Source organism: Zea mays, chromosome 7 (genome assembly GCF_902167145.1).
Source record: "Zea mays cultivar B73 chromosome 7, Zm-B73-REFERENCE-NAM-5.0, whole genome shotgun sequence".
Lineage (NCBI taxonomy): Eukaryota > Viridiplantae > Streptophyta > Magnoliopsida > Poales > Poaceae > Zea > Zea mays.
Genome location: NC_050102.1, coordinates 176,545,665 through 176,617,506, shown reverse-complemented (window position 1 = coordinate 176,617,506; position 71,842 = coordinate 176,545,665). Strand labels below are relative to the sequence as shown.

The following is a 71,842-nucleotide window of genomic DNA, read 5'->3' as shown; positions in this document are numbered from 1 at the left end:
CAGTTTAATGTTTTACCTACCATAGCTAATTTATTACCTTATGCTGGCACATGCTAAGATGTCCATGTAATATTTCAATCAATCAAAGAAGCAAATCAGGCATTGATCATCAGAACAATCAACCAACATTTTTTTAATAGAGAAAATAGTTTTAATTTTGTCTTAGGCTTCCTATCTCTTAAAAATGTCATAGGGGTAGGGATCCCAAGGTGTGAAATCCATCTTGACTAAGAGTAGAAAAGGTAAGAATGATCAGAGTAGAACAGTAGAAGGTGAGACAGGATCAAGATAAGTGTAGAAAGAATCAGAGTGAGGTAAGTGTAGAATGAATCAGAATAAGATAAGTAGGTAAGGGTTTTGTCCATTTCTATCTAGGTTTCGTCCTACAGTCAACATTCCTCTGATACCACTTCTGTAACACCCGGTTTTAAGGAACAAAGCCGGGTGCATCTCATACATGCACCAAGAAGACAACATATATAATAACAGAGTGTATAGAGATAAATGTCATAAAACATCAGAGTAATTATTACATAGCAGAAGACTTATTACAAAATAAAGGAATAAATGTAAAACGAACTAAGGATCGTCGGCGCCAATGTCGACTGAGAAACGCCACCTAGATCAGATCGAATGCCTCGGTGTTAAGTGGCTCCTCTTCGACCACCTGTTCTTCTCCTGTGGGGGGTGTGAGACAGCAAGAGTGAGCTCACATACGTTCATAGCTCAACAAGTCGTGGGGAATAATGTGGCATGAACTCGCCAAAGGTGGGAGTTCATGAAGTGTAAGGCTAATCAATGAAGTAAAGGCTGAGGCTGAGCATTGCTTTTATAAGTTGGTCAAAATTTTATTAGCAATTACTAAGTGTAAGTAAATACCAAACCTTAATAAGAGTAAAGACCAGTATTAGTAAAATAATCCCAAATGCGATGCAAATGTCAAATTAAATTTAAGTTCCATAATTAATCATGTGAGAGTCCGAGCCGCTCATGACCGTGAGCACGGCTAGTATACTAGTTTTACACTCTGCAGAGGTTGCACATCTTTACCCACAAGTCATGTTACCCATCTGCCAAGAGACGGCCAATCCCATACACCTCTACCGAGGAGGCGAGGCAGGGTAACACTACGAGGCCTTTACAAAGTGCCACTAGCTTCAGAAATCCCGCTACAGTTTATAGGAAGCTCCAGTTGTGAATCATCTAGGCCCCTTTGGTAATGTTTTGGTAATTAATGACAACTGCTTGTGGACTAACGATTCTTGGAGAAATAAGAATGCAGGGTTGGACCACATAGAACAGGAAATGTTGAAGAATCATACGCATTGGTTGTGGATCAAATGAAGGGAAAGGTATAATATAGGTTTCACTTTTGCCGGTCTTGAGGAGTTTAGAGAAGATACCTGACCGGATTAGTAGGCTAGATAGCCGTACTATTAAGAGGGGTCAATGACTCAGATCTGTGTAAAACTTAGTGCCTCATAGAGCATCAAGTAGTTGCATTTGCATGAGGACTAACAGCACTTCTCATTTCGTGAGTTAAAAGTTCATTCAAAAAAACATGCTTGAAAATTGCAAAGTCATGGTCGCGCGGACTGTCCGGCCCTTGGGGGCGGACCGTCCGCGATCCTCCAGAGAGGTCCGAAGTCTGACCATTTGTGTGGACACTTTGTTCTATTGCACTACGGACCGTCCGGGCCTTAGGGCCGGACCGTCCGCAGTCATGACCAGAGAAGGGTGGCTTCGGGCCTGTCCCTGAATTATAGGCGGACGGTCCGCCTGTAAGGGGCAGACGGTCCGCAAGTGTAAAACTCATTTTTGGATAGGGACTGTGTGTTTTTATAGATTTGTACTACGGACTGTCCGGGGGGGCCAGTCCGGACAGTACTGTCTCAGGTCGCGGACGGTCCGGGATTTATAGCCGGACGGTCCGCGTGTGTTAATCTCTTTTGATCCGAGACTCGGGTGTTTCATTCTGCCAGGTCGCGGACGGTCCGGCCTTGAAGGGCGGACTATCCGGACCCACCTTTTGAGTCAGCTCTGACATGTTTTCAAACGGTCTTTATAGCCGTTATATGTACGGCGGACCGTCCGGCCCTAGGGCGCGGACGGTCCGCGTGTGCGCAGACTGCCACCTTTTTGCACATAACGGTTGGTTTTAGATGGGGGACTATAAATAGAAGGGTAGCTCGTGTGAGAGAACTCTCTTGGCCATTCCTTGCACACATTGAGCTCATTTGTGATCCTCCAACTCACTCTCTCACACTCTTTGCTTGAGATTGCATTCTAGTGAGAGATTGAGGGTTCCTAGTGCATTTGCATCATTTGGTGATTCTTGAGGCACTAGGTGGTACACCGAGCAAGCGTCGTTGGCTTGTTACTCTTGGAGGTTGCCGCCTCCTAGACGGCTCGGGTGATTGTCTCCGTCGAGCTCTCCAAGAAGATTGTGGAGAAGTCGCGGTGTGGATTGTGAGGGGTTCGCGCCTACCTCGCCGGAGCGGCAAAGGTGACATTAGTGGAATCGAGGTATTGAGTGATTTCTTGTCCACTTGGCTCAAAGATCAAGTCGTGTCTTGATAGAGGAGCAAGTGAGAGCTTGAAGTCCACCTCAACGTGGATTAGGGGTGATCGGCAAATCACCGATACCACGGGATAAATTTCGGTGTCTATTTCTTCTAGCATTACTTATTGCCTTGCAATTGATTAGTGCTTTGCTTATTGTCCTTCAAGTATTCAATCTCCGTAGTTGTCTTTCATACATTGTTTACTTATTGACACTAGATAATTTATTCCTCTTGTTGTATTGATTAAATTTATTTAGTATTGTTGTTTTTAGTCAAAACCGTCTATTCACCCCCCCTCTAGCCGGTGTCCTAGATCCTACAAGTGGTATCGGAGCCAAGGACTCCATTGTTTGTGGATCTAATCATCCCGGAGTGGGACAAAATGGCTAGTAACAACAATGTGCACATTGGGAAGCCACCGCACTTTGATGGAAACAATTATGATTATTGGAAAATAAGAATGTCAATGCATCTTAGAGCAATGGGTGGAAAAATTTGGCCAATTGTTAGGGATGGATTTGTTGTGTTGAAGGAAGATGAACCATCCGTTAGTGATAATGAGAATATTCTCACAAATGATCAAGCTATGAATGTCTTTTATGATGCTCTTGATATAAATGAGTTCAATCGTATCAAGAATCTCACAACCGCTCATGAGATTTGGATAAAACTAATGGAAATTCATGAAGGAACTACAATTGTGAAGAGTGCCAAACTATATGTGTGCAAAGGGAAGTTTGAGCAATTTATTATGAAAGAAGATGAGAGTGTATCCGATATGTTCAATCGGTTGAATGAGATAGTAAATGAACTCAAAGGACTTGGTTTTAATGTACCGGATGTGGATTTCACACACAAGTTCCTTAGATCACTTCCGGAGAAATATGAGACTATTGTGACAATGCTAGTAAGGAGTGATCTATCTACAACTTCTCCAACCGAAGTATTGGGAGAAATTCTCACTCAAGATATATTTAAGAAGTCACAAGCCGATGCTTTAAGTTTGGCAAAGAAGGTGAAAAATGAATCTATTGCTCTCAAAGCCAAGGCATCAAAGGCAATTGAAAAAGAAGATAGCAATGATGAAGAAAATGAAAGTGAGAGTGATGGTGACATGGCTTTATTTGTAAGGAAATTCAATAAATTCATGAAGATGAAAAGAGGTCAACCTAGAAGAGGTCAAACATCTAGAAGAAATGCTTTCAATGATAGAAAATGTTTTGAGTGTGGGGAACCCGGTCACATTGCCATGAATTGCCCAAGCAAGAAGAAGAAGGGCAAAGATGAAAGTGACAAGAAGAAAAAGAAATACTATAACAAGAAGAAAGATGGCAAAGCCTACTTAGTTGAATGGGACTCGGATGATAGCTCGGATGATGATGATGATGACACCTCATCCAAGCTTAATGCCGGAATTGCCATCAAGGAAGCTCCCTCACTCTTCTCATCCCCCCATTGTCTCATGGCAAAGGGAGATGCTAAGGTAAAAATCATCACCGATTTAAATGATATAAAAGATGATGATGATATCGATGATGTTGATGATGATGGCTATTCATATGATGATCTTGTTAGAATGTTAGGTGAGGCCGATGACTACATGCACAAAGAAAAAGAAAAATTTTAGACCTTGAAGGAATTGTATAAAAACCTCCAAGTGTCTTTTGAGGAGCTCAAGACCTCTCACAATGACCTCAAAGAAAATTGTGAGAAGCTTGCGGATGCTCAAAAATCATCTATTGTGCATGAAGTTGAGGTGGTCACTAAGGATGTTGGAGTCACTTGTGACTTACTTGATAGTCTTACAAGTGAACCACTACCTACTAACTCTATTTGTGATAAATGCAAAATTTCTCTCAATGATAACATTGCTCTTGATGAATCAAAAATTATTGTTGAGAATGAAGTGTTAGTAGATAGAATAAATACTCTAACTCATGACCTAGAAAAGGCATATGGTGGTAAGACTAAATTGGATTTCATATTGGGAAGTCAACGATGCTCTCTTAACCGTGAAGGTCTTGGATATGTTCCCAAGAAAGGAAAGAATGCTTTTGTAAAGCAAAAGACATTGTTTGTGAAAGAATGTGACAAAGTGTGTCACAAGTGTCACAAAAAGGGACATGTTAAGAAAAATTGTCCCAAGTTCAAACATGTATCCTCCACTTGTTTTGAGCATTGTTATGTTCTTTCTCATAATGCAAAAGGTGTTCATGCTAAATTTGTTGGTACTTCAATTGTTGGAAACAAAAAGAAAGCTATTTGGGTACCAAAGACCTTGGTCACTAACATCCAAGGACCCAAGCAAGTTTGGGTACCTAAAAGAGATTGATTTCCTTTTGTAGGTAAACTACAAGGCGGGAGGGAATCATTGGGTGTTGGATAGTGGATGTACTCAACACATGACCGGGGATATGAAAATGTTTACCCAAATGAGTGAGGAAGATTGCTCAAATTATGATAGTATCACATTTGGAGATAATCGTAAAGGAAAGGTTAAAGGTTTGGGTAAAATTGCTATCTCAAATGATCATTCTATATCAAATGTGCTATTGGTTGAGTCTTTGAATTTTAATCTACTTTCCGTAGCTCAATTATGTGATTTAGGATTTTGTTGCAATTTCACGGTTGAAGATGTTATTATCTCTAGTATTGATGGTAGCAATCTTAAGTTTGAAGGTTTTAGACATGAAAATCTTTATCTTGTTGATTTCTCATCTAATGAGGCAAAGCTCACAACTTGCCTATTTTCAAAAGATTCACTAGGTTGGTTATGGCATAGAAGACTTGGTCATGTTGGGATGAAGCAACTCAATCGGTTAACCAAGCATGACTTAGTTCGAGGCTTAAAAGATGTGAAGTTTGAAAAGAACAAATTGTGTAGCTCTTGTCAAGCCGGTAAGCAAGTGGCAAACACTCATCCAAATAAAAGTCAAATGTCCACTCATCGACCTTTGGAATTACTTCACATGGATTTATTTGGGCCCACATCTTTTGTAAGTATTGGTGGTAATTCTTATTGTCTTGTGATTGTGGATGACTATTCAAGATTTACTTGGGTTTATTTTCTACGAGACAAATCCAATGTGTTTGAAACATTCAAGTCATTTGCTATATTGGCTCAAAATCAATTTGATTTCGACATCAAAAAGGTTAGAAGTGATAATGGGTCGGAATTCAAAAATGCAAGAATTGATCAATATTGTGATGACAAGGGTACCAAACATGAATTCTCTTCCAAATATACCCCGGAACAAAATGGTATTGTTGAAAGAAAGAATAGAACTCTTATTGATATGGCAAGGTCTATGTTAGCGGAATATAATATATCGGATTCTTATTGGGCCGAGGCAATAAATACCGCTTGTCATTCATCAAATAGACTATATTGTCACAAGCTCTTGAAGAAAACTCCATATGAATTGCTCATTGGTAGAAAGCCAAATATCTCATATTTTAGGGTATTCGGTTGCAAATGTTATATTTTGAGAAAGGGGAGCCGGCTTTCTAAATTTGAGAAGAAATGTGATGAGGGTTTTCTTCTTGGATATTCATCAAATAGTAAGGCTTATAGAGTCTTCAACAAAACTCATGGTATTATTGAGGAAGCATATGATGTTGAGTTCGATGAAACAAATGGGTCTCAAGATGAGAGTGATAATCTCGATGATGTTGGGGGAACTCAATTGATAAATGCAATGAAAACAATGGCCATTGGTGAAATAAAACCAAAGGAAGATGATGATGAAGATAGTGTGGTTGTCATTCCTTCATCCTCAACTATAAATGAGGAAGATCACCAAAGCCAACAACTTAATGAAACCATGGATACTCATGATCAAAGTACTTCAAGACCTTCGGTTCCTCCTAATGCTTCATCAAGCAATTATCAAACGGTATCAAGAATTCATCATTCCATTGTGAAGGATCACCCGGTTGATCAAATTGTGGGTGATATTAGTAAGGGTGTTCAAACTCGCTCTCGCATAGCTTCGTTTTGTGAACATTTCTCTTTTGTATCTTGTATGGAACCTAACCGTGTAGATGAAGCTCTACTTGATGTTGATTGGGTGAATGCAATGCATGAAGAATTAAATAACTTCGCTCGAAATGAAGTTTGGGAGCTTGTTGAGAGACCAAAGAACCACAATGTTATTGGTACAAAATGGGTGTTTCGCAACAAGCACAATGAAGATGGTGTGGTAGTAAGAAACAAGGCAAGATTAGTTGCACAAGGATATACTCAAATTGAAGGATTGGATTTTGGGGAGACATTCGCTCCCGTAGCAAGATTAGAAGCAATCCGGATTCTACTTGCTTATGCTTGTGCACATAATATCAAGCTCTACCAAATGGATGTAAAGAGTGCCTTCCTAAATGGTAAGATTAGTGAACTAGTGTATGTTGAACAACCTCCCGGTTTTGAGGACCCCAAAAGACCTAACCATGTGTTCAAGCTTTCTAAAGCTCTCTATGGGCTTAAGCAAGCTCCACGTGCTTGGTATGAAAGGCTTAGGGATTTCTTGCTTTCCAAATACTTCAAAATTGGGAAGGTTGACACTACTCTATTCACTAAAAGAATTGGCAAAGACTTATTTGTTTGTCAAATCTACGTTGATGATATTATTTTTGGATCTACTAATGAATTATTTTGTGAGGAGTTCGGAAAAATGATGTCAAAAGAATTTGAAATGTCTATGATAGGAGAATTGAGCTTCTTTCTTGGCCTTCAAATCAAACAATTGAAAGATGGAATTTTTATAAGTCAATCAAAATATTTGAAGGACATGCTCAAGAAGTTTGGTTTAGAAAATGCTAAGCCTATCAAGACTCCAATGGCAACAAATGGTCATCTAGACTTAGATGAAGGAGGTACTATGGTTGATCAAAAACTTTATCGTTCAATAATTGGTAGTTTGCTTTATATTACCGCATCTAGGCCCGATGTTATGTTTAGTGTATGCATGTGTGCTCGATTCCAAGCTTCACCTAGAGAGATTCACTTGAAGGCCGCTAAAAGAATTCTAAGATATTTGAAGTATACTCCCAATATTGGTCTATGGTATCCCAAAGGTGCTCACTTTGAATTAATTGGATATTCGGATTCGGACTATGCGGGGTGCAAAGTTGATAGAAAAAGCACCTCCGGTTGTTGTCAATTTCTTGGTAGATCTCTTGTTTCATGGTCTTCTAAGAAACAAAATTCGGTTGCTCTATCACCGCCGAGGCGGAATATATATCGGCCGGAAATTGTTGTGCTCAACTATTATGGATGAAACAAACCTTATTGGATTATGGAATTATTTTCAAGAATGTGCCTCTCATGTGTGATAATGAGAGTGCGGTAAAATTGGCTACCAATCCGGTCCAACACTCACGAACCAAGCATATTGATATACGGCATCACTTCTTAAGGGATCATGTTGGCAAGGGAGATATCTCTATTTATTCCATTGGCACGGATGATCAATTAGCAGACATTTTTACAAAGCCTTTGGATGAAACAAGATTTTGTTCTCTAAGAAGTGAAATGAATGTGATCGATCTCTCAAATGTGGCTTGAAGTTGATCACACATGTGTCGTATTGCATCTCGGGTCTAAATATGCTCTTTATGCTATTTATTTGGTATTTTTGGTGCATTTTTCATTCCGAATTGCTCTAGATAGTTTAATTCACAAATTTTGCATTACTCAATTACATCATATGTATATGCATGCATACTAACTCTTGGATTGGTCAAAATGTCCATATATGAGCACCAATTCGGATTCGAACTTCAAAATCAGCAAGTGGACCGCAATTGGAAAAATGAGTACCAGGCCGCGGACCGTCCGCCCATGGACCGCGGACCGTCCGCAGCATCAGGAACCAGACAGTCCGATCAGCCTCGCAGACAGTCTGAAATCATCAGGGCGCGGACCGTCCGCCGCCCCAGCGCGGACCGTCCGCGACAGGGCAGTAAAAACGGACAGTGGCAGCAGACTTATCAGTTGCGCTCATTCGCTTGTTCTCTCTTGCTCTCCACTCGCCCGATACTCTCCTATGTCGAGTGTGCGCGGACGGTGAAGTAAAGTTGCGCGCGGACAGTCCGATAGCTTGTGGCAACATTCCATCACCATGTCTTCATCACGGTATTTTCAAATCTTGTGGATTTCATCAAATCTCTTCAGTTTTGAGATTATTTGGGTTTCTTCTCTGATCTGAAATTAAGCAGTGGTTTTTCATATCAAATTGATGGAATTGATAGTATTACTCCCTATGAATGCTGTGCAAAATTTTGAACTCAGTTGAATGGGTATTCTCTGCACAATCTTCACTTCAACATTTGTGGCGGCTAGGGTTCCTTGGGTCGCCACTGGTCGGTCGCGGACCGTCCGCCTAGTTGGCGCGGACAGTCCGGGCCTCTGGCGCGGACAGTCCGGCCTCCTAGCGCGGACCGTCCGGACCCTGGCAGAGCATTACAATTCCATTCCTCTTATAATGGTGATTGATATCAACTATTTAGTCATGGATGTTTGTCACATTATTGCAGTGGTTTTGGTGGTCTCCGCAAGAAACTTGCAGGTCGCTTCAAATCAAAGCGTCCTCGTGGAGGTGATGATGATGATTATACACCGACCACTGATTTAGAGGCCCAATCCTCAGCTGGGGGCACTGATTCTATGGATACTGAGGACCTTCCCCATGTTCATCCTGACTATCCCATTGACATTTCTGGGTGGACCTTTCCAAAACGCAGGTTCTCTATGGCTGAGTACTGCTCTCGGCGGACTGTGAACCAGTACACTCTGCCATCTGATACAAATATCCAGTTTTTCCACACTCAGCTGCAGTTTGATGTCTTTTGGGGCACCCTGGTGGATACCAATTTTCACAAGCATCAGGTGATTGATTGGTCCTTCTTGCTCAGTCAATCAGTCATGGAGGGTCTCATCCCTAAGTTTGAAACATGTGGATTATATCAGTTTATGGGACAACGCACAGATTTCAATGAAATGGCTGTTAAGCAATTCTTGGCTACCTCAGAGATTGATATTGAAGAAGAATCTATCACCTGGATGACTGGCTTCAAGCGCTATTCTGCTTCCTTTGCTGACTTTGCCGCTGCCAACAGTCTGAACTATGGCACCATTTCTGCTGGGCTGGATCTTTATACTGAAGATAATTTTGAGGATTTTGTGCAGTTTTATGAGCCAGCCAGGCTTGGTATACCCAGGAGGTTTGGAGAGACAGCAGGACTCAGACATCATCCTGCTGTAATCAACAAGATTGCCAGAGTCACCATTCTTCCCAAGAGTGGTGATAAGAGTAAAATACGGGATAAGTTCTGGAACATCATCCAGCACATCATGAATGGTGAAGTCATGAATATTGTTCTTTTCATGATGAGGCAGCTTAATGATTTGAAAATGGACAAAAATCAAAATTTAGCATATGCTCCTTACATTATGGCTCTCATCAAATCCAAGACAAGATTTGAGGGCCCATGTGAGATTGTTCACACACCATTCAGGCCTTTTAAGAATGAGATAGGGTTTCTCACCAGGCCACTCACTCCCTTTCCAGATGATGAGGAAGACCCTGGCTATGAGGGTGGAGCCGCTCCTAATGTTGAGGGCCAGCAGATGCCTCCTCCTCCACCTCCTCCTCAGCCTCAGCACTATTGGGAGCCTGCTCCAGGATACTTTGATCCTTATTTTCACAATCTGCAGCAAGGGCTTGAGACTCACATTGATACTCGCTTTGAGGGCCTAATGACACATGTGGATCACCGCCTCGATGACATGCAGTCTCGATTTGACAGTAACTGGGATGCACTCAACTCTGAATTTTCTGAGTTTCGCGATCAAATTCACACTAATGTCACTGATCCCATCATGTCCAGGCTGAATAATATGCAACAGAGTTTTCAAGATAACATGGGTGCTCTCTCCAGTCAATTTGACAATCTTTCTACAAATGACAACATGCATGATATAAGTCAGAGGCAGCAGCAGCTCCAGCAGGATTTTAGCCAGTTCTCCTCCCTGTTTGACACCTTCAGCACTCATTATTACAACATGCATCCTCCGCCGAGTGATCAGTGAGGCTTCTCCTTTATGGCAATTGATGCCAAAGGGGGAGAGAAGTGGAAGAGAAGTTGTCTGGCGTCTCCTTCAGGGGAGTTGGTGGTTTTATGTGGACATTAAGACCATGCATATGCATTTTACCTTTTCATGACATTTTACCTTTTCATGACGCTTGCATTAGTTTATGTCTTACGCCCTGGTTTGATCTGTTAACTCTATGTCGTATGTCTGTGGACTATTATCTGTAATATTCTGTGGGATGAATTATGTTTTAGTTCGAATTACTCTGTGTGTGGTTAATCGAGGTGTGATTATAATTGCTGCGCTCACTCTACGGATCATCTCTTGTATGCCTCGATAACCATGATTGTAGGAAAGTCTCCATCAAACTCCAATATATTATGTGTGTTATATCTTCAGCTTCAAATAATCCTGCACACACTTAGGGGGAGCCCTTCTTACATATTGAGTTTTCATTGGGATTTATCTATCTCTCGGACAGAACTTCAAATCAAGATAAGTCTTATGAAACTCATCTCCAAGATCTATCTTATACCTTAGGTATGAGAGAGATTTGGAGAAACTAAACTTCTCTTTAATATACTATGCGGTGTTGTCATCAATTACCAAAAAGGGGGAGATTGTGAATCATCTAGGCCCCTTTGGTAATGTTTTGGTAATTAATGACAACTGCTTGTGGACTAACGATTCTTGGAGAAATAAGAATGCAGGGTTGGACCACATAGAACAGGAAATGTTGAAGAATCATACGCATTGGTTGTGGATCAAATGAAGGGAAAGGTATAATATAGGTTTCACTTTTGCCGGTCTTGAGGAGTTTAGAGAAGATACCTGACCGGATTAGTAGGCTAGATAGCCGTACTATTAAGAGGGGTCAATGACTCAGATCTGTGTAAAACTTAGTGCCTCATAGAGCATCAAGTAGTTGCATTTGCATGAGGACTAACAACACTTCTCATTTCGTGAGTTAAAAGTTCATTCAAAAAAACATGCTTGAAAATTGCAAAGTCATGGTCGCGCGGACTGTCCGGCCCTTGGGGGCGGACCGTCCGCGATCCTCCAGAGAGGTCCGAAGTCTGACCATTTGTGTGGACACTTTGTTCTATTGCACTGCGGACCGTCCGGGCCTTAGGGCCGGACCGTCCGCAGTCATGACCAGAGAAGGGTGGCTTCGGGCCTGTCCCTGAATTATAGGCAGACGATCCGCCTGTAAGGGGCAGACGGTCCGCAAGTGTAAAACTCGTTTTTGGACAGGGACTGTGTGTTTTTATAGATTTGTACTACGGACTGTCCGGGGGGGCAGTCCGGACAGTACTGTCTCAGGTCGCGGATGGTCCGGGATTTATAGCCGGACGGTCCGCGTGTGTTAATCTCTTTTGATCCGAGACTCGGGTGTTTCATTCTGCCAGGTCGCGGACGGTCCGGCCTTGAAGGGCGGACTGTCCGGACCCACCTTTTGAGTCAGCTCTGACATGTTTTCAAACGGTCTTTATAGCCGTTATATGTACGGTGGACCGTCCGGCCCTAGGGCGTGGACGGTCCGCGTGTGCGCAGACTGCCACCTTTTTGCATATAACGGTTGGTTTTAGATGGGGGACTATAAATAGAAGGGTAGCTCGTGTGAGAGAACTCTCTTGGCCATTCCTTGCACACATTGAGCTCATTTGTGATCCTCCAACTCACTCTCTCACACTCTTTGCTTGAGATTGCATTCTAGTGAGAGATTGAGGGTTCCTAGTGCATTTGCATCATTTGGTGATTCTTGAGGCACTAGGTGGTACACCGAGCAAGCGTCGTTGGCTTGTTACTCTTGGAGGTTGCCGCCTCCTAGACGGCTCGGGTGATTGTCTCCGTCGAGCTCTCCAAGAAGATTGTGGAGAAGCCGCGGTGTGGATTGTGAGGGATTCGCGCCTACCTCGCCGGAGCGGCAAAGGTGACATTAGTGGAATCGAGGTATTGAGTGATTTCTTGTCCACTTGGCTCAAAGATCAAGTCGTGTCTTGATAGAGGAGCAAGTGAGAGCTTGAAGTCCACCTCAACGTGGATTAGGGGCGATCGGCAAATCACCGATACCACGGGATAAATTTCGGTGTCTATTTCTTCTAGCATTACTTATTGCCTTGCAATTGATTAGTGCTTTGCTTATTGTCCTTCAAGTATTCAATCTCCGTAGTTGTCTTTCATACATTGTTTACTTATTGACACTAGATAATTTATTCCTCTTGTTGTATTGATTAAATTTATTTAGTATTGTTGTTTTTAGTCAAAACCGTCTATTCACCCCCCCCTCTAGCCGGTGTCCTAGATCCTACACCAGTGCAGGGTTCTTGCCTAACCGCCATCGCAACAAAATCGACCAAGGACCTCCCTACACTGACCACTCCCCTACTGCCCTTGCCCCTTTCGGGTAAGGAAGACCTCCACTAGCTTTCCTAGTTAATCAGCCAAGGGCGTCCCATTAAACCCTTGTGGTAGCACTGTTCTCCTGGGTGGTCGCTCCATGTTCCCATTAATTTAATGATCTTAACATGAACAGTAATAATAACAAGATAATAACAGGATGATCATGAGTAGTGTATCTCCATACCCAATCCACATAAAGCAATAGCAAGTACTACCCAAAAATGTTTCAGTGGTGAACAAGGTATAAAGATAACCAAAACTGGGGTAACATAAAGGTCCCATCAAAATTAACCTATGCAGATCATTAAAATTAATAAGAACATGGCTGGGAAAAGTAAGTGATCAAGGGCACAACTTGCCTTCAATGAGCTCCTGCTCAGCTACTTCTACTTGTTGAATCTCAGGATCCACAGTGGCTTGCTCGTCTACTCGCATCAACACAATACATACATAGTATAGCATAAATTAACATCACATCAAACATGTAAATGAAATATACAGTAAAAATCTACACATTAAAATGAGATCATAGGAACTGGAATCACTAAATTTGGAGTTATAGAATTCAAGTTATGAATTTCCTAATGTTTAATGTGATTAAAATAGGATTAGATGAGAAATTAATTTTCTAAATGTTTTCATGTCAAAACAGAGATACTAAATGATAGAGAATAATATTACAAAATTTTAGAAACTGGAATGGTTCAATTTGGAGTTAAAATGAATTTTCTATGCATTTTACAAGTTTCTAGATTTGTTTTTGTATTAAAAATGAATTTCTATAATTATTTCTCTGTTTTTAAACGTCTCTGGACTGGGCCTCGATTTCCAGAGAAGTTAGGGTGTTGGCGCAAAAATCCTAAGACACAAACTAGCCAGGGAAGGACTGCGGGTTGAATCCCGCTTTCCCCGAGGGCTCTTTAGTGAGATGGCCATCGCGAAGGGGTAAGCTCAGATCCTAGCCGTCCGATCTCTGCCTAGCGGCCCAGATTACCCCCCCCCAGCCGGGATGCGATACGCAACCAGGGCGGTTGGATCAGCAATCCACGGCCCGCGTGAACCGAGCCCGCAGATCAATCCCACGTCGTCCGATCAAAGTCCAACGACCCCGATTTAATGTCGCGAAAGGGTATCGCCTGCTTCTAATCAGAGCCGTTGCCTAGGAGATTAATGGTCCGTTGCATCGCCCTCCTACCCAACATAGCGCTGCGGCGGCGCCGCCCCAGGGCGTGGTGGAGCCTCGCCGGCGCAAGGCCAACTACCGCTCTGGCGCGCTAAACTCAAAGGGAATAGGTGCTATACAAAGGTAAGGCAATGCGAACAAGCACGGGGAACATTTCACCTTCAATCCCGGCGCAGAAATCCCAGGCGACGACGGGACGCGGCTTCACGGCGGAGGGACAACACCGGCGAGAAATTCACGCCGTGATGCGAGTCTACCCACCCAATCGCAGACGTGGACGGCTTCCTCAACCGTAGGCGTCCCTCCTCGGACACACCCCGAAGACTAAAGCCCGTCGTTGAGGAAATCCACCGGCGGCGACGAAGTTTTTCACCCGCGCGGTACGCGGTGGCGCGATGGTGGTAACAGGCCATTGGGGATAAGGCCGAGGGGATAGCAGGCTCACGATGCGGGAGCCTTATATTCAGGTCGCGACCCTAGAAATCGGCGAAGTCGGGTCAGCGCGTGAATCCGTCCCTCCCGGCGAGCTCCGCAGGTAGCGCGCGAGGTGGTTGATGACTCGCGGGCCCCGCGTGGAAGTGAGCGTGGTGAGAGGAGCGGGTGGCTTGGGGCTGTCAAGTGGGGTCCGGGTGTAAGTGAGTGGTGGCGGCGCGCGCGCGGGAGTACCAGAGTAAGCGTGGGCCGCGCGCGGGTGTTAGTTTATGTGGGCTGAAATGGGGTAATCCGGCCCAGGTGGAGTTTTCTTTTTTTTCTTTTGTTTTTATTTCCTGTTTTCTTTTATTTACAATTCTTTTGAATCCCAATTTTGAATGCAATCTCAAATGCAAATTTAAACTCCTTTGAATTAAGCATATTGGTCATACCAAATTATGAGGGTTTTATTTAATTATAATATTATTTTATATTGGATATTACTTCCTTCTTTCCTCTAATCCTCTTCTCGTTATTATTTTATTTTTGTTCATATTATTATTGTTTTAAATGCACAAACAAAGATCCAATATGATGCAATAGTTTATTTAGATGTTATTGGTTATTCAACCCCCCTTTTGATGGTGTTTATTCACCTGTGATATTAACTAAAGATGGTACACACGTATAGATAAAGGAAATATTCTCTCTTCATATGAGTTACAAATTTAGGTATTACAGGTATGCCTTTTGATCAACGGACTTACCTCATTTGTTGAGGTCGGTGTGTCCGTCGGTTCCCTTCAGAGTCTTAGCGGGCTTGGCGTCCTTCATCCCAAACCGCTTTAGCAAGTCTTGCGTGTACTTTGTTTGGGAGATGAAGGTGTCGTCCTTGAGTTGCTTCACTTGGAACCCAAGGAAGTAGTTCAACTCGCCCATCATCGACATCTCAAACTTTTGAGTCATTACCCTGCTAAACTCTTCACAAGACTTTTGGTTAGTAGAACCAAATATTATGTCATCGACATAAATTTGGCACACAAATAAATCACCATCACAAGTCTTAGTGAATAAAGTTGGATCGGCTTTCCCAACCTTGAAAGCATTAGCAATTAAAAAGTTTCTAAGGCATTCATACCATGCTCTTGGGGCTTGCTTAAGTCCATAGAGCGCCTTAGAGAGCTTACACACATGGTCGGGGTACCGTTCATCCTCGAAGCCAGGGGGTTGCTCCCCATACACCTCCTCCTTGATTGGCCCGTTGAGGAAAGCGCTCTTCACATCCATTTGGAACAACCTGAAAGAATGGTGAGCGGCATATGCTAGCAAAATACAAATGGACTCTAGCCTAGCCACAGGAGCAAAAGTCTCCTCAAAGTCCAAACCTGCGACTTGGGCATAACCTTTTGCCACAAGTCGAGCCTTGTTCCTCGTCACCACCCCATGCTCGTCCTGTTTGTTGCGGAACACCCACTTGGTTCCCACAACATTTTGCTTAGGACGCGACACTAGTGTCCAAACTTCATTTCTCTTGAAATTATTGAGCTCCTCCTGCATGGCCAACACCCAGTCCGGATCTAGCAAGGCCTCTTCTACCCTGAAAGGCTCAATAGAAGAGACAAAAGAGTAATGCTCACAAAAATTCACCAATCTAGAGCGAGTAGTTACTCCCTTGCTAATATCACCCAAAATTTGGTCGACGGGATGATTCCTTTGAATTGTCGCTCGAACTTGGGTTGGAGGTGCCGGTTGTGCTTCTTCCTCCATCACATGATCATATTGTGCTCCCCCTTGATCACACGCCTCCTTTTGATGAACCTGTTCATCATCTTGAGTTGGAGGATTCACCATCGTTGAGGAAGAAGGTTGATCTTGCTCCTCGAGTTCCTATGGTCGCACATCGCCAATCGCCATGGTGCGTATCGCAGCCATTGGAACGTCTTCTTCATCTACATCATCAAGATCAACAACTTGCTCTCTTGGAGAGCCATTAGTCTCATCAAATACAACGTCGCTAGAGACTTCAACCAAACCCGATGATTTGTTGAAGACTCTATACGCCTTTGCATTTGAGTCATAACCTAACAAAAACCCTTCTACAGCTTTGGGAGCAAACTTAGAATTTCTACCTTTCTTCACTAGAATGTAACATTTGCTCCCAAATACACGAAAGTAAGATACATTGGGTTTGTTACCGGTTAGAAGCTCATACGAAGTCTTTTTGAGGAGGCGATGAAGATACACCCGGTTGATGGCGTGACAAGCCGTGTTCACGGCTTCCGACCAAAAGCACTCGGGAGTCTTGAACTCTCCAAGCATCGTCCTCGCCATATCGATGAGTGTCCTGTCCTTCCTCTCTACCACACCATTTTGCTGTGGTGTGTAGGGAGCGGAGAACTCGTGCTTGATCCCTTCCTCCTCAATATACTCCTCCACTTGAAGGTTCTTGAACTCGGACCCGTTGTCGCTCCTTATCTTCTTCACCTTGAGCTCAAACTCATTTTGAGCTCTCCTTAGGAAGCGCTTGAGGGTCCCTTGGGTTTCAGATTTATCCTGCAAAAAGAATACCCAAGTGAAGCCGAAAAAATCACCAACTATAACAAGACCATACTTACTTCCTCCTATGCTTAGATAGGCGACGGGTCCGAAGAGATCCATATGCAGCAGCTCCAGGGGTCTCGACGTAGTCATCACGTTCTTGATGTGATGAGCACTTCCCACTTGTTTACCTGCTTGACAAACTGCACAAGGTCTATCTTTTTCGAAATGCACATTAGTTAGACCTATCACGTGTTCTCCCTTTAGAAGCTTGTGAAGGTTCTTCATCCCCACATGTGCTAAACGGCGATGCCACAGCCAGCCCATGCAAGTCTTAGCAATTAAGCATGCATCTAGACTGGCCTCCTCTTTTGCAAAATCAACTAAATAAAGTTTGTCATCTAGTACACCCTTAAAAGCTAGTGAACCATCACACCTTCTAAAGACAGACACATCTACATTTGTGAATAGACAATTATATCCCATATTACAAAGTTGACTTACATATAACAAATTATATCCAAGTGACTCAACTAAAAACACATTAGAAATAGAGTGCTCGGATGAAATAGCAATCTTTCCTAACCCTTTCACCTTGCCTTGGTTCCCATCACCGAATATGATTGAATCATGGGAATCCTTGTTCTTGACGTAGGAGGTGAACATCTTCTTCTCCCCCATCATGTGGTTTGTGCACCCGCTGTCAATAATCCAGCTTGACCCCCCGGATGCATAAACCTGCAAGGCAAATTTAGGCTTGGATTTTAGGTACCCAACTCTTGTTGGGTCCTACAAGGTTAGTCACAATGGTCTTAGGGACCCAAATGCAAGTTTTATCTCCCTTGCATCTTGCCCCTAATTTCCTAGCAATTACCTTTTTATCCTTTCTACAAATAGCAAAGGAAGCATTGCAAGTATGAAAAATTGTAGAAGGTTCATTAATTACTTTCCTAGGAACATGAACAATATTCTTTCTAGGCACATGATGAATATTTTTCCTAGGCATATCTTTACCATGCACAACATGAGAACTAGAAACAGTCATAGCATATGAATCATAAGCACAGGTCCTATACGTATTTTTAGAAAATTTTCTATCACCGTAAATGAAAGCATGGTTCTTTTGAACACTACTAGCCATAGGGCCATAGAGGCCTTCCCTTTCTCCTTAACGGAGATGGAAGCCTTATGGCTTGTTAAGTTCTTGACTTCCCTCTTGAAGCCAAGACCATCCTTAATTGAGGGGTGTCTACCAATCGTGTAGGCATCCCTTGCAAATTTTATTTTATCAATTTCACTCTTGCTAGTCTTAAGTTGGGCATCAAGACTAGCCAATTCATCATTCAATTTAGAAATTGAAACTAGGTGATCTACAAGCATCAACATCAAAATCTTTACACCTATTACAAATTGTAACATGTTCTACACAAGATGTTGATTTATTTGCTATTTCTAACTTAGCATTCAAATCATCATTTATGCTCTTTAAGCTAGAAATAGAGTCATGGCATGAAGACAATTCACTAGAAAGCATTTCATTCCTTTTAATTTCTAAAGCAAGGGATTTGTGTGCCTCTACAAACTTATCATGTTCTTCATACAAAAGATCCTCTTGCTTTTCTAATAACCTATTCTTATCATTCAAGGCATCAATTAATTCATTAATTTTATCAACCTTGGTTCTATCTAGGCCCTTGAATAAACATGAATAATCTATTTCATCATCATCACTAGACTCATCCTCACTTGAAGAAGCATAAGTAGTATTCCGAGTACATACCTTCTTCTCCTTCGCCATGAGGCATGTGTGACGCTCGTTGGGGAAGAGGGCCGATTTGTTGAAGGCGGTGGCGGCGAGTCCTTCGTTGTCGGAGTCGGACGACGAACAATCCGAGTCCCACTCCTTGCCAAGGTGTGCCTCGCCCTTAGCCTTCTTGTAAGCTTTCTTCTTTTCCCTCTTGTTCCCTTGTTCCTGGTCACTATCATTATCGGGACAGTTAGCGATAAAATGACCAATCTTACCACATTTGAAGCATGAGCGCTTCCCCTTCGTCTTGTTCTTGTTAGGCTGCCCCTTGCGTCCCTTTAGCGCTGTCTTGAAGCGCTTGATGATGAGGGCCATCTCTTCATCATTGAGCCCGGCCGCCTCAACTTGTGCCACCTTATTAGGTAGTGTCTCCTTGCTTCTCGTTGCTTTGAGGGCAATGGTTTGAGGCTCATGGATTGGGCCATTTAGCGCATCATCCACGTACCTTGCCTCCTTGATCATCATTCACCCACTTACGAACTTCCCAAGAACTTCTTCGGGCGACATCTTGGTGTACCTAGGATTTTCACGAATATTGTTCACCAGATGTGGATCAAGTACAGTAAAAGACCTTAGCATTAGGCGAACGACGTCGTGGTCCGTCCATCGCGTGCTTCCGTAGCTCCTGATCTTGTTGATGAGGGTCTTGAGCTGGTTGTATGTTTGGGTTGGCTCCTCTCCCCTTATCATTGCGAATCTTCCAAGCTCGCCCTCCACCAACTCCATTTTGGTGAGCATGGTGATGTCGTTCCCCTCATGTGAGATCCTGAGGGTGTCCCAGATTTGCTTGGCATTGTCCAAGCCGCTCACCTTATTGTACTCTTCCCTGCACAAGGATGCTAAAAGGACAGTAGTAGCTTGTGCATTTTTATGGATTTGTTCATTTATAAACATGGGACTATCCGAGCTATCAAATTTCATTCCACTCTCTACAATCTCCCATATGCTTGGATGGAGAGAGAACAAGTGACTACGCATTTTGTGACTCCAAAATCCGTAGTCCTCCCCATCAAAGCGTGGAGGTTTGCCAAGAGGAATGGAAAGCAAATGTGTATTTGAGCTATGCGGAATACGAGAATAATCGAAAGAGAAGTTTGAATTAACCGTCTTTCTTTTGTTGTAGTCGTTGTCGTCGTTGTCCTTTTGGGAAGAAGTGGACTCGTCGCTATCGTCGTAGTAGACGATCTCCTTGATGCGTCTTGTCTTCTTCTTCTTCCCGTCTTTTCGTTTGTGGCCCGAGCCCGAGTCTGTAGGCTTGTCATCCTTCGGCTCGTTGACGAAGGACTCCTTCTCCTTATCATTGATCACAATCCCCTTGCCCTTAGGATCCATCTCTTCGGGCGATTAGTCCCTTTGTGAAGAGAACGACTTTGATACCAATTGAGAGCACCTAGAGGGGGGGTGAATAGGTGATCCTGTGAAACTTGAAAACTTAATGCCACAAAAACTTGATTAAGCGTTAGCACAATAATGCCCAGTGGCTAGAGAGGAGTCTCAACAAAACACAATAACCACAAGAGATCAACACAAAGATGGCACAGTGGTTTATCCCATGGTTCGGCCAAGACCAACGCTTGCCTACTCCACGTTGTGGTGTCCCAACGGATGAGGGTTGCAATCAACCCCTCTCAAGTGGTTCAAAGACCCACTTGAATACCATGGTGTTTTGCTTAGTTTACTTTATCCCGCTCGCGAGGAATCTCCACAGCTTGGAGTCTCTCGCCCTTACACTTTGATGTTCACAAAGAAGCACGGAGTAAGGGAGGGATGAGCAACACACACAAGACACAAAATCAGAGTGACAACACGCACACAAGTCGCAACAAGAGCTCACAACACAACCCGACGAGTTCACAACTCAAATAGAGCTCTAGATGCTATCACAAAGAATCAAATGTGCGGAATCGAGGTCTTGGTGCTTTAGAATGCTTGGGAAATGCTTGGTGTACTCCTCCATGCGCCTAGGGGTCCCTTTTATAGCCCCAAGGCAGCTAGGAGCCGTTGAGAGCATTCCAGGAAGGCAATTCTTGCCTTCAGTCGCCTGGCGCACTGGACAGTCCGGTGCACCACCGGACACTGTCCGGTGCGGATTTCTTTCCTTCTTTGGCGAAGCCGACCGTTGGAGTTTGAGAGCCATTGGTGCACCGGACACTGTCCGATGCACACCGGACAGTCTAGTGCCCCCTTATGACCGTTGGCTCGGCCACGCGTCACGCGGAATCCTCGGCTGACCGTTGGCCCGGCTGACTGTTGGCTCATCGGACAGTCTGGTGCACCACCGGACAGTCCGGTGAATTATAGCCGTACGCCGTTAATCATCTCCCGAGAGCGACGAGTTCGCCTGTGAATGGCTCACCGGACAGTCCGGTGCACCACCGGACAGTCCGTTGATTTATAGTCGTACACCGCCGTCGAAGTCCCGAGAACAACAAGTTCGCCAGAGCCAGCCTGGCGCACCGGACACTGTCCGGTGCACCACCGGACAGTCCGGTGCACTCAGACTGAACAGACTTTAGCTGAACACATCCATCTCTTTTCCAAATAGATTTCTCCTGTTTCCAGCACTTAGACACAATGCATTAGTTCTCAAAACAATGTACTAAGTCTAGAAACATACCTTTAGACTTGATTTGCACTTTGTCCAATATTTGATATAGATTTACACTTAAGCACTTGTGTTGGCACTCAATCACCAAAATACTTAGAAATGACCCAAGGGCACATTTCCCTTTCACTCCTCGAACTCATCATAGCAGTCCTCCTCTTGTTGGCCTGATTTCGAGCAACAAATTATGCAAAGGCGAGTATAATTATGGTTGGTGCTCAGCAAGTGTGTATGAAAGAGTGTAGTGTAAGGTTTATCGAGGAATATGACTAAGACTAAGCATTAGCTTTTAATTTTGTAGGTCAAAATTTTATTAGAAATTACCAATTTAGGTATATTCCATCAAAAATAAATAAAAGATCACAATTAAGACAACCCATAATAAACAAAATTTATATCTAATTTAATTTATTTCCATAAATTACTTATGTAAGGGTTCAAGCAGCTCTTGTCTATAAGTACAACAGATATATTAGTTTTACACTATATAGAGGTTACACATTTTTACCCAAAAGTCATGTTACACATTTGCCAAGGGGGCATGACTCTCATACACCTCATTCGAGGAGGCGAAGCATGGTTCACTATGAGGTATTTATAAAGTTTCACTAGCATGAGAAAACTCGTTACGGTTCTAAGCAGAAGTGGTATATGAAACCATCATCTGATAAGGTACCATAGAGAAAATCAACCTGAGAAGCTCCCTATGTTTGGGCAACTCCTCTTCGATTGCGCCTTTCGGCCAGATAAGGTTCTCATACATTAGCTTTCTTACTAGGACTTGGTGCTTACGCGAACCAGTGTCCTAGTCGAATCTAGAGAAGAAGATTCTAACGACCTGGATTAGGAAATCAACTCGTGAACTAGAGTAAAGTAGAAAAACCTTTTAAATTTCTAGAAAATAATTCAAATCCAGGTGTAGATGCAAATTTGAATTCACACATATAAAAATAATGATGCAACATGCAATGAAAAAAATTTATTTTAAGAAAACATTCTTTCAAATACATAGTATATATAAAAACATCTAATTCAAATAAATCATATGAAACATTTTTATTTAAAATTCAAATTATAATTTTGTGTGTTACACACGAGCGGGAAAGCAGCGTTTTTTAAAATACCTTGTTACAATATCTTGAGCTAATCAATTTTTCTTAGTGTATGTCTCGTGCAAACAATCGAGATAATAGTCAAACACGTTCACACTTTATTTCTAACTAGCCAGTTGCCCGTTCTTTTGATATGATTTTTATATATCATGTAAATATGTATAAAAATATAATTATTATTTATTTCTAAACACAAAGGTATATGTTGTCTGCTAGTTAGTCCTAAATTTATAGAGTAGTGGGCTTGTGTTCAAATTCTCGCTTTACACTATTTTTTATATAATTATTATTTATTTATAAACACTAAGATATGTGTGGTATGAGGGTGGGTATCGTGGGACCAACAGGGCATGATGCCGAGGCGGGGGGCACGTGGGGCGGGCATAGTGTGTCAGCACGAGGTGAAGCCGTGGTAGCACAAAGTGTCCACATTTTATTCTTAATAATAGTAGGGATTAATTGGTGCACTCTAGTGCGGTTGAGCAAGTCATTACTTTGGGTGGCAATGGCTATCTACAGATGAATCTACCTTGTAGGTGCCATATAGATAAAGCCTTAAGATCCGGGGAGGTAGAGAGACATCCTTCATATAGACCACAACTTTTGCATTAAATGAATAAAGATTTTTACAACATAATCTATAGACTAGCTGAATGTCCGTGCGTTGCAACGGGAATATATAATACCAGTATACTACAATAACTTATATACAAAATGTGTGTTATATTGTTATGAGAAAATGTTTCATAATCAATTTGTGATCCTAGCCATACATAAATTTTGTTATTTTAATCTAGTTATTTCACCACTACATTGCAACCATCAGTATCATGCAGACTTCGATATATGCCACGATCTGTATGGTCTCATCATTGGAGAGCACGTTCCACACATGCCGGAAAAATTCTCTCGTACATCATTAGTCATCAGACACGCACCACCATATGCTCTTGCTTAAACAAAAAGGTAAGTGTGTATGTGTTTGTGAAGAGAATTAAAGGCAGGTCGACACAAAAGCTACCCTGACGGTGGCGAGGATGACGAACTGGTCACTGTTGTCGATCCTCCTCTGTGTCACCTCCGGCGCCAAGATGACGCCACAATCCTCGATATAGTAGTCATCGAACGCACACGACATGACGAGTACCGATGACTCTTGGTTGGGCTGCCAAACGAAGTGCACCCCGGGCTCATCAGCGAGGTAGTACCCCTGGCCGTTGCACCACCGGATGCGCTATTCCACTACATACATCATGTTCGAGGACACCCACACAACGTCAGCAACGTCCATCGTCCCAGCGCACAAGAATTCATGTCCGGTCAGTAGCGACTTACGTGGCAGGTTGGGCTTCAGGTGGACGATGAGCTGGACGGCGTGATGGTGTCGTCGTCGGATGCGGTGTTCAGAACAACCCGAGAGTCATCGACGTTGGCGACAACCATGAGGCCCCCCTGCTTAACGATGGACAACGCGGTGCAGCTGCTCTGGACCACGTCCAAGCGGCGGCTTCGCGGGAGCTTGTCGTACACAGCAGCGCATGCGACCATGTAAGACTGTTTTTAGAGGTCGAACTGACAGTCGCCAAGCTTCTTCTCGTCATCGATGAGCGACGACAACGCGAGTGCCTCCTGCTCATGGAGTTTGTTCAGGGTTTAAAGTAGGAAACATGGATTCATGCTTGGCGTTGGTTTATGAAAATGACTCACAAGTCTGATCCATGGAAAAAAATATTACGAAGAAAAAAATGTCACACATGCAAAAAAAGGAATTTAAGTATAATGCATTATTCAAACAAAAGAAATAGCATGCAAAGCTCTTCTTTAAATAATATTACCTCCATCCAAAAAATATAATTCAAGAATCTCGGTGATACTTATCTACTACTACGCATTGTGCAATGGTAGCAAGTGAGCTTGGAGAGAGATGTAGTAGATGTGTTTCCTATCATAGATGTAGACATAAACACATATAGGTGGGTGCCCGTGCGTTGCAACAGAAACATTTAATATCATGATAACTTATGAACAAATGTGTGTTATACTGTTATGTGAAAATGTTTCGTAATTAATTTGTGATCCTAGCCATACATAAATTTTGTTATTTCAATCTAACTATTTCATCACTACATTGCAACCAACAGTACCGTGCAGACTTCTATACATGATAGCTGAATGCCCGTGCGTTGCAACGGGAATATATAATACCAGTATACTACGATAACTTATATACAAAATATGTGTTATACCGTTATGAGAAAATGTTTCATAATCAATTTGTGATTCTGGCCATACATAAATTTTGTTATTTATAATCTATCTGTTTCATCACTACATTGCAACCATCAGTATCATGCAGACTTCGATATATGTCACAATTTGCATGGTCTCATTATTGGAGAGCACGTTTCACACATACTGGAAGAAATTCCCTCGTACATCGTTAGTCATTGGACACATACCACCATACGCTTTTGCTTAAACAAAAAGGTAAGTGTGTGTTTGTAAGACTAATGGTCAAACATCGTATAACCATAAAGTTAGAATACTATATTAATATATTAAATAAATTAATCCAATAGACATAGATTAACCCAATTAACATAGGATAAATAAATATCTAATTATAAAAGTATGAAACATGATATAATCAATGTTGTTACTGCGTAGTAAATATTCATACGAGACTAACACAACTGGAACAGTTTAATTTGGAATTAAAATGGGGAAGTTACGAATTTCCAAAGTTTCTATGTATTTGATATAGGATTAATTAGGAAAACAATTTTATTGTTGTTTTCATGACAAAACAGAGGTATTATGTCATAAAAATAATATTATAGAATTATAGAAATTGGAATGAACTCATTTGGATTTAATATAAAATTTCCATGAATTAAATGGGTTTCTGCAATTATTTTTAAATTTAAAATCAATTTCTAAATTCCTTTTCCCTATTTTCTTTATTTCCTGGACTGCGTCCCAAATTCCAGAAAGATCAGGGGCTAAGCTATAAATGTTTTTCTAGACTCAGTGAGCATATAGAGTGGACGACGGGTTAAACAGAAAAGACGTCTTAGTTGAAGTTGTACACAATTCAACATGAGCCATGTTGGTTAGAGGGTGGAAGGCTAGGTATTCTACTCAATAGATCCAATGTCCGATTTCTGAGCTGCCATGGTTTAATTTTTTTCTGCGCGCGGAACGGGGGAGGGCAGAACGACAGACTACTATTGCTTACTTAATAAGTAGTAGAGATTTATACCAAGTACACATTTACCATTACACAAGAATTTCTATGCTCTACTACTACTTTTCTTTTTATTATTTTTAGTTTTCTTTTGTTTTTCCTATTTCAAACCATCAAACATTATTTATATGCAACAATAAAAAATGCAGCATACCACGCACACAATTTTTATGTACCATTTATTTTTTTAAATTTCAAATGTACATAAAAAGGATAATTCACTATACGACAATAAAATAAAAGAATAATTACGTTTAATTTAAAAATTAAAATTTGGGGTGTTGTAGCTCTAGAAGTTTATATGTATTTAATTGTCATACTCTCGAATGTTCGATATATATTTTATTTTAGTTTTGCTGAATCAGCTGTATAAAGTATAAAATTGAAAAGAGGAAAGGAGTCAGAATATCTTTGTCCTGATAAGCCACAAGAACAGAGCAGATCGCCCGATGTTTCAGCCCATCACATCACGCCCGCCAACCCCATGTTAGGGAAAAAAAGAAATACTTGAGACATGTTAGGCGCGAAAGGCTACAATCCCAACCTCCCGCCATTTCCCTCGCCCGCCAAAACGGCCCCGAAACCGCCCAGATCGCCACTATTTGTCCCCGCCAAAATGCCCAAATCCGCCTCCCGCTCCCGTTCCCCAATCCCAGCACCGATCCCCGCCCCTCCGACGCGCCGGCGGCCATGGACATGTCGTCGATCGCCGCGAACCTCGGTCTCTCGGGGTCCCGCCCCGTCATCCGCAAGGCCGGCGAGCTCCGCCGCCTCTGCGACGTCAACTTCGATTCTTCTGTCCTCGGCATCGTAAGCTGCCCGGGCTGCGCACTCTCTTCCCCGAGTTTCTGTCTTTCTTCCGCCGCGGACGTGCCTCTGACCTGTGTGTTTTTTGCAGGGCGAGGTCTGCAAGGCCATCATCTGCCTGGAGATCGCCGCGTCCAAGTGAGTCTGGGTTTGCTGGTCAACTTTTCGATGGATTGCCCGTGCAGGGAACCTTATAGGCTCTGTCGTGACCCGTGTCGTTCCGTTTGCTGTTTGCTCAGGTTACAGGTGATATTTGACCGGGCGGAGGCTGTGCGTATGAGCGGGATGTCTGAGAAGGCGTACATCAGATCATTCAATTCGCTCCAAAATGGTCTTGGTGTCAAGTATGCTTCTCCTCCCTTATGTTTCGCCGATCAATGTGTCAATTTTTACCCCGTGATTATTAATGTGAAATTTGCCCTTGTAGGACGACTTTGGATGTGCGTGAATTGGGCATCCAGTTTGGCTGTGTCAGGCTGATACCTTTCGTTCAGAAGGGATTGTCACTGTAAGTCTTATCCCATGGCAGCCCGATTTCACTTGCATCAACATTTGAAGGCCTATTGATTGTGAATTTTATCCTGAGACCATGAATTGTAGACAATGGCAATATGAGCCTATTTGAAACTATCCCCAAGTTTGCAAGTTGCAGCTTGATTCTTCATTGTTATACTGAGGGTAGAATCTATATATTTCAGCTATAAGGAGCGCTTCCTTGCTGCATTGCCACCTTCACGCCGGGCAAGCACTGACTTTGGTCGGCCAGTGTTTACTGCAGCAGCATTCTACTTATGTGCGAGGAGGCACAAGGTGCTTGCCTGTTTCAGTAACAGTTTACTCTATTCTTCTGTATTGCATAGGCTGTTTGTCTTCTCTAGTGCTGAAGCTTTCCTTATTTTTCTTGTAGCTCAAAGTTGACAAACTAAAGCTGATCGATCTATGTGGCACATCGAGCGCCGAATTTACAACGGTATAGTTTATTTATATCCTCTTTGTATTGTTAGATTCTATGATGCCTAGGATCGATTCCTAAGCCCCTATAATACCAATCCATAACTGGAAAATCTTGATGACGAGTACATCTGTTTTACTGAGAGGAATAGAGAAACATACATTGTTGTTGTTGGAGAGTTCGCTGTCGTTGGCGTCACCTCTGTTGCCCTGCAGAGGAACAACAGGCATCAAAATCCGAGCCGCTGTGGGTTGTCGCGCTTTCAGACACTCTGACGCTTAGGCGATGGAACCTCTGTGGGGATTAGGGTTTCGTGGTGAGGTACTAACGTTGACTTTCCTGCGACCCCTTAATCCTTTATATATAGCGTCGTGTGCACGGGGGCTCCAACCGAGGTTAGCGTGAGTTCTCTCAATCAAGGGCCCGATTAAAGAGACAATTAGTTAGGTTAAGCCCAATCCGGTCTCTATTGATCGGTTGTAGAGGACACACCCAAACACCCAACATGTATGTCTGCACATAGCTGCACTGTGCTCTTGTGCTGTGCGCTCACTTGAAATTGTGCACTGTACACATGCTCTTTTCTTACTTTCAGTTGATCTGGTTGCAGGTTTCAACATCAATGACAGACCTCTGCTTTGATGTTTTTGGGATAGCCAAGGAGAAGAAGGATCCAAAGTCCATCAAAGGGAACAGAGGTATTTACACACTTTGTTGATCCATTCCTTCCATCATTGAGTTACTCATCCACAGCGAAAAATACATGCTACAAATAAAGCTTTGTGTTGCTAACTCTCCATTGAACTCCCTATCTTTTGTCGTTGTTGCAGAACTGCTGGATGTTTTGCCAAGCAAAAGGAAACATGAAGATGGCGGTGATTCATCTGCATCCGATGAATCCTCAGACAACGATCAAGACGAGCTAGATGTATGTACCTGATTACTTCTGATTGCTTATGGATCACTGATATCACTTCTTGTTGCATCTAAAAAATATCTTAGTAGGCACTGGAGTTTAATCTGCATCATCTACACTGATGTGGTTTACCTGACGAAAATGATATTATATTTAATATGTAATGGTCTTCCTGTTAGAAAATTTTCCACATCGTAGAAATTTCTACAACTGCATTTCCTTGCATATGGCTTTCACCTGCATGATACATGTCCACATTCTTTTTTTTACCAGGAGTAAATATAATCCTGGTTTAATCAACCAAGTTGTTTGAGTAATCAGTATCTCCCCTGGATTAATCAAATATAATGAAATAACTTTTTAAGTTAAACTACCTGGGTGGGGGTGGGGGAGAGAATTCCCCCCACCTGAATTATAATGTGGGGGGTTGGTTCACCGGTCAGAGCTGTGAAACCCAACCCAACGTGTGCTACATATGCCAACATGGCAGGTTTATGTGCATGCTAGATGGCTGAAAAAGACCTAACATGCACAAAAACAGTACTGAAAGATGTATTCTGTTCGACATCAGTGCAATTTTGATGGTTCTTACTATCTAATACTGCGCAACAGAAACTGCATCTAAGTCGTTTATTCTACGCCGCGGTGTGTCAAAGCACGTCCTTGTTGCATCCGCACAGTTTTCCTGCCGATGTTACTACCTGTGCAATGTCTACACGGACCACTTTCTTTGGGCCTGACCGCTGTGTTGCTTGTTCTGATGCCAGTTACCAACTCACAAGAGGCGCAAGAAGATGGAGAGAGAAGCATACAAGGACTGGAAGTCGTCCGTTCTCTCCTCGAACAAGAAAACCAAACCAGGTCTGTGCTTTGCTTGTATCCCTGACCTTTCTTTTTTTGATATTTATTTCTCGACCCAACCTTGTGTCTGACGACTGACGAGACTAGTTCCCGCCCGTTTTCAGACCCTGCCAAGCCTAGGAGGCAAGCTCAACTCAACTTCAAGAAGCCGGCAGAAGTACCTCCTGCAGCCAACTAGATGAGTACGAACCCTCTTCGCAACAAATGCAGTTTGCTGAGACTGAAAGTGGTGTATTTGCTCCATCCTCATCTATGTTCCTTCTGAACGCATATGGGAAAAAAAAGCCCGGACGCCTTTTTGCTCCTTGTTTTTGTTTATCTTTGTGACGTAAGTTATTCATGAAAGTGCTGTTGTGCGGCATACATACTAGTGTAAATGACGACATGTTTATATTCTAGTGTTACATAGAGAGAGAGAGAGAGATGTGTTGGAGGATGACTAGCTGGTCTGTTATCTCATCTCATATCTAGTCTTCTTGGTGCTGTCAGCCCAATTGGCGCCACTTGCACCCTGACGCCCTGGCGCCTACGCGTGCCCATGTGGTCATCTGGCAGGCTCCAGGTATTCTTTAAAGAATACGAGATAGCGATACCAAAATATCTCTTCAAGTGATCAAATCGTCAAGGAACAGAGTCACCCGGGTTGAAAAGTAGGAGTGGAAAGTGCTTCTGACGTCCGTTGCGCTTAACCTAATGCAGGCTTTGTCCTCTACTCCCAAGCTGCGCTGTCTTTTAGTAGTATTTCATAATCGCGAGTTCGTGAATCGTGATGCGATCGGCTTGGAATAACATGGCTCTTGAGGTCGGGTGTGGACGTGTTTGTCTGAGGCTTGGAGCACAGACCCCAGAGGCCAAGAGAGTCCTCGAGCTCGAGACGAGTCCCCGGCGCTTGGCGGAGAGTGCGAGACCGCAGGCGCGGGCGAAAGGGCGCACGGCGGCAACTCTGTGGGTGCCGCCGTGCCGTGCAAACTAGGCGCCAGGGGGCCAGTGTGTGCCCGCCACGCGCCACCCACCTCCCGACGCGATCCAATGCCTTCAGGCTGCACCTCTTTTGCTAGACTTCACCAACCCTATGGAAAACGCCAAAACGATGGGTGACCTGGCTGAGAAGGACGGCTGGTTTGTTTAGATTGTTGAGTGCTTGAATTCTTCTGAACGTGAACATGTTCCACATTTAATATGGAGGACGCTGTCATGACTAAAATGTTAGGTATGTAGATGATTCAGTAGTAATTTAATCTAGGAAAAAACATATTTATGACAACATACCAGCGGCAGATATTTTGTGTATTGGCGTAGCCGTCCCGTTTAGTGCAGTACAGCGTGTCGACCACCACCGTTTCATCGAGGAGAAGACGAAACGTCGATCACCATTAGCATAGGGAAGGAGAAGACGAAGCGAGCAGTCATGCTGTTTGTCGACGATCCTCGGAAAAAAACCGAGTGCTCGAAGTCTTCCGAATGTGAGCATCCCGCTCGGTGGAGTGTAGTGAGGTAGCTGCGCAGATCACCACTGTTTCTCTAGGAAGGAGAGGATGAAACATTAAGCACCACTAACACCAGGAAGGAGAAGACAGAGTGAGCAATCACGTCGCTTTTGTACACTCCTAAAAAATGTGATTGTCGACTTCACCCGGGTACGCGAAATCTCAGAACGACACTCGTTTTAGACACATGCTCTTAGAGTGCTCGAACAAGTAAGAACTAGAATGAGGACGTTTAACTAAGCGCTAAAGCAGAGATGAACCGAGTGATGATGATATGGTAAAGCTTATATAGTCAAACCAGGAGATGAAGAGCCGCATGACGTATGTCCTGTTTCTGGGTGGTACGACGATCGTGCCATGGTTTATCAACAACAACGACGGTGTGCACGAGATGCACCTTCGTTCCTTTTCCAATGACTCCACGCGACCGAATGAAGTTCAATTATATAACTATGTTAACATCACGCCAATTTCTCCTATGACACTAAAACATAATATATACTACATCCGTTCTTGAATATGTGTCGTCCGCTAATTCATTTTTAACTAAACCACGATAAATAAAAAAACGGAGGTAGTACCTTATTTAATACAAGTCTTTACTTTTTTTATATATAAGACAGACCCACAAAAATAACTAACACAGGAAGTAGCTCTTAAGAAGCCACTCAGACGCCGTTACTTGCACGGTGCGCATAGTTTGTGAATTGTTGCAAGATACAGTAAGCATTAAAATATAAGGGCGGCGCGGCGTGCAGCAGTGGCACATGCGCTGGCTGGACGTTGGTGGGTGGCGATGTGCCAATGTCACATCCCATCCGATCCGCCTCCACGCGCCAGGGGCCCAGGGCGGAGCAGCGGTGTGGCCGTGTGTGCCTGCCTCCCACACGCCCCGCGCGTGGCGCCGCCCAGCCCACCGGACCCGGGAAACTACCCTTTCCCCCCGTCAAGCGGGCCACGCCAACGCCCTGCCCCACGGATCAGCGAGACAGAGATCTCAGTTCCTTCTCCCGCTCCGGTTCTTCTTCCTGCCGCGCCGTGGGCCCCGCCCTTGTCCCCTTTCTTCTCCGTCTCCTCCCTGCCTATCCCATCCCATCATCGTCGTCTCCCTACCGCAATCGAAGAAAGGGCCGGGCTCAACCGAGCCCTCAAATCGCCGCATCGCGCCCCTAGCTCTCTCCGTCTCCCTCATCCTGACCTCGATTCGAGCTAGTTTCGGGAAGGTGAGGCTCGTTTTCCCCCCTAGTCCTTGCCTTCTGGTTTCCCGCCCTCGGCGTCGGATGCTCTGTGGTTAGGGTGTGGGGGGAACTGACGCGGAGCTCTTGATTTGTTGTTGCAGCAAAGGTACCGGATCAACCCCCTTGATCACCCATGGTGCCCAGGGATAGGGCGCACAGCGCCGCTGCTGCCACCGCGCCCCCGACGGAGAAGCCCGTTCAAGGGTGAGTCTTGCGTCGTGAGTCGTGACTCGTGATTTTGACTAATCAATGGAAGAAAGGAAAAAGAAAAAAGCAGCAGCTACATACTGTAGTTTTTGCTGCGCGTTTGATCGCATTAGGTCTTTGGTGATCGATCACTAGTGTTTCTTGTCGGTCTCTGCACACGTAGTTCGGAATCATGTCTAACATTGGTTTAAACCTCTCTTTAATTCAACAACGATGATGTGCTGCAGTTCGAGAGAAAAAAAAGGTTTCATGAGTTTTTTTTTAATTTGTAGTACTTCACTCTCCCTCCCCATGTTTTTTTTGGCACCCTGTACCTGCAAAACTAGTAGAAGCAAATGTGGATGTTTGTCACTGAATAGTTGATAATCCCTTCAAAGGAAGTTCTGCTTTCTCTAATGTCGAGGCTGTGGATAAGGCAGAGCCAAAGAGTGGCGAAGGCTTGTTACATTCTTCGAGCATGATTCCCTAATTAGCAAGCTTTTCTACTGCAAGTGCGCGACACAATTTATCGCTGATACCGAACATTCGATAGGCCTATCCAGAACAACAAGTGCGAAAAGAAGGCTCCAAAGAAGGTGCATAAATCTGAGAGAGAGAAACGTAAGCGGGACAAGCAGAATGATCTCTTTGGTGAGCTGGGAAACATGCTAGGTATGCGTTCTGTTACAAATTGAATCTACAACAGCATGATCTATGGCTGCATAACATTAGAGTGTTCCTTTCTTAACTCGAAAAATCCATGCTGTTTCGATTTATTTTGTGCCATCCTGTTTCTTCCATATCATTTTGTCCAGGTCAGTGCAGTTTGCAACTCACCTGCGTGCCTGCTGTTTGTTGATTTCCTTCAGTTTTGGATTTCCAAGTCCAACTTTCAGAGTTTAGCATGTTTACGTGGATAATATTCAAAACACACTTGTCATTGTTATACAGACAACCTGCTGCAAGTGTTCCATGCATATGTGGTTATTGATTATTTTGTCTCAACTCTACTACTACTACTACCATACTTATGCTCAAAGTTGCATTTAAATTTTTCCTAACCAGTGTCATCTGTTTTCAGAACCTGATAGACAGAACAATGGAAAGGCATGCATATTAAGTGACACTACACGAATACTTAAAGATCTACTTTCACAAGTAGAATCTCTTCGAAAGGAGAACAACACGCTGAAGAATGAGTCTCATTATGTAAGTGAGCTCCTCTTAGTTTCTGAAATCTGACCATATCATAATTCGGGGAATTTTAATTAAATTTGTATGGACTTCTGATTAACTTGATGCTCTGTATACTTTAAGAAAGAGAAAAATCTGTGCCCTGTGGGTGGTAATTTTTCCTATTCAGAAAAACCTGTGAGTAGTATTATTTGTTTTTGTATCCAGAAGAATTTGCTCGCCCAAGGGCCTAATTTTACTTGTGTAATATTGAAGGTTCCATTATGTGTAACATCATTTGCGAAGATATCCGCAAATAAAACTTACAACACCACTTGAAAAGATTTGCTATACCCTAGCCACTGATTCAACATATGCTTCTTTCATTGTACAAAACAGGTCGCTTTGGAGAGAAATGAACTACTGGATGAAACCAATATGATCCGTGGCGAAATATCAGACCTTCAAAACGAGATGAGGATGCGGCTAGAAGACAACTCTATCTGGAGTCATGACACTTCTAGACCAAATCTTACAGCACCCCATCCAGCGACCACAGTATTTACATTGCAGCATTCACCACATCCACAAGTCATTGCAACAATGACACTTCCTCTGCAACAGCCAGCAGTCGTTGAGCAATCTTACGCTGCCCCACGGCGGGAGCTACAGCTATTCCCTGAAGCTGCACCCACTGAAGATACTGAGCCACCACAAAACGAGGGGACCTCTAATCATGTGATGCGGCCGCAGGCGAGGTACCCACCAGCAATGACCACTTTGCCTGGGCATGTATATCCAGTCCTTCCAAGAGTGGAAGATGAGCAACGCAGCAGCGGCACTACTGGTAGCAGAGAGGAAGGCGGGGTAGGCAACCGTTAACAGCTCGAGTACAAAACGAGAGATCTGGCTCACAGTTTGAAAAGTTCTCGTAGTTTCAACTTTAATGTTTCCATTCTAGCTGATGTGCTAAAGAAACCTTAAAACCTATGCGGCTGTGCCTGCACATGTAAATATCATTCCACTCTGTATTACCCGAACTTAATCTTCAACTAGTTACTTCGATGGGAGCAATCTATCTTTGTTAGTTCGTCCACTTCGTAGTTTATCTGTAGTACTTGTACCAAGCAGAAGTTCAAGGAGTACCTGATTCGAGAAAACATGTTAATCACTCTTTGTATCTATAGTTCTGTACAAGCTTGGATAACTCCGAGCAAACGCTAGTCTGCCTGATGTACCACTGTACAGTTACAATTTTTCTCACTGGAAATCCCACCTTGAGTATGGTTGCTTAAATTCAGCAAGTCTGGATACATCAGCAAGCAACAATAACGGAGCTGCAGCCTGCTTCCTTCTTCACAGAGATTTTCTGTGTTTCTGAATCCCTCACTTGAGCTATCTCATCCCACCGGCCTTCTGATGCGTATGTGTTCGACAGCAGAATGGCATCTGAAGGATGGTAGTGGCCAATGGCGTCCAACTGTGCCTGCACCATCCTCCCCAGCTTCGCATTGCCATACACTCTGCAGGCGGCAAGCAACGCTCTCCACGCCGTAGCATCACCATGGGATGACACTCTCTGTATGAGTTCATAGGCTTCATGTAGACGCCCTGCTCGTCCCAGGAGATCGATGACGCAGCTGTAGTGCTCAGGGCTGGGAGATATGCCGTATCGCTGCACCATTGTCTCGAGGAATTCCTTCCCTTCCTGCACCAACCCGCCATGGCTACAAGCAGTTAGCAGGGCTAGGAAGGTGACCCCGTTAGGAGCCACACCGTCTTCCATCATCCTGTAGAACAAGGAGACGGCGGAGCCTGGCTGCCCATTAACTCCAAATCCCATGACCATCGCTGTCCATGCCTTCACGTCCCTATCTCGTATTGCATCGAAGACTGCAGCTGCCTCACTGGGGCACCCGCACTTGAAGTACATGTCCATGATCGCTGTCCCGAGCGTGCTGTCAAGCTCGAGCCGTGCCTCTTCAGCAAGCTCATGGACAGAGCGACCGGCTGCCAATGCCCCAGACGCTCCACACGCAGAGAGAACGCCCACAAGCGTCCCAGAACTAGGTCTCATCCCAAGCTGTCTCATTCCACCAATCAAGTCCATCGCCTCCTGGATCTGCCCAGCCTTTGCATAGCCATCCGCCATACAATTACACAGCACCAAGTCTCTTCTAGCTGTCTCATGAAACACCTTGCTTGCACACTCAATGCTGCCCTCCCTCACATACATCCTCACCATTGCTGCCGCAACCTTCACATCGTCGCATAACCCTGCCTTAGCGCAGAAGCCATGCACTGACTCCCCTTGCCAGCCACACCCAATCAAGGTGATCACCACGGTCACGTTGACATCCACTCCAGACCACCTCATTGCCGTGAACATCTGAACCGCTGTGCCCACATCCCCTACATTGACGTAGCCTCCGATCATCGTGTTCCACGACACAGCGTCCTTCTCAGGCATTTCCGCGAACATCCTCCGCGCGTCCGCCATGCTCCCGCTGCTGCAGTAGAAGTGGCACAGCACATTCCGTAGGCTCACAATGTCCAGGAACCCGTACTGCAGCACGAGCGCGTGCACCTGCTTGCCAATCGAAGCTGCCTCGGCGTCATTGGGGATTTTCGCGCAGAGCGCGAGCAGCGGCTGGAACGCGAACTCGTTGAGCTCGGGGAGGCGCGCCCGCGCGGAGGCGAGGACCGAGAGGGATGCGGCGAGGGAGGTCGCGGAGGGGCACGACGAGAGCGCGCGGAGGATGGCGGTGTGGTGGAAGAGCGTGGGCCGCGGCACGGCGGCGAAGAGGGAGAGCGCGTAGGGGAGCGGCGCGAGCGGGGAGGCGATGAGCCTAGCGGTGGGGAACGCGTGGTGCGGGAAGTGGGAGCATTTCAGCATCAGGGCGTGGAGCTGGAGCAAGTGCCCTGGCCGCGTCGCCGACTTGAGCAGCGCCGTCAGCGGCTTCCGCGGTAGCATCGCCCTTGGTTGGGAGGGCACGAGCTCGCCGGCTCGTTCGCATGAGAGGAGACGTGTGGACTGTTCGTCAGGCGCGCGTGCGCGTGTCGCCAGTGCAAAAAAAATAACGTAGGCTCAGCGGCGTTCGGGGTGTCCATCTAGCGAAAAAAGCCCAGAGCGGGCCGATGACACTTTACATTACTGAACCATTACTGAACATATAGAATTTAGTGAAGCCCGGCCCATCTAATCAAAGCTAGGGTTTCTTCGTCCACTCCACCCCCCCGGCTCCGTCTCTCACGTTAGTTTCTACCGCAACTGTAAGATCCTCTCCTCCACTTCATTGTATGCGTGTTTTTTTGTCACTTCCACAGACTTACAGTAGATATCTAGTTCGATCCAACTCGCGCCGTTGTTAGTAGCATTTCGGATCCGGCGAGCCCAGAAGTATGGTGGATTGCCCTTACGTGAATTGATTGCGCAGATATGCATGTGCCTTGAAATCAGTATATAGTGGTAAATGATGCTGGATCAGAATTCAAAAATACCAAGCTCTGTACTCGTTTAATACTCTTTGAAAGCAAATAGTATCAGACGATGTCCTTACACAGTTGCGCAGTTTTTGTTATTGCTCAACCAGTCAACCTGACGCTGATTATTAGCACCATTTAGTATAGGCCTTAACTGTGTTTTCAGTACTAGAAAGTAAAACAGAAACCTTTCACTCACTGATAGTGACAGGTTACTCGCTACATATACCACTCTTCAGATATTTTCCAAAGCTATTTTTAGTGTTATCAGTAGCTTATGATGTTGTATACTTGTATGTTGCAGATGGGAAGACTTTCAAGAAGCCACGACGTCCGTACTAGAAGGAGCGCCTAGATGCTGAGTTGAAGCTGGTTGGTGAGTATGGCCTCCGCTGCAAGCGTGAGCTGTGGCGCGTGCAGTATGCCCTGAGCCGTATCAGGAATGCAGCCAGGGAGCTGCTCACCCTGGATGAGAAGAACCCACGCCGTATCTTTGAGGGCGAGGCACTCCTCCGCCGCATGAACCGACATGGTCTCCTTGGTGAGGGACAGAACAAGCTTGATTATGTGCTTTGCCCTCACTGTTGAGAACTTTCTCCAGCGCCGCCTCCAGACCATCGTCTTCAAGAATGGCATGGCCAAGTCCATCCACCATGCTCGTGTTCTGATCAGGTAGCGCCATATCAGGTTTGATCATATGCTCCTGATCCCTCGATTGTGCATCAACTTGTGTTGTATGGTAAAATTTAGTTATGAATTTGCAATATATTGTTCCAGACTGTGCCCAATTTTTTCATTATGTTTTGCTGCAGTTGGTTGTAGATTAGTTGTAAAGACACATTTGATCTTGGATGGGCCATATGATGAAAAACCATGTGCAATTCTCACGATGGTCTTATACCTGTTACCATAATGAATAGTTTGTGTGACCCTTGCCTTCTCTCTATGGTTCGTTTTTACTGTAGTGAGGTCCTTGCTCTGTCTTCTTCAGTGGAAAAATGAATAATCTTGGTGACAAGACACTGAACGTTTGGAATGTTTGATTCAGTATTAACATAATTTCATCATTCATTTCATTTTGTATTTTTTAATGTAGTTTTAATTTCAAATTTGTTTTTTGTTGCAAATTGCTTTCTTCCTGTGCATCATGTCATGTTCCTTCTAAATTCTAATGTCTGTGCATGTATTTCTATGTTTTGTTGGGTACAATGAGGAGTTAATTTTACTAATGTATCTCCGAGGCCAGAAGGTCAATGATTCTTATGTCCTTTTGCATTCCGAGTGCCCTATTGGATGTTCAAATAACATTTTCTATTTTCTTTTTTCCCTTTCAATGTGTGATTATGTTGTCTTATTTCTTTCAGATTCTTTAGTTTCTAATTAACATGGAACGCCTTGTTCTGTCCATTCCCAAACCTGTCAGACTCAGACGTAACTCTGCCTCATGTGGTTAGTGTCGTAACTCTGCCTCATGTGGTTAGTTTCTAATGCATTGCTTTGCTTGCACTCTAGTAAAATAGGGTGCCTCGCATAAATCCTTTTTAGCAGAATGTGATGATTTGTAACATGTATCACTGAATTAGTCCTGTGCTCTGCATAGAAAATGAGCTGTGGTGCTTATGGAGAAGACCAGATTATTGATAGGGATGCTTGTACTTTTAATTTAAATTGTTGCCATAGTTTGGTAGATTGACAGACAAGTTACAGTTTAGCAACTTGGATTTATGGGACTTTTGTCACCAAGGGGTCCTAAAACATTTTCACAGGGTGGGGAGGCAGCCCGTCAACATTCCCTCGTTCATGGTCAGGGTCGAGTCAGAGAAGCACATCGACTTCTCCCTCACCAGTCCTCTGGGTGGTGGTCCTGCTGGAAGGGTGAAGCGCAAGAACCAGAAGGCCTCTGGCGGCGGTGGCGGCGGCGATGGCGAGGAGGACGACGAGTAGTGCTACGTAGGATTCTGCGACATCAATTGGTTGAAATGTGAGATGGACACTCTAGATTATTGTGTGGTCTTCAATTCAGAAATCCTGCGATGGTAAACAATTTTGCAGCCCGCTACTGACACTCTTGTTTAATTCAAGCATTGGCATCGTGTCCGGACACCATGAATTGTATTCTTGTTTGCGTGGCTATTTGCTCGTCTAGCCTTTAGGTCAATGTTTAAGACTGAATCAAATTGGTAGCCAAGTTTGCATTCTTAGGCTGTGGTTAGCTGTTTGGTGTTTTTTTTCTTGGGCCAATTCTCTGTATACCATTGGAAAATATACTCGTTTCTTGTGTGCCACTGACCCCACATGTCATACAAAAAAATATACCTATATGCCGGTCAGTGGCACACAAGGAATGAGTATAAAAGCTGATGGCATATCAGAATTTTTTTATTTTTTCTTACACATGTAAGAAGTTTTTGTGCTAACTTACACTACAGGAAACGACTAAATTTTCGTGGGCTAAAAACCCACGAAAATAAGCCTAAACCGACGAAAATAGCCTATTTTCGTCGGCAGGCCGACGAAAATAGCCGCCGAAAATAAGTTCGACGAAAATAGGGAATTATTTTCGTCGGTACCGACGAAAACGACTTATTTTCGTCGGCTTCTCTAAGGCCGACGAAAATAGTTGGTCGGCTGACTATTTTCGTCGGCCACTGAGGCCGACGAAAATAGGGACATAATTTTCGTCGGCCCTGGGTGGTGGCCGACGAAAATATCTGGGCACTTATTTTCGTCGGCCACCACCCAGGCCGACGAAAATTCATGATACCCCCCAAAAAACAGATTGTTCTGCACCTTTTATTAATTCACAGCAAAATAAACATATACACAATCTTATATACAGATTTCACAAACAATACAGTTTTCACAAACAACATTCACAAGCAATTACATAATTGTTTCAAACATATTCCATACATATAGTCCATATATAGTCCATACATAAACAAAGTCATTCCCTCGAGAACCATAAACAAAGTCTATACATATCCATACATAGTCCATAAACAAAGTCACTACTCACTCCGGCGGGCTATGTGAGTTTTGGCCACTCCCTCCTCCGCCACCAGGAAGGTGGCCACTCCCTCCAGAACCATGGACGAGGAAGTCTTGGACGTTGACAGCACCCTCCGATCCCTGAGCATGTGACGCTGAACCCTGCAATTCATCAATCATTCAAATAAGGCTGTGTTTGGTCAATATTTGTATAAAACTAAACATGGAACGTCACCTGTGATCCATGGTGAGGAGGAGGCTGTGCATGCATCCACGGGTACTGGTGTGCTGGCCACCCCTGAGGTGGTGGCACCCACCCCGTCGGTGGCGGTGCCATCCACGCTTGAAATGGTTGAGAGCCCGCCGGTGGCTGAAAGACCGGTGGCACCCATCCCGGGACTGGCTGCGATCCTTGGGGTGGTGGAGGTGTCCAAGTGCCTGGAGGTGCCTGCGTCCACCCAACACCAGTCCACTGTGGCTGCGACGCTGGAGCTTGTCCTGGCCACTGTCCCCATCCTTGTGCCTGCGAGCCATTTTTGATAATAAAAAAAGAGTTGCTATGGAATTGAAGTGTTCAGATAGTGTTACCTGGGGAGGGCGAAAAGCTGGCAAGTTCATATCAGGGCCGAGTCGAGTAGTCATTTCCTGCAAATGGATGAAACGTTAGAATCGCAACATTATACTTTGAATTCAATGACACGTGATGAGATAGATGAATTACCTGAAAATAAGAAGTCATATACTGCGTCAGCTGTCCGACCTGCTCCTGCGCTGCTCGAGCCTGCTCCTGTGCTGCTCGAGCCTGCTCCTGTGCTGCCCGAGTCTCCTCCTCCAGCTGAGCCTCTCGAGCAGATTTGGAGGAGCGAGAACTCCCTGCCGAAGATGATGTTTTCCCTTGACCTAATGTCCTGTTGTACTCCACAACGCCGGTGCCAAAGGCAAACCTGCATGATACACATAGTTGAGCCATTAAGTGGACACATTCTTGTTAATGAAATTGTCGAATCAAAGACAACCACCTCACCTGCCATGCTTTCTACCCCCACCACTGTGGTACAACGCCGAAGCATCTAAGTCTGAATGCATCCAGTCGAAATCAGGCCCATGGCGTTGAGTCATTTCCTCCCCATATGCATTCTGCAAAGAAAGTTAGAGTTGGAGTTAGACACAAAACATGCAATTTAATTCGTAAATACAACTTGTTTACCATTTTCTCCCTTGCCGCCTCGCTGCATAGCTCATCAGGGTTCGCCGGATCAGGGCCACGGTGACCACGGACGTAAACCTCCATAAAACTTGGAGCAACTCCACTTTCAGCTTCCTGCATGAAAAAGAAGAGTTAAACCATATAATTTTCATAGATGTAACATACAAGTTTGATTTATATACTTACCATGCGGCGTGCGGTACCAAGGTGTCCATCGGCGCCGTACCTATGCCCTGGTCCTTCAGTGCCACGGTTGACACGGTGCTTGTTCGACTCTGCAATCCAATCAGGCGACGCCCATCTCTTTGCCAACCACCTCCAGGCTTCCATGTCCTTCGCCAGCCAATCCACAACGCTCTCCAGGTACTGCTCCTCTGTGAGGTAGATCTCATTGGCCCCTAATGCTTTGCTCGAAACATGTGCTTATGATGCTTTCAGCAACATTACGCTCTTGGTGCATCAAGTCTATGTTGTGCGGCATGATCAAGGCTTTTGCATACGGAAGGTCCCATATTGATGAAATATGGGTCCAGTTGTGGTCCTCCCCGTAGCCTTGAAACCTATCATTTTCTCCTTGCTTCAGACAAGCATGCCATGCCATTATCTGTGGTGCAGTTTGCCTCTTTGGTGGCCCATTTCTGATTTTGGCTCCACTTCTGAATGCAGTAAGCGAATTCCTGAAATCATGCTTGAATGGAGTCCAACGTCGATGAGCATCAAAGAATGACACTTTCCCACCATGCTTCAATCTGAATGCATCCGTATCATTCATACATATGGGACAACACAACCGACCATGAACACACCATCCAGACCAATCTCCATACGCCAGCAGATCATGCACTGACCACAAATAAGCAGCGCGCATGGTAAACTCCTTTTCAGTATGGCTGTCATAAGCCTTCACACCTCTCCACAATTGTTTCAGCTCTTCAATTAAAGGGCGAACAAACATATTCAGCTTTGGCCCTGGATGCTCGGGGCCTGGGATGACTAGTGCAAGGAACATGAACTCTTCTTTATTGACCAACTCAGGAGGAAGATTATATGGCACAATGAAGACAGGCCAACACGAGTAAGGGCTTGCACTGGTATTGAAAGGTGTGAATCCGTCCGTCGATAGACCAAGCCGTACACTCCTAGGGTCGTTTGCAAATTCGGGATCAAACTCGTCTAATGCCTTCCACGCATCACCGTCCGACGGATGGACCATTAAGTCTGGATCAGTGACGAGACGTACACCATTCTTTTGCCACGTCATATGCAGAGCTATTTCCTTGTTGAGGAACAACCTTGAAAGCCGAGGAATGATGGGCAACCGACGAAGTTGCTTAGCTGCGACCTTCGTAACTACCAATTCACCCTCATCATTTGTCACCTCGACATATCTAGAAGCTTCGCAATGCTTACAACGGTCCAGCTTGTCATCCTCCTCAAAGAATAGCATGCAACTGTTGGGACACACGTCGATCTTCTCATATGTCATCCCAAGACCAGCCAACATCTTCTTTGCGAAGTACATATTCTTTGGCAACTTATGATTCTCCGGGAGAACCTCGCCCATCAGTTGGACGATGTCGTTATAAGCACTGTTTGAAATGTTGTGCTTCGACTTTATCGCCATTAGTCTAGTGAGAGTCCCAAGAACTGACATCTGAGTGTGCTCGTGCAGTCTCTCTTCTCCTGCGGCGAGTAGCCGGAAGAATTCCTGAGCATCGCGTGGAAGCTGCCCCGGCTCCTCAGCGTTCATTTCAACATCCCTACCAAGATCATGCAACATGTCATCCATCCTATCATGATCGTCATCAAGTTCCACCTCCGCGTCAACGTGTCTAATAGACTCTCCATGCCGGTACCATACAAGGTAGTTCGGCATAAACCCACTTTTGCAAAGGTGTTTCTCCATTTCTTCTTTCATCTGAGGCCACTTGTTCTCGCAGCGATTGCAAGGACACTTCACTAGACGACCAGTTGCATCTTTGAAAGCGTGCTCAAGAAAAGCCTTTGTTACACCCATCCATTCATTCGAATGTGCCCCATCCTTTCTCCACCCGTCATACATCACCCTCCGATCACCGTCCATTTCAAAGGCTAAACAAAAGACAAAGAACATCAACGATCGTCCGTGGCTTAGGTGAACTCCCTATTAGGTAAAGGCCCTAAACCCACCCAAGAGTGTAGGCCGATGCTTGTGATTTGTGACGTGTAGCCTACGATTGCCGCGAAATTTCGGCAGCATAACCCCGCTGCTCTCCAAGCACACGCCTGAACATGGTGCGTTGGAGAACAACTGGGTTACACAACCGAAATTCCGCGTCAAGCATAAGGCACATGTCACAAATCAAAAGCATCGGCCTACACTCTCAGGCTGTCCAAAATACGTGGACAATTCCGGAACGGCGAACCTCACAAGCCAATGTGACGTTCGCCGTTCCCGAACGGGTGACGCATACGGTTCGCTACGGTTAACGATCACCGTCCATAATAAATAACTTAAACAAAAGACAAATAACATTCACGGTCGCCACGACACGCCGCACGCGAACGGCACGCCACGGCACGCGCACGGCACGCCGCACGCGCACGGTCGCCACGACACGCGCACGGCCGCGCGCCCGGCACGCCACGGCACGCGCATGGCACGCCCGGCACGCCACGACAAGCATCAAATATGTCGGGAAATAAGGGAGACGGGGAGGCTCACCGCGGGGAACGACGACGACGTGGTCGGACGACACGGCGTGGACGAACGACGGCCGTGGACGAACGGCGTGGACGGCGGGCACGGCGTGGACGAGTTTGCTCCTATGAACGGCGTGGACGAACGGCGAGCCACGCGCGGCGACGCGAAGCGGCGAGGGCGCGCGCGCGGGCCACGAGCGGCGACGCGTGGAGAGCGGGCGGGCGCGGGCGGCGGTGCAGTGAGGGAGGGCCACGAACGGCGGCGGTGCAGTGAGCGGGCGGCCGCGGGCGACGCGTGGACGCCGGCGCGGCGATGGTGGATGGGGGCGTGACAATGGTGGGCGGCGCGGGAGGGCGGGTGTGCGGGCGGGCGTCGTCGACGGCGGCGCGGCGCGGCGCGTGGAGGGACGGTCTGCGGGCGGCGCGGCGAGGGAGGACGGGCCGGCGGCGCGACGACGTAGGGCAGGCGGGCGGCGGCGCAAGCGAGCGAGAGTTTGACGAGACGAGCGAGAGATAGAAAGTGCGCTGAGGCCGATTAACGGGTCTCTATTTTCGTCGGCCTCATTGAGGCCGACGAAAATACAGGCCGGTTAATGACTTATTTTCGTCGGTCTGGATGAGGCCGACGAAAATACGCCACTTATTTTCGTCGGCCTAGCTGCGGCCGACGAAAATATCACACATTTTCGTCGGTCCCGAGGCCGACGAAAATACCTTTCGTATTTTCGTGGGCCTGCCGACGAAAAGCTTCGTTGGCCGACGAAAATAGGACCCATTTTCGTCGATCACTGTTGCCGACGAAAATAACATTGTATTTTCGTGGGCCGGCCGACGAAAATAGTCCGGCCCACGAAAATTTAGGTGTTTCCTGTAGTGTTAAGGGTTGTTTCGTTTCTAGGGACTAATGTTTAGTCTCTTTTTTTATTCCATTTTAGTACTTAAATTACTAAATATACAAACTTTTTAGTTTTCGTATCTAACAATATAGGGTATAAAATAGAATAAAATGAAGAGACTATAGATTAGTCCATAGAAACCAAACACCCCTTTAGGTCCTATTCGTTTTTATCAAACCCATGGGGATTGAGAGGGATTGAATCCCCTACAAGTCAAAATCCCCCTCAATCTCTATGGATTAGGGATGAAACGAACAAAGCCTTATTGTGTGCAAGAATACCGCCAATCTCGTTTGCATGTGGAAAATGAAGTTTGAATGGAGTGAAAATGTGAGATGTAGTGACATGGTTGTAAGTTGTTCACATACACACAGATATGCGTGGTAATGGATCACGATCCAAATGTTTCTTCACAATAAATAGAGTATTTGATTATTTTTAGTTTAAAAAATAAATAAAACTAAAGTTCAATTTTAATCTGGTTCGATACTTAAATTTTATAGTATAAAATTTAGAGTTTATTATCATTCCTACAGGTGGAAAACCCACTTTTTCCACCTCATATTCCTACCTGTTGCCGATGCGAGAAAAAATTTCTCTATGATTGTGTCTAGATAATTTTTTTCTTTTAAGTTGCACGAATTTTTTCTTTAAATTTGTAATACGAGTCTACCAACCAATGATCATATGTTGGTAACCACTAATCATTGGTAGGTAGATAAGTCTCAAATCTAAAATAGTGATGTTTTTCCAGCAGAAGAGAAAATATCCCTACAGCTCAATGTAGATTTTTTCATTAATATCCTTTAAATTTGCTGCAATGTTTACCTACCAATGTTAATGATAGATATTAGTGGTAGGTAACCACTCCTCTAACCAATAGAGTCTATTCGTGTGTTTGGTTGACTGTATTTGCTGGTGCTTACATCACATGATACAATGAGCTGGTGTTTGGTTGTTGTCAACCAGGCTCTACGCGTGCGAGGTGTGTGTTTGGTTACCAACATGCAGATGTGGAGTCAGACTCTCACAATACTCAAAGTACCCTGGACTAGGCTCTGCAGTCGCGAGCAAATTGATTGCATCTCTGGAGCCAGACTCTCGCTAGCCTGGCTCATGTAGCCAAGCTACATGGAGAAGCCAATCAAAGAGGTCATGTTTTTGTTACGTGAACGGTAGATTATAAATATGTATAGTTATAATCTAAAAACAAAAAATATAATAGTGTCTGAGCCAACACCGTGGCCTAGAAGTTGACCCATACATGACATGATTCTCGGTCGGGACTAGCATGAGTCTGTTTTGAATCATGCCGGTTCATGTTGTGACACTATTAAATGGGTCGTGACTGCCGAACCAGACTGGGCCGCGACACCAATAAATGGGTTGTGCCCCGTGCCGACTTACTAGGCATAGCCCATTCGAGCGTGGAAAAAGACGAGAGAACAATCGTGTTTGAAAAACTATCACATTTAAGCAATGTCTACCTATATGATATATAGAAATCGTAGCGATGCACGTGCAACTAATTAGTATTGTGTTTTAAGTGTTTAGATGACAAGGATTCCTCCAGACACTCAAGAAATATTTAAGGGGACAAGCCTCAAGTTGTTAGGGAAACAGAAGCGTGGTAAAGATAAATTGGTAAAGACAAATTTCGTGTCCGGCCGTGCTTTGAGCTACTATTTTCGGGTCGTGATCATAATGGCCGGAAAAGCCGAACCTATATTCACAGCAGTACAGACGGACACCTCTGTCGACCGGGGGTATGAACCGACTCGCAATGGAGTCGCTCTGATCGGAGAGCGCTGGAGCGGGTTTATAGGGGACCCAACTGACGATGAGATTGTGATGTGACTGCGTGTTCGCCTCGCCGCTAGTTCATCCTCTGACTGGTAAAGTAGCTGAGGCACCTGAGCAACTGGTATGGCCGTAGGTACTGATTGTGCGTAATTTCCACACTGGACAATGTTGAAGCCTTCCATCCACAAGCGACCATCTGCACCCAGTGTTGGCCCATAAATCTGTGACCTCCTTGATGGCACGAACCGACTGCCATCGCCAAGGTAGTTTTGGAACACAGTCGCTGGCCTCGATTCCATCCATAGCGGCATCATTGATTGTCCGATGCTTGTTGCTGCCTCTGTAGTAGTTGGCTCCGTGCTATGTTTTGCAGTTGAATCTCCAGACGACGCAGTTGATGTGTTGGAGTACAAATTAACCTATAAAAATTGATTCGTCCGTTCACACAATAGAATGCGTGGTTACATTTAGAAAAGAAAAACATATTTAAAGACCAATCGAATAGCATAATATATACTTCATCATTTGTTCTAAATTATAAGTTATTTTAATTTTTAAAACTAGATTTTACTATACATCTAAATATAATCCGTATTTAGGTTCTCAGCAAGAGCTACATATATATACAGAAAAGCTAAATTAGTAATTTATAACTGGGAAGGAGGAAATATCTGATAACCTTGATACTGTTTGGATGAATAAAACTCGTGGAGAGCGCAAGGTGGGGAGGCGGGACGGCGCTGTACAGCCCAGATGATATTTCCTCTTGCCTCCGGAAAGCGACCGGCACGCTCGCTTCGTCCCTGAAGACAATCACCGCCATGAACAGGTGTCGGCATAAAGCGATCGCCTCAATGGCGCCGAACTTCTCCAGATCGGCACGCAAGTCGTCGTCTTTCTCGGGGAAGGACAGGTCGAGTTGCTGGGCCAGAATACAACGGCTGTGCAGATTGCCGGAGAGTTGGCCGGCGGCGGGGGCCAGGAGGTCGCGCGCCAGGGTCGCCCTCTCCACGACATGGCCATATATGCGGCGTAGGTTTTCTAGGGTCACCATGTTGGTATGTTTTTTTTTTTTTTGATCTACTCTATGCTCGCTCGGATCTCTGCGACGGCTCTTGTTGCTTTGTATTTTTCTGAACCTCTCCGTCAGGCGCGTGGGTATATATACACCTGGAATACCAAAGTGGGCCCGTTTAAAGACGTTCTAATCCCACCTATATAGTAGGCTTTGTCGGTTTCAAATACCAAAGAGGCCAGTTTGGTTTTTGATGTGCGCTGCTTTTTGACGCGTGGCAACCAAAACATGACGACGTGCAGTGCAGTTTCCATCTGATGGGACGGAGGTGCTTCCGGATCCCGCCCACATGGCTGTTAAGTAACCCTAGTTAGAGTTATATGGGCAAATATCTGTTTTGCCTCTAAGGGGTCTTACATCTCTATATAAGGAACATGTACACCTCCTCATAATACAGAGAAGAGAAAGAGGCCATAAGCCCAACCCTACATCGTGTTTATTGTGTTTCCTCTGTCGTGCTAATGGGAAGGGAGACGAGTTCTCTACAGCTTCTCGCGCCTCTACTGCTGATGGGAGGGAAGGGAGCGGATCTGGTGATCCGTGGTGACGTAGTTCTCAACACGTTATCAGCACGCTCTACCTCGATGTTGCTGCTGGATCAGATCTGCATCAACTCTCCGTCCATCCGGCAGGTCTCTGGCCTAGCCGAACTCTCCTACGCGAGAGGCTTCAATTCCCCTCTACCCAATCGACCGGTATGTCCAATGTTCTTGATCTGTTCACCGAAAAATAGCGGCTCATGTCGCCGTCGTCGAGGGCCTGCTGCCCTAGTCGCGAATGCTCGCGTCGGTCACGGCTCAGCCCACGCTCGCCCCGACACGAAGGAAGGCGTGTCCACAACGTGTGCGCGGTGCAGCACACCGCCGGTGACTCTGCTGGTCACGTCGCGTGTACCATCCCGGTGACGGGTTCAACGTGTTTGCTGCGCGCCGCCCGGACACAGAACCACCTGCCTTCCGCGCGTTCGTGGCGTGAAAATGGGATCGGAAGTCTCATATGGCGGCTTGACCAGGCAGCGTCGCCTAAAAAAAGAAAAAAAAGAAAAGAAAAAAGAAAAAAAACTTACACGCGCTCGCCGTCTTCCTATGCATGGCGCCATGGACCCGTCGTCTTCCCATGCATGGCGCCATGGACCCCTTCCATGCATGGTCCCATGCACGCACAACTGTTTCAGCTATTAGATGGGATTATAGGAGATTGAGTGGAGATTATCAAGCTCATTCTTTAGGAAACAAACCTCCACACATGACGGACCTCCACGCATCGTGGCCTGCAGTCACACTGGGAGAATCCATGAAATAGCACTTGTTTGAGACGGCGTTCACCAAATAGCATCCGATTTTAAGTAATTCATAAAATAACACTTGTTTTACCAAATTAATTCAGAAAACAACACTCTATCTATATTTTGCATTCTTTTATTGCTTACCTCACATACAAATGGACTAAATTACCCCTATTTATCACAAACTTCTTTTTTTATCTCTTATGTCCATAAGAACAACATAAATAAATAAAATATATAACCTCTATTTTTATAGTGTTAAACATACAAATAGACACATATGTTTTATGAACGAAGAAGTCTATATTTAACTATTAAATTTAGAACCAGGTATCTTCGGTCGTCGAACTTTTAAAATTAGACATATTTGGTCCATTAAACACTATAAAAATAGAGGTTATATATTTTATTTATTTATGTTGTTCTTATGGACATAAGAGATAAAAAAAGAAGTTTGTGATAAATAGGGGTAATTTGGTCCATTTGTATGTGAGGTAAGCAATAAAAGAATGCAAAATATAGATAGAGTGTTGTTTTCTGAATTAATTTGGTAAAACAAGTGCTATTCTATGAATTTCTTGAAATCGGATGCTATTTCGTGAACGTCGTCTCAAACAAGTGCTATTTCATGGATTCTCCCCAGTCACACTATGCCAGCCCACAATGTTCTATTAGACTATTTTTTTTCTCTATTTTGGGTGCATTCTTAACCTTTTTCAATTAGTTTTTCCTACAATTTATGCTAGAATTATATGATAAATAAATTCCTGCTGAATTTATATAAATTTGTATGCATGCTCCCTTCTTACTAATTCTGGTGTTTATTTTTCTGCTAATATTCCAGTAGTATATATTTTGCAGAAAATTATTAAAATAATGTAAAGTCTATATTGTGCATACTTAAATCGCTCTAAATATTTATATGATGTTGAGATTTTGGACTCACGTCCAGCGATTAAATTGTATAGTGGGTACACAGATGTGCCGATCATGTTACATTATTAATTGGCTGAGTTAAGACATTGGCTATTGGCTGCGCCCTGGCAACATGACGCAATATTTGTGTCATACGAACTTGGCTGCGTCATGTGATTGCTATGTCGCACTCTCGTTTAATCAGACCGCTCCCGTTGAGTCGAACCGCCATCGCCGAGTCACGTACTTTTCGCATGCCCTGTAGGCACTGTTCGTCTATCGTTATCACCGAGCCACAATTGCGTCTGTTGCGCACGTTGCTTGATGGATCCAAAGTTTGAGATTATAGTTCCTTGATGGAACCTTTCCAGAAGAAATAAAGTCTGTGTTAAACACCAAAGTTTGATAATCCCTATAAAGGGATAAAGACCTGTCGGGGACCATAATTAGGGGTACCCTCAAGACTCCTAATTCTCAGCTGGTAACCCCCATCAGCACAAAGCTGTAAAGGCCTGATGGGTGCGACTAAGTCAGGGATCTGTCCATTCGAGGGACTCGATCACGCCTCGCCCAAGCCCAGCCTCGGGCAAGGGCAGCCGACCCCGGAGGATCTACGTCTCGCCCGAGGCCCCCCTCCAGCGACGAACATACTTCCGGCTCGCCCGAGGCCCAGTCTTCGCCAAGAAGCAACCCTAGCCAAATCGCCACGCCAACCGACCAAATCGCAGGGGCATTTAATGCAAAGGTGGCCTGACACCTTTATCCTGACGCGCGCCCTTCAGTCGACAGAGCCGAAGTGACCGCAGTCACTTCGCCGCTCCACTGACCGGCCTGACAGAAGGACAGTGCCGCCTGCGCCGCTCCGACTGCTGTGCCACTCGACAGAGTGAGGCTGACAGGCAGCCAGGCCCGGCCTCAGGCACCATAGGAAACTCCGCTTCGCCCGACCCAGGGCTCAGACTCGGGCTCAGCCCTGGAAGACGGCGAACTCCGCTTCGCCCGACCCAGGGCTCGGACTCGGGCTCAGCCCCGGAAGACGGCGAACTCCGCACCGCCCGACCCAGGGATCGGACTCGGGCTCAGCCCCGTGTAAGGATCACGATGCCCAAGAGGGGGGGGGGTGAATTGGGCTTCTCTAAAAATCAACACTAATTAAAACCTAAGCAAGAGCTAAACAAGAGCCCAACTTCACCCCAACAACTAGCACTAAGAATATAATACTAGAAATGTAACAAGGGTAAGACAATACTTCAAATACTTGCTAAACAAATACACAATGTAAAGTGCTTGAATTAAGTGCGAAATGTAAAGCAAAGTTTAGAAGACTCCTCCAATTTTTCCCGAGGTATCGAAGAGTCGACACTCTCCACTAGTCCTCGTTGGAGCACCCGCGCAAGGGTATCGCTCCCCCTTGGTCCTCGCAAGAACCAAGTGCTCACTACGAGATGATCCTTTGCCACTCCGGCGTGGTGGATCCCTCAAGACCGCTTACAAACTTGAGTCGGGTCACCAACAAGATCTTCACGGTGATCACCGAGCTCCCAACGCCACCAAGCCGTCTAGGTGATGCCGATCACCAAGAGTAACAAGCCGTAGACTTTCGCTTGACCAAGAGAAGCCTAATGCAAGTGGTGTGTGCTCTAGGTGGCTCTCACTAGCGCTAATGAGGAACAAGCGCGGATTATGATTCTCTAATCTCCTCACTAGGCTTTTGGTGCTTGCAATGCTCTACCAATGTGCTGGAATAAATGTGGAGTGCAAGACAATGAATATGGTGGGTGGAGGGGGTATAAATAGCCCTCACCCACCAACTAGCCGTTACAGGCATTTACTGCGCGATGGCGCACCGGACAGTCCAGTGCGCCACCAGTGCGCCAACGGTGCGCCACCGGTGCGCCAACGGATACTTCCAACGGCTAGTTCTGACAGAGAGCCGTTGGACTCATGGCGCACCGGACAGTGAACAGTCCACTGTCCGGTGCACACCGGACAGTCCGGTGCGGTGTCCGGTGCACCACTAAAATTCAACTCAGAACACTGCGCTCTCGGGTTTCTGCGAAGGGGAGAATCCCTGCCGTGGACCAGCCTGGCCCACCTGGCAGAGGGTGCACCGGACAGTCCGGTGCACACCGGACAGTCCGGTGCCCCTAAGCCAGAAACACTAAGGTTTGTTTTTCAGCTGATTTTCAAATCGATTTTCGTTCTAACTTGTGTGTGAGTTCTAGAGTGACACCTAGCACTGTATATGAGTGTGATTGTGCACCAACACTACACTAGAACTCTCTTGGTCAAACTACTCATCGACAACCCCTCTTTATAGTACGGCTAAAAGAGAATAAAAGACCTAACTAAATCGCGAGTGTCCACATCTCCTTGACACTCGAACTCCGTAGACCTTCACCTTTTGTTCCGTCGTTTTAGCCGTCGCTTCGAGTTCTTATTTCCGGGATTGTTTTCACGGTTGTAGTACTTCTACCTGTCATGCGACCTAGCTTACCATTTGTCTCTGCAAAACACACGTTAGTCACATATAATATTACGTTGTCATTAATCACTAAAACCAACCAGGGGCCTAGATGCTTTCAATCTCCCCCTTTTTGGTGATTGATGACAACCCTACAAGTTTTGTGAGAGTAGTTTGTTTTGAAGATTCTGTCAATAGAAAGAATGGTTAGTTATACTCAGTAATCTTTGACAGAAGGAATGTGTACCATAATAATAAGAGTAATCTCATACACATCATAAGATTCTTGTTCATATAAAAGAGAGAGTAAATTAATGAAACAAGAGCTAGAAGACTGGTGATATGATATAAGGTGAAAACATAATACAACCAGTCAATCATACGCAACGAGAGTATATGACGAGTTTGTGAGCCAAAAAACATCAAGCTAGTACAGAGAGTAGCAGGCACATATATTACATCAAAATGACTCTGACTCTCTACTATCTCTCTAACTCCCCCTAGCTCTCACAACTCATATCTCTCCCCCTTTGGCGTCAAACACCAAAAGGGACCTGAACCTAAACATCTGAAGCAGGAGGAGGCGGCGGGGGCGCATCCGGTCGAGGTCGAGGTAGCAGAGCGAACGCCGGCGGAGGGTCAGAGTCAGTCTCGGATCCAGGATCTGCGGTAGAAGCTGGAGCTGGTACTGACTCGGACGGAGGCCGCGCTGCAGGAGCTACCGGAACAGAAGCGGTCACAGATACTGCCACAGCGGTAGTGGTAACAGCAGATGCTGGTGGCACTGGCGGCTGCGGACAGATAGAGCTGAGAGCCGAAGAGGTGAAAGCCAAAGTGACCGGCCGGAGCGGAGAGGTACCAGCAGGGGGTCCAGACAAGATCGAAGGCACCACTGGAGCGTGGAGCGGAGGAGGCGGAGCAGACTGAACCGGAGGTGCTGAGATATCAGAATGCTGAAGCATGAGAGCCATGAATGCCCTATTCTCTGCCCTATCCTGAATAAGCTGCTGCTGAAGTGCATCCTGCCTGTCCTGCATGTTCTGAAACATCGAGAGCATCCTATCGGATAAACGGGCCTGCTCGGCTGCCAGGTGAGCCTGCTGCTGAGAGAGAGTCTGGAGAATCGAAGCAAGAGCAGGGTCCATAGCCTGAGGAGTAGCAGGGGCAGCACTAGAGCTCCCAGCCTCATGATCATGTGAGCGTGGAGGCATAGGAGGTGGAGGCGGAGGAGGAACCCCAAAATCATCATCATCATCATCATCATCATCAGCTGCTGTACCCTGAGTGTCATACTGACGAAGAGCTGCATCCTCGGCCTGAGGGTCAAACACAGAAGCAGAAGCAGGCACTGGAATCTCTGGAGCAGGACGGTAAGATCCAAACACAAGGCGTGAGGCCTCAAGGGTGCTCTGAAATCGAGGTGGCTGAATCAGCTGCGCAAAGATGTGGCACAAGTAGTGAGCGTAAGGTAGCTGCCGACGAGCACGAATCCCATCCAGAACAGTGTCCTCGATCTCACAGATCAGGAAGTCCACAACATCAAACTGTGAGTGGGATACCAGGGCACCAAGGAGCCAAAGCTGAATATGAGTAGTAGCCTCCCTGTATCCCATCCTCGGCAGGAGTGTCCGTCTGATGAGCTCATATAAGTACTTCGCTGCTGTAGTGAAGTCTGCTGGAGAACGTCGCGACCCATCTGTGAAAGGCGGGCGGAACAGAGCCGCGACGTGAGCTGTCCCTGGAGCAATGCCGCCGTGAGGGCGACGAGGAGGATCAGAAGTGCCGTAGCAGAGGCTGTGAAGGCGAGTCGTCGACTCAGGAAATCCAAATAGCTGTCGGATCTGACTGGCAGTGATCGTGACATCCTCGCGCTCAAAGCGGAATCTCATCCAATGATGATCCGGGTCAATCCAAACAGAGGCGTAGAAGACGCGGACCCACTCCTCAACATATCTGCCGCTGATAGTCAGAAGGGACAGGAGGCCAGGCAGATAGGTGAGATGCGCCTCAGACTCAGCACCGGCTGCTAGCAAAAAAGCTGGAAGATCCAATAGGCGGTGCACTCGCAGCGCTATCTGAGCAGACATCTGAGCCCTGAAGAATGACTCCTGAATCCGTGTGCTGAAAAGAACTCCTGCTGCTGGGTCTCTCTGAGCTGGCAGCCAAGACTCCACGGGTACGTACCTGAACCGACGTACCCGGGCTGCAGTAGCACGCTGAAGATCAAACAGACGAGGATCCGAAACCAGTGGACGGACCTCAGTCTCATCACGCTCCCGGAATCGAGGTGGAGGAACAGGAGGAGCTGAAGCGGGAGCGGGAGCAGGGGTAGCAGTGGAAGCTGGCGTAGTGGTGGTAGTGGGTATGGCTGTGGAGGTGGATGGAGCAATAGGAGTGACGGGAGCAGGCAGGGTGGGTGGCGGAGTGGAAGCGGAGGTGTGAGTGGAGGAGCGAGACCGGGAGGCGAGACGACGAGCACGAAAAGCAATCTGATCGGATGGAACGTGCGGCTGATCTCCAAGTGCGGCCTGCGCAGCGGCTGCTGCAGCTGCTGCCGCTGCACGAGCCTCTCTGTCCGTACGCCGCTTCTTGCGGCCTTCCTGCTGCTCCAAATAGACAGTCTTGCCCTTCACCTGCCTGAAGGGGCGACGAGGGTCCTCGTCATCGCCACCCCCTGACGCCGACGCATTCTTCGTGCGCGGCATCCTGAACTAAAGTCTGCAAATGAGATAGAGAGACTAAGCACAGAGCAAAAAGTGACCGATAGATTTAGCAAAGAGTAAGATGTCTACCTGGAAAGCTCACACGAGAGGTGACGATCCAGGCAGGACGGGAGACGGCACACGGTCACACAAGGTCACTGAAATGACAGAAGAGGTGAGCACGTATTAGTCACATAGTCATAAGCATATGAAATGTGAATAAATACATACACAGAGAGATATGGCACGAGACGGGACGTTCAAGAGGTCAAAAGACGTAAAAGCGACGTTTGACAGATTAATAGAGACATAGGAGGTTTGGAATTCGAAATGAGGCACGAAATGACATGGAATTGAGCCGAGACTTCACGAATAGGTTTATATAGGTGAATATGAGTGAAGTGTGTGCTTGGTTTGAATTTAGTCGAAGAAAAAGATATTTGGGCACTCGGCTCGGAAACGATCGCTCAAAACGGGAGTTTTGGAGAAATTTAAGCCTGGGATCTCGGATTGGCGTGAAATTTCGCAAGGATGTTGCTGGAAGTGTTGTGAAAGTGCCTGAAAAATTTGGGTTCAATTGGAGCAAGTTTGGCTGGTTTGGGCATTTCACCGAGCACGTGGTGTGCGGGGATTTAGGGTTTCAGTGAAAAGCTTATTTGGGGTGGGAAAACCCTCCCGAAGGAGCTAGAAACCTGCAATGGTGTTTAAGGCATACAAAGGAACACATTCCACAACAGGAAATCTCCAGATTTCACAGGGATTTGAATTTGCACAGGGGGTGGTGAATAGAATGTCACAGAGACTTTGAAACCGAGAGCAGGGAGAAAGAGGGAAGGAGAGTAGCTGCTCACCGAGGGGAAGAGCACGGGCGAGGTCGTCGGAGCCCAACGGGGACGGTGGCCGCCGGTGGCTGAAGATCGCCGGCGGGGGAAGAAGAAATCGCCGTGGGACAGAGAGCACAGGTGGCTGGAGAAATAACAGAGGTCTCTGGCCCGGTCGGGCTGGAGGCCGTTTTTAAAACGCGAGATGGGCACACCGGACAGTCTACAGTGCCTGTCCGGTGCACACCGGACAGCGCACAGTAGCTGTCCGGTGAACCACCGGACAGCGCACAGGAAAATGAATTTTAGCGCGCGGCTGCCGGTGCACCGGACATTGCACAGTGCAGTGTCCGGTGCACACCGGACTGTCCGGTGAGCCCAGACAGAGGAGAGTTTGGAAAATTTTGAATTTTTCTATCTAACTCCCAACCAAACCAAATCCCAACTTATAATCACACAAAATAACACCTGTTGGGACAGGTATTGGCACCCTCATATACTTTTCAAAATATTTTGCCATAGGCTAGATAATTTTTAGAGAAAATAGGCAAATGGTGAAATTTGCATTTTGGCTTGCACTAGGGGTTTTCAAGAGTGATTTGAGTTTTGAATACTCCCCCTAAGTGCAGTACCTCATGCATATTTCAAGAACCAATAATCGCATGAAAAGTAAGAATTGAAGTGCTAAAAGCTTAAAAACTAAGACTTGTCAGGTTTGACCCGAGTTAAGCTTTTTCACTCGCTTTGTTGGCGGTTATCTCAACTAGGTTAGACAAGTCCTAGATGCAATACAAGAAATTTAAATATGCAATGCAAGCTTGACAACACCATTTGACATTTCACATAAAATTTCTGAGATCAAGAATATTTAGTTCATTTCTCAACATGCAAAAGCGGGTCTTATCAAGTGGCTTAGTGAAAATATCCGCTAATTGATCTTCCGACCTCACTCCTTCTAAAATGATATCTCCTTTAGCAACATGATCTCTAAGGAAGTGATGACGGATATCAATGTGCTTGGTGCGAGAGTGTTGAACAGGATTATTAGCAATTTTAACAGCACTCTCATTATCACACAACAAAGGTACTTTTTCTAGAACTACGCCATAGTCTAGAAGAGTTTGTTTCATATATAAAATTTGTGTGCAACAAGCACCTGCGGCAATGTATTCCGCTTCGGCAGTTGACAAGGCAACACTATTTTGCTTTTTGGATGTCCATGAAACTAGTGATCTACCAAGCAGATGGCATCCCCCAGAAGTACTTTTCCTATCAATTTTGCAACCGGCATAATCCGAATCGGAATAGCCAATTAAATCAAAAGTAGCTCCTTTGGGATACCACAGACCAACGCTTGTGGTGTGCTTGAGATACCTAAGAATTCTCTTAACAGCGCGAAGATGAGCTTTCTTAGGATTAGATTGAAATCTAGCACACATGCAGACACTAAACATAATATCGGGCCTAGATGCGGTAAGGTATAATAAACTACCAATCATAGAACGGTAGAGAGTTTGATTAACCGGGTTACCTCCCTCATCTAAGTCGAGATGTCCATTTGTAGGCATGGGGGTCTTGATTGGTTTGCACTTCTCCATGTTGAACCTTTTCAACAAGTCTTTGGTATACTTCTCTTGTGAGAGAAAGTTACCATCTTTCATTTGCTTGACTTGAAAGCCGAGGAAGTATGTTAGCTCACCAATCATTGACATCTCGAACTCCTTCGACATCAACTCACCAAATTCCTTGCAATGATAGTCATTTGTCGAGCCAAAGATTATATCATCAACATATACTTGACAAATGAAAATATCACCGTTATGTTTCTTTGTGAAGAGAGTTGTGTCGACGGTCCCGATTTTGAAGCCCTTTTCGATGAGGAAGTCGCGAAGACGCTCATACCAAGCCCTTGGAGCTTGCTTTAGCCCATATAGCGCCTTGGACAACGGATGGCTTCCAGTCGAGCAACCGGTGCAAAGGTCTCTCCAAAATCTAAGCCTTCAACTTGAGAGAATCCCTTTGCGACAAGTCTTGCCTTGTTTCTTACAATCACACCTTGATCATCTTGTTTGTTTCTGAACACCCACTTTGTTCCAATGATTCTTGCATCTTGTGGGGGCTTCTCCAGGGTCCAAACTTCGTTACGGGTGAAGTTGTTAAGTTCTTCATGCATGGCATTCACCCAGTCCGGATCCTGTAGCGCCTCATCTATACAAGTAGGCTCAACACAAGAAACAAAAGAGTGATGTTCAATAAAATTAGCATGTTTATGTGATCGAGTAATAACCCCTTGTGAAGGACTCCCGATGATTTGGTTTTGAGGATGAGCTTGAAGTAGTGATGAGTTTCTCCTGTCAACCACTTGGGAAGAAGATCCTGGAGCATCAACATCTTCGGCTTGTACCCTTGCTTGTTCATGAGAGACAAATGTATCTTCATTTGCATGCCTCTCATCTTTTTCATCATCTTGTGGTACATTTGATGAAGAAGGTCTGTCAATGATTTGCACCTCTTCTTCATCTTCTTTTGGTTTGATAGCTCCAGTAGGCATGTTCTTCATTGCTTCCCTAAGTGGCTCATCACCTACATCATCAAGATTTTCAAGTGCTCCTTGGGAGCCATTAGTCTCATCAAATTCCACATCATATGTTTCTTCTACCACGCCAGTGGCATGGTTGAATACTCGATATGCTTTGGACTTTAATGAATAACCCAAAAGAAAACCAATATCACAACGTCTTTGGAACTTCCCTAGGTGATGGCGTTTCTTGTAGATGTAGCATTTGCACCCAAATACCCGGAAGAAAGAGACGTCTGGCTTTTTCCCATTTAGCAGTTCATAAGGAGTCTTTGCAAGTAGCCGGTGAGGAAATAGCCTGTTTGATGCATAGCAAGCAGTGTTGACAGCTTCGGCCCAAAACCTCTCCGGTGTGTTATACTCATCAATCATTGTTCTTGCAAGGGTGATCAAGGTCCTATTTTTCCTTTCAACAACTCCATTTTGTTGAGGTGTATATGTGGCAGATACTTCATGCTTGATCCCAATTTCATCACAGTACTCATGAATGTTGGTGTTGTCAAATTCTTTGCCATTGTCACTTCTAATCTTCTTAATCTTGCAATCAAATTCATTTTGTGCTTTCTTGGCAAACTTCTTGAATATGGATGCAACTTCAGATTTGTCATGGAGAAAGAACACCCAAGTGTATCTTGAGAAGTCATCAACAATCACTAGACAGTAGAGGTTGCCACCAGCACTGACATAATTTGTAGGTCCAAATAAATCCATGTGAAGTAGTTCCAGTGGCCTTGATGTTGACATGAAAGCTTTAGTAGGATGTGTATTAGCAACTTGCTTTCCAGCTTGACATGCACTGCATGGCTTGTCTTTTTCAAATACCACATCCTTTAATCCTCTAACCATATCTTTCTTTAATACCTTCTTGAGTGTGCTCATCCCAACATGTGCAAGCCTCCTATGCCAAAGCCATCCAAGAGAAGCTTTGGTGAAGAGGCAAGTTCTTAAGTCTGCATCTTCTGAAGTGAAATCCACTAAGTAGAGGTTGTTGTATCTAAATCCCTTGAATACCATTGATTCATCATCCATTTTTGTTACAATAACCTCTGATGGAGTGAATAAGCATTGAAGTCCAAGATCACAGAGTTGTCCCACTGATAATAAATTGAAGCTCAAAGGTGCAACTAAGAGAACATTTGATATTGATAAATCATTTGAGATTGCCACCTTGCCAAGTCCTTGCACTTTTCCTTTTGAGTTGTCTCCAAATGTGATTTTATCTTGACCATCAACATTCTCATCTAGTGAGGTGAACATCCGTGGGTTGCCTGTCATATGTTGTGTGCATCCACTGTCAATAACCCAATGGCTCCCACCGGTCTTGTAGTTCACCTACATTCACAGACAATTCAAGCTTGAGTTTTGAGGGCCCTATATTGCATAGGACCAGTGACTCTCTCAATTAAGGACTTTGCCACCCAGATTTGTCTAGGTCTACTCTTATTTGGTGGACCTAGGAATGTAACCTTAATCTTTCCATTTGCAACCTTTCTTAGAACATAGTGAGCATTGAAAGCAAATGGTCTTGAGTGCTTAGGCAAGGGAGTTGGTGGTTTAGCTTTGCAGTTGTGGGCAAAATGACCTTCATTTCCACACTCAAAGCATTTGATAGGCTTGTGAGTCTGCTTTGGCTTGTATTGAGTGATAGCTTTCTTTTGCACAAAAGCATTGTATCCAATACCACTCTTGTTATTTTTCATAACAGTGTTCATAAGCAGCTCATTTTGGAGGTATTGACCCTTGTTGAACTTTTGCACACTTGTTGCAAGATGTTCATTTTCACTTTTTAGTTTCTTGACCTCATTCTTAAGCCTTTGATTATCCACTGCCAACTCATTGTTGAAATCATTGTTCTCAATAGCAACTTTTCCTCTAGTAGTTGCATCAGTCAAATAATTCTTCAATTTTTGGTTGTCTAAAGTCAGGACTTCAACTTTTTCAGTCAACTCAGCATGTAGACTAGTTTGCTCTTCTTGAATCAAATCATCACATGAGGTTGCTACATCAAGCTTAACAACAGGGTTAATAGCCTCATGTGTTTTGCAAGATAAAAGTTCATTTTCAACAAGAAGATTGTCATGATCAAATTTAATTTGAGTATAGTCTTCCTTGATCTTTACTAGTCTATTTTGCAACTCCCTATTAGCTTCATTTAATTTGTCATATTTTTCCTTAGCATCTTTTAGGGAGTTTGTGAGCTCATTTACAGTTGATGACATAGTTTTATTTTCTTCTTTTATTTCATCACTAGCCTTTATAACTATGTCATACTTGGCATTTAAAGATTCATTTTCATTTTTCAACCTATCACATTTAGCTTTTGATTTTCTAATGATTTGAGTATATTCTTTAAGTAAGTCAGCTAACTCATCATATGAAGGTGAAGCAAATTCTTCATCACTATCACTATCACTATCATCATCAATATTAATATCATTTTGTACCTTTCGTTCACCCCTAGCCATGAGGCATAGGTGAGAAGTGGATGATGGCGATGGTGGTGGTGAAGAGAAGTCCCCGGCGATGGCCGCAACTTTTTCATCATCCTCTTCTTCACTTGAAGAAGATCCACTTGATGATTCGATGTCGGTGAGCCAGTCGCCAACAATATAGGCCTTTCCATTCTTCTTCTTGTGGAACCTCTTTTGCTTCCCATCCTTCCTCTTGAAGAATTTCTTTTCCTTCTTTTCATCATCGCTGTCATCTTCCTTCTTGCCCTTGAACTTGTTCTTCTTGGGCTTGTTGCATTGATGAGCAAGATGACCAAGCTCACCACAGTTGTAGCAGTCCATCTCAGAAATGGGCTTTCTTTTGTTGGAAAAGAACTTCTTCTTTCTTGAATCAAATTTGATGCCTTCTCTATTTAGCTTCTTCAACATCTTGGTGGTCTTCCTTACCATCAAGGCAATGTTTGCATCAAGGTCATCATCACTTGAGGATTCTTCCTCAACTTGTATTTTTGCTTTTCCTTTTCTTTCATGATTTGCTTTGAGAGCCAAATCCTTTCTTTTGGAAGATGATTCTTCTTTGTTGATGTGCATGTACATCTCATGGGCATTGATTTTTCCCAAAATTTGTGTAGGTGTGGTAACTGAAAGATCCATTTGATGTAGCACAGTGACAATGTGTCCATATTTGTCTATTGGGAGGACACTGAGAATCTTCCTCACAACATCCGGTTGTGAGATTTGAGTAAGCACCAATCCATTGACTTCCTCTACAAGAATATTAAGTCGTGAGTACATAGCGTTTGCATTTTCATTAGTAAGCATTTCAAAAGAATTTAACTTTCGCATGGCTATGTGATATCTTTCCTCACGTTCACTTCTAGTTCCTTCGTGTAGAGCACAAATGTCCATCCACAAATCATGAGCATTTTTATGATTCCGAACTCTATTGAACACATCTTTGCAAAGGCCTCTAAAAAGGGTGTTTTTGGCCTTCACATTCCATTTCTCATAATTGAACTCATCACCTACAAGATTTGTGGGATCTCTAGGTTGGGGAAACCCTTGTGTGGCGGCTTTATAGACACCAATGTCTATAGCCTCTAAGTATGCTTCCATACGAATTTTTCAATAAGGAAAATCGTCACCATCAAAAACGGGAGGAGGTCCATCCCCACCGGACATCGTAACTCTAGCGGTTAAGCTAATCTATGAGCAACAAGGCTTTGATACCAATTGTAAGGATCACGATGCCCAAGAGGGGGGGGTGAATTGGGCTTCTCTAAAAATCAACACTAATTAAAACCTAAGCAAGAGCTAAACAAGAGCCCAACTTCACCCCAACAACTAGCACTAAGAATATAATACTAGAAATGTAACAAGGGTAAGACAATACTTCAAATACTTGCTAAACAAATACACAATGTAAAGTGCTTGAATTAAGTGCGGAATGTAAAGCAAAGTTTAGAAGACTCCTCCAATTTTTCCCGAGGTATCGAAGAGTCGGCACTCTCCACTAGTCCTCGTTGGAGCACCCGCGCAAGGGTATCGCTCCCCCTTGGTCCTCGCAAGAACCAAGTGCTCACTACGAGATGATCCTTTGCCACTCCGGCGCGGTGGATCCCTCAAGACCGCTTACAAACTTGAGTCGGGTCACCAACAAGATCTTCACGGTGATCACCGAGCTCCCAACGCCACCAAGCCGTCTAGGTGATGCCGATCACCAAGAGTAACAAGCTGTAGACTTTCGCTTGACCAAGAGAAGCCTAATGCAAGTGGTGTGTGCTCTAGGTGGCTCTCACTAGCGCTAATGAGGAACAAGCGCGGATTATGATTCTCTAATCTCCTCACTAGGCTTTTGGTGCTTGCAATGCTCTACCAATGTGCTGGAATAAATGTGGAGTGCAAGACAATGAATATGGTGGGTGGAGGGGGTATAAATAGCCCTCACCCACCAACTAGCCGTTACAGGCATTTACTGCGCGATGGCGCACCGGACAGTCCAGTGCGCCACCGGTGCGCCAACGGTGCGCCACCGGTGCGCCAACGGATACTTCCAACGGCTAGTTCTGACAGAGAGCCGTTGGACTCATGGCGCACCGGACAGTGAACAGTCCACTGTCCGGTGCACACCGGACAGTCCGGTGCGGTGTCCGGTGCACCACTAAAATTCAACTCAGAACACTGCGCTCTCGGGTTTCTGCGAAGGGGAGAATCCCTGCCGTGGACCAGCCTGGCCCACCTGGCAGAGGGTGCACCGGACAGTCCGGTGCACACCGGACAGTCCGGTGCCCCTAAGCCAGAAACACTAAGGTTTGTTTTTCAGCTGATTTTCAAATCGATTTTCGTTCTAACTTGTGTGTGAGTTCTAGAGTGACACCTAGCACTGTATATGAGTGTGATTGTGCACCAACACTACACTAGAACTCTCTTGGTCAAACTACTCATCGACAACCCCTCTTTATAGTACGGCTAAAAGAGAATAAAAGACCTAACTAAATCGCGAGTGTCCACATCTCCTTGACACTCGAACTCCGTAGACCTTCACCTTTTGTTCCATCGTTTTAGCCGTCGCTTCGAGTTCTTATTTCCGGGATTGTTTTCACGGTTGTAGTACTTCTACCTGTCATGCGACCTAACTTACCATTTGTCTCTGCAAAACACACGTTAGTCACATATAATATTACGTTGTCATTAATCACTAAAACCAACCAGGGGCCTAGATGCTTTCACCCCGGAAGACGGCGAACTCCGCTCCGCCCGACCTAGGGCTCAGACTCGGGCTCAGCCCCGGAAGACGACGAACTCCGTTTCGCCCAACCCCAGGGCTCGGACTCAGCCCTAGCCTCAGCCGACGGTCTCCGCCTCGCCCGACCCAGGGGCTCGGACTCGACCTCGGCCTCGGAAGACAGACTCGACCTCGACCTCGGAGGAGCCTCCACATTGCCCAACCTAGGGCACGGACCGACCACGTCAACAGGAGGCGCCATCATTACCCTACCCCAAGCTGACTCAGGCTACGGGAAACAAGACCGGCGTCCCATCTGGCTCGCTCCGCCAGACAAGCAATGATGGCGCCCCGCACGCTCTATGACGACGGCGGCTCTCAGCCCCCTTACGGAAGCAAGAGGACGTCAGCAAGGACTCGACAGCTCCGACAGTTGTCCTTCCGCTAGGCTCCAGCGCTCCTCCGACGGCCACGACACCACACGAACCGGGTGCCAAAACCTCTCCGGCTGCCACGATGGCATGTACTTAGGGCGCTAGCTCTCCTCCGCTAGACATGTTAGCACTCTGCTACACCCCCCATTGTACACCTGGATCCTCTCCTTACGCCTATAAAAGGAAGGACCAGGGCCCTCTTACAGAGGGTTGGCCGCGCGGGGAAGAGGACGGGACAGGCGCTCGCGTGAGGCCGCTCGCTCCCTCCCGCGTGGACGCTTGTAACCCCCTACTGCAAGCGCACCCGACCTAGGCGCGGGACAAACACGAAGGCCGCGGGATTTCCACCTCTCACGCCCGTCTCCTCCCCCCTTCGCGCTCCGTCTCGCGCCGACCCATCTGGGCTGGGGCACGCGGCGATAGTTTACTCGTCGGTCCAGGGACCCCCCGGTCTCGAAACGCCGACAAGACCCATACAGACCCAAAAAAAGAATAAGATGAGATACCAAAGGACTTGAAGTTCACCGAATAAGCACATGTGCATTCCATGATCTTTACTCATGGTATTTTCCACTAGATGTGGAATTACGGTATACTCTAAAGCCACGATGGCAGAAACCTATAAGGTTTAGGTGTTACTGGCAAAATATCCCTATTGTGCCAGAATGACAGACTATAACGATATATCTGATCGATGATAAATCCCTGATGGATTACGATCTTTGATGGACTTTTGTTACACCATCATAGATGTTGCAAAGGATGAACGCCTGGAGCGATGTGTCATATTTAGAATATGTACTATTGCAACTATATTATCCCCTAAGTCCTATTGAAGGACATGTTATTTGCTTTGCACAACTATGTATAAATTGTGGTGTAAGATAGAAAATGATAGCACCCCAACCTCATTCATTATCGTTATTCCAGATGAACAATGAGACATATATCTTGAAGAATTTGCTTGAGTTATGAGGGATAACGACTATGACAGATGTCATCGTCAGGGGGAGCAAATGCTTATATTGATCACAATCGTGAGACAATAAATGTCATATTCTATGCCCTGAAGGCGTGAGCTTGATGATCAATATGTGAACCTTTATGGAATTTTCTATCAAATATATAGATCCCGTCGATCGAACACCATCAGTCAAAGTGGCTTATTTATATTGATACGTGCACTTACCTCGTATATCCTAGAAGTGAGTAGAGGTAAAGTTACTGAAATAGTCCTTACAAGGATATGCAATCTGATTGCTAAATCTTTATATGCATATACTTCTAGAAGAAGATGTTTTGCCTTATTGATACGATTTTGCAGGGGAGCACATTTCTAAAGTTAGCCCTTGTAGAAGATTCGATAGAATCTAGATCCGAGAGGATCGAAATCTGTCTAATGACAGTTGTTGTACTCTTTTTTTCCTTGGTGAGTTTTCTTGAAGTTTCTCACATGAGGTTTTTAACGAGACAACAAAATGCAAATGCAATTTGTATCACCATGCACTCTTTCTCCACATTTTTCCCACTGGGTTTTTCGGAGTTTTAACGAGGCATGTGTTGGTCGCGGTATTCGCCCAAGGGGGAGAGTTAAGTAACCCTAGTTAGGGTTATGTGGGCAAATACCTGCTTTGCCCCTGAGGGGTCTTACATCTCTATATAAGGAACCTGTACACCTCCTCATAATAAAGAGAAGAGAAAGAGGCCATAGGCTCAACCCTACATCGTGTTTATTGTGTTTCCTCTGTCGTGCTAATGGGAAGGGAGACGGGTTCTCTACAGCTTCTCGCGTCTCTACTGCTGATGAGAGGGAAGGGAGCGGATCTGGTGATCCGTGGTGACGTAGTTCTCAACAATGGCGAGCGCCGGCAACAGCGGCGGTGGGGACGACGACGATGCGGGAGAGAACTCAGAGAAGCTTCTAGCGGATCGCTACCATGAGGCCCCTAAGCCTTGCCGTCAACGCACTTGCGCCGCTGCAAGCGTCCCACGGTGGTGGTCGTTCCCCGTTGCGCGCGCGGTCCGCCTTGCCGGCTCTTCAACATCCTCTAGCATCGCATCCACGATGGCGAGCTACTTCGGCGTCTACGAATCCAACGTCTGCTCCCGGTTCCGCCTCCAGCCGCCGCCAAGCAATCTGTATTCACCAATGGTCACGATAATGCATCATCTCTGGAAGATGCCAAAGACGTCCTGTTCAGACTAGGTAAGGTTTATTCTGAAGTTTTTCATTCTTGAAGCTGAACTCCATCCCATTACTATGAGATTTAGTGGATTTTTTTTGTGGTAACTGGCTGCTCAGGTACTGCCTGGTGCCAAGAAAGCAATTGGTGGGATTGTTTCTGATGATTTGGGCTCGAAAAGACATAAGAGATGACATAACAAATCTGAAAGTTTGTTGTGTTGGGAGAGGACTGAGGCTCGGAAAGACATAAGAGATGGCACAATGTTAGTCATATTGTTTTTTATGCTTTTCCACTTTATCATATATAGTTTGAGCACAAACATGCTTGTTTTTCCAACGGTTGTTTTGCTGCTCGACTGCCGTAGCACAACATCAATGCTTTTCTTGAAACTTCATTTAGAGAAAAGGAAGCAACCTCATAGGTATAGCATCCTTTGGCCTAAGTTAACTGTCCTGCATATGCTTGTTTTCACCTACGACCAAATTACAGTGTCCAATTTTAGAACATCGAAAAACTCAAAGAACATACAGAACAAGCATCACAGCCACACTGTGGAGCAGTGCTGAGCCTGTAAATTGTACAACAAGGTTTACTTAGCCTTACTTGAAACAAATAATTCTTTTGCCTTCAAATAGTTATATGGCAAACTGGATGTTGGGTCTATGCTTCGGCGCCGAAGGTCTTCAAGGGAGAAGCGGCTTAAATGTGTGAGCAGGTATCTTCGGACTCGTATCAGAAAGGGAAAAGCTACAAAGGTTGACATAGCGCCGAAGCTGTGAAGCAGGAAAGCTTCGGCATGTTCGCAGAAAAGGGAACCGACTTAAAGATGAAAAGGCCATTTAGACCTCGATAGAGTGCTATAGAATTATCACTAAATGTAAAGGGCATGTATGTAATTTTGTATGGGTTGTACCCCGTGCCTATAAATAGGTGAACAGTACCCCCGTACTGTTCACGTTGACTTGGCATTCGCTCCTGCGTCACACTTGTATTTTCATCTCCTTCCAAGCCGAAGGTACATTTATAATTCGATATTGTCTATTTCTCTATGATGATATAATAAAGTTAAATGAATGATGTTATATGATTATTCATGTTATCTTTTATGTTTTATATGCTTCGTCTTTCATTATCGTATATTGTGATGATGAAGGTTCGTCCTTCATGACCTTCGTCCGAAGATCGTTATATCCTAAGGGAAATAATGCTTCAAAAGACGAAGGACTTTATCGTTTAACATTCTCTGTGTTGCCTTGTTCTTAACTCATAGCATTTGAGAACAAGTCCCCAACATTGGCGCCCACCTCCGGTGAACTCACTTCCACCTTTTGAGCTGATGGCTTCGTTCAACGACCAAGCTGGAGCTGCTTCAGACTCGAAGCTGGTGCTCCCGATCACAGGTGGCTCGTCCTCAGAGCCAGCTAACAAGAAACAGAAGAAGGAAGCACAAAGAAGGGTACAGCATGTTGGGGTGCAAGGACCCTTCATCAAGTCAAGATGGTCTCACATTCCTATTACCTTCTCCCAAGAGGACCTTCAGCTCAAAGATTACCCACACAACGATGCCATGGTTATCTCTTGTGTTATCAAAGGATTTCTGGTCCACAATGTCTTGGTTGACACAGGCAGTGCAGCTGACATCATATTTGCTAAGGCCTTCAGACAAATGCAAGAGCCAGAAGATAAGATTCATGATGCTACACATCCTCTCTGTGGCTTCGGAGGAAGACAGATTGTAGCGCTGGGCAAGATCACCATGTCAGTGACTTTCGGATTCATCAACAACACTAGAACTGAGCAAGTTGTGTTTGACATTGTTGACGTGGAATACCCTTACAATGCAATTATTGGTCGTGGTACTCTCAATGCCTTTGAAGCAATTCTTCATCCTGCCTATCTTTGCATGAAGATACCTTCGGATCAGGGACCCATTGCTATCCATGGAAGTCAGGAAGCTGCAAGAAGGGCCGAAGGCAATTGGACTGACTCAAAAGCAATCCATAACATAGATGGAGCTGAAGTTTGTGAACAGTACAAATTCAGAAGGGAGAAAGCAGCTTCAGCAGATCAGCCGAAGCCTATGCTCTTATGTGAGGACATAGCAGAGCAGAAGGTACTGTTAGGCTCTCAACTATCCGAAGAGTAGGAAAAAACCTTGATAAGGTTTTTGTTCAATAACAAAGATGTTTTCGCATGGTCAGCCAATGATCTATGCGGAGTTAATAGGGATGTTATTGAGCACTCGCTCAATGTCGATCCATCCTTCAGACCCAGAAAGCAAAGGCTTCGGAAAATGTCAGATGATAAGGCCGAAGGTGCTCGCAACGAAGTCAAAAGACTCCTCAGTGCAGGAGTTATCAGAGAAGTGAAGTACCCAGAATGGCTGGCTAACACTGTTATGGTAAAAAAGGCCAATGGCAAGTGGCGAATGTGCATCGATTTTACAGATCTTAACAAGGCTTGTCCGAAGGATGAATTCCCACTACCAAGGATAGACTCTTTAGTTGATGCAGCAGCTTCGTCAGAGCTCATGAGTCTGTTAGACTGCTATTCAGGCTATCACCAAATTTGGATGAAGAAGGAAGATGAGCCGAAGACTAGCTTCATAACTCCAAGTGGCACATATTGCTATCTTCGGATGCCTGAGGGGCTCAAAAACGCTAGAGGAAGTTTCAGCCGAATGACTGCGAAGGTTCTCCAATCTCAAATAGGCAGAAACGTGCTAACTTATGTTGATGACATCATTGTCAAAAGCACGAAGCAGGAGAATCATATTGCTGATCTGCAGGAGACCTTCGCCAGTTTCAGGCAAGCTGGCTTGAAGTTAAATCCAGAAAAATGCGTCTTCGGAGTGAAGAAGGGGAAATTTCTTGGATGCTTGGTTTCAACAAAGGGGATTGAAGCCAATCCAAGTAAAATTGAAGCTATACTTCGGATGGAGCCACCAACTACAAAGAAGGGGGCTCAAAGATTGACAGGAAGATTGGCATCTCTCAATAGATTCATATCCAGATCAACAGAGAGAAACTTACCATTCTTCGAAGTACTGAAGTCAGCCGAAGTCTTTCAATGGGGACCAATCCAACAGAAGGCCTTTGAAGAGCTAAAACAGTATTTAATAGATCTAACAACATTGACTCCACCAATGCCAGGGGCTCCTTTGTTATTATACGTGGCAGCTTCGCACTCAGCGGTAAGTGCAGCGCTTGTCCAGGAGAAGCTTGATGGTCAAGTCAAGAGGCAGGCCCCAATATATTTTGTATCCGAGGTTCTTAGTTTGTCAAAGAAAAATTATACAGAGCTGGAGAAGGTATTGTATGCTGTCTTGATGGCCTCCAGGAAGCTTCGGCACTATTTCCAAGCTTACAACATAATTGTTCCTTCATCACAACCTCTGAAGGATATTATGAGGAATCGAGAAGCTACTGGAAGGATTGGAAAATGGGCTGCAGAGCTCAATGAATTTTGTATTGAATATGTTCATAGATCTTCGATTCAGTCACAGGCGCTGGCAGACTTTATTGCTGATTGGACGCCAGGGGCTCAGGAGGAGGAAACGAATAAAGACAACGAAGCCTGGACAGTGTTGTGTGATGGATCTTGGGGAACCTTCGGAGCAGGAGCGGCTGCTGTGTTGGTTTCACCTTCTAAAGCCAAAATTTGTTATGCGGCAAAGCTTGATTTCAATTGCACAAATAACATTGCTGAGTACGAAGCATTGGTTCTAGGTCTTCGGAAGTTAAAAGCAATGGGAATCAGAAGGGCCATACTTAAAACTGATTCCCAGGTTGTTTCGGGTCATATTGACAAAAGTTATAAGGCTAAGGACCCGAAGCTTGAAAAATATCTGGATATGGTTCGAAAAGTCGAAGCTTCCTTCGAAGGGTTTTCTGTCAAAAATATCCCTAGAGGACAAAATGAACATGCTGATTTGCTAGCTAAGTCAGCAGCACAGGGGCTGCCCTTACCTTCGGATGTGTTCTTCGAAACAATAAAAGCACCTTCGGTGGAACTTCTTGAAAGAGCAGTCCTTAACATATCTCCTGTTTTTAGCGAAGATTGGAGAACCGAGATCATCTCTTACCTTCAGGGTAAATTCCTTTCAGATGACGAAGCTTATAACAAGAGGATAGAGGCAAGAGCTCGTCCATATGTCATGATAGAAGGGGAGTTGTACAAACATGGAGTTTGTGCTCCGCTGCTCAAATGTTTATCCAGAGCCGAAGGTATAGAGTTAATGAAAGAAATACATGCAGGCCTGTGTGGATCTCACATCGGATCTAGGCCGTTACTCGGAAAAGTTTTCCGTCAAGGGTTTTACTGGCCGAAGGCAGCTTCGGATGCAGCAGAATTGGTTCAAAAGTGCGAAGGTTGTCAGAAATGTGCAAGAGATCAAAAACAACCTTCGTCCTTAACACAGCTCATACAACCCACTTGGCCATTGCAAAGGTGGGGCCTTGACTTGTTAGGTCCGTTACCACCGGCCCAAGGGAACCTGAGGTATGTTGTAGTAGCTGTGGAATATTTTTCTAAATGGATTGAGGCGAAGCCTTTAGCCACAATAACTTCGGCTACCGTCCAAAAGTTTTTCTGGCAAAATATTGTTTGTCGTTTCGGGGTGCCAAAGGCTATCACTGTGGACAATGGAACACAGTTTGACTCCGAAGCTTTCAGGGATTTCTGTGACCAAATTGGTACGAAGATCCATTTTGCATCAGTTAGGCACCCGGAGTCAAATGGACTCGTTGAAAGAGCCAACGGTATTATAATGACAGGAATAATGAAGTTAATCTTCAATCAACCCAGAGGAAAATGGCCAGATCAGTTAATCAAAGTGGTGTGGAGCCACAACACGACAACATCAAGGTCTACAGGCTTCACTCCATTCAAGTTGTTATTCGGTGACGAAGCAATAACTCCAGAGGAAGCTAAAACCGGATCAATAAGGATAGTAGCTTCGGCAGAATCAGATTCCGAAGCTGCTTATTCTATAGAAAAAGATGCTTTAGAAGGGATCAGACTGCAAGCCGTGGAGAATATCAATAAATATCAAGCTGAAACAGTTAAATGGCGGGATAGAAAGGTCCGGCTAAAAAATATTGGGCCAGGGCACTTGGTGCTTCGGAGGGTGGCCAACTCGGAAACAGTGGGCAAATTGCAGTTGAAATGGGACGGGCCTTTCTTAGTAGCATCTTCGTCAAGACCCGGTTCATACAGATTGAAAGATATGGACGGCAATGACATTCCTAGATCTTGGAATGCGGATGAGCTTCGACGATATTATGTATAATTCGATGTAATTTTTTCATATTTTTTATTTTTTAGTTCTTCTTTCATGGCACCCTTTTCCTTTCCGAAGGGGGAGAAAGGTTTTTAATGGGGCCATCACGTGTAATTTACTTTTTTAGTTCTATAAGAGTAAAATCCCCCAAAGAATGTAAATGTAAAAGCTGAGAATGCACCATCGAGTGCCAAAAAGGAAAAAAAAGAAGCTCCAAAGACGTTCCTAAGGGAATGCAGAGCTTACAGCGAAAAGTCAACGCTGATTCCGCCAAAAGTAAAG

At 45.1% G+C, this 71,842-nt stretch overlaps 3 protein-coding genes, 1 non-coding gene and 1 pseudogene across 4 annotated transcripts; 4 read left to right on the top strand and 1 right to left on the bottom strand.

The window, feature by feature from the left end:
* Positions 1–26,592: 26,592 nt before the first annotated feature.
* Positions 26,593–29,934, top strand: LOC100284755 (origin recognition complex subunit 6). The gene is made up of 10 exons (NM_001157650.2): positions 26,593–26,772; positions 26,861–26,907; positions 27,009–27,113; positions 27,197–27,277; positions 27,468–27,579; positions 27,677–27,739; positions 28,332–28,419; positions 28,552–28,649; positions 29,405–29,498; positions 29,603–29,934. Exons 1-10 carry the CDS (start codon positions 26,653–26,655, stop codon positions 29,674–29,676), a joined length of 882 nt encoding a protein of 293 aa, NP_001151122.2. The 5' UTR covers positions 26,593–26,652; the 3' UTR covers positions 29,677–29,934.
* A 2,029-nt stretch (positions 29,935–31,963) lies between these two features.
* LOC100282769 (uncharacterized) lies at positions 31,964–36,556 on the top strand. The gene is made up of 5 exons (NM_001155675.2): positions 31,964–32,208; positions 32,325–32,427; positions 32,963–33,081; positions 33,491–33,618; positions 33,982–36,556. The coding sequence occupies exons 2-5, from the start codon at positions 32,357–32,359 to the stop codon at positions 34,462–34,464; spliced, it is 801 nt and encodes a 266-aa protein (NP_001149147.2). The 5' UTR covers positions 31,964–32,208; positions 32,325–32,356; the 3' UTR covers positions 34,465–36,556.
* An 833-nt stretch (positions 36,557–37,389) lies between these two features.
* On the top strand, positions 37,390–39,277 carry LOC103634406 (40S ribosomal protein S9-2-like; annotated as a pseudogene).
* On the top strand, positions 38,265–38,353 carry LOC111589840 (small nucleolar RNA Z162). Its single transcript, XR_004851675.1, has one exon. It is a non-coding gene; the product is annotated as a small nucleolar RNA Z162 (small nucleolar RNA).
* A 7,136-nt stretch (positions 39,278–46,413) lies between the features above and the next one.
* LOC103633458 (uncharacterized) lies at positions 46,414–47,916 on the bottom strand. Its single transcript, XM_008655152.3, has 2 exons — positions 47,324–47,916; positions 46,414–47,063 (listed from the first exon to the last, which is right to left on the bottom strand). Exons 1-2 carry the CDS (start codon positions 47,696–47,698, stop codon positions 46,524–46,526), a joined length of 915 nt encoding a protein of 304 aa, XP_008653374.1. The 5' UTR covers positions 47,699–47,916; the 3' UTR covers positions 46,414–46,523.
* Positions 47,917–71,842: the final 23,926 nt, after the last annotated feature.

Bases quoted from the DNA above. Each gene is read 5' to 3' on its own strand.
- LOC100284755 (NM_001157650.2), top strand. From the start codon at position 26,653: ATGGACATGTCGTCGATCGCCGCGAACCTCGGTCTCTCGGGGTCCCGC. The intron at 27,278-27,467 runs GTAAGTCTTATC...TATATATTTCAG, and splicing joins GTTCAGAAGGGATTGTCACT to CTATAAGGAGCGCTTCCTTG. The intron at 27,740-28,331 runs GTATAGTTTATT...ATCTGGTTGCAG, and splicing joins CGAGCGCCGAATTTACAACG to GTTTCAACATCAATGACAGA.
- LOC100282769 (NM_001155675.2), top strand. From the start codon at position 32,357: ATGGTGCCCAGGGATAGGGCGCACAGCGCCGCTGCTGCCACCGCGCCC. The intron at 32,428-32,962 runs GTGAGTCTTGCG...AACATTCGATAG, and splicing joins ACGGAGAAGCCCGTTCAAGG to GCCTATCCAGAACAACAAGT. The intron at 33,082-33,490 runs GTATGCGTTCTG...ATCTGTTTTCAG, and splicing joins TGAGCTGGGAAACATGCTAG to AACCTGATAGACAGAACAAT.
- LOC103633458 (XM_008655152.3), bottom strand. From the start codon at position 47,698: ATGGTGACCCTAGAAAACCTACGCCGCATATATGGCCATGTCGTGGAG. The intron at 47,064-47,323 runs GTTATCAGATAT...CAATTTTTATAG, and splicing joins TTCATCCAAACAGTATCAAG to GTTAATTTGTACTCCAACAC.